Below are 72,089 nucleotides of genomic sequence, written 5' to 3'. Positions count from 1 at the left end.
ACTGCATAGGTCCTGGGGAACTTTAAAAATTCTCCATGCTCAAGTCTCACCGCAGACTGATTACATGTGAATCTCTGGGGATGCACCCAGGCCTCAGTGCCCTTTTAAAGCTCTGCTTTATTGCAGTGTGCATCTAAGATTGAAAACCACCACTCTAGAATGTACATAATTTATCATCTATTGCCTCAGCTTTGGAGCTTCAGCTAAAATTCTGACATGGTGGATTAAGCCCTACTCCACATTCACCTAAGCTACCATCAGTGCCAGTGGCTTTCCTTGATGACAGTGGCTGCTGCAGACCATCTCCCAGGCTAGTGGTTCTTAGCCCTAGCAGAGTATTAGAATCTCTGGGGCACTTACAAAATACTGATATCTGGGCTTCACCCTAGAAACTCTGATATAATTGTTCAGGAGTGGTGTTATGGCTGAATTGTGTCCTCCAAAAAGATACATTGAAGTAGTCCTGGCTGGGTGTGGTGGCTCACACCTGTAATCCCTGCACTTTTGAGAGGTCCAGGCAGGAGGATCACTTGAAGCCAGGAGTTTGAGACCAGTCTGGGCAACACAGTGAGACGTCATCTCCACAAAAAATCAAAATATTAGCTAGGCATGGTAGCACATGTCTGTGGTCAGAGCTACATGGGAGGCTGAGGCTGCAGCGAGCTGTGTTCATGCCACTGCACTCCAGCCTGGGTGACAGATGGAGACCCTGACTCAAGAAAAAAAAAAAAAAAGATATGTTGAAGTCCTAAGCCTTAATACTCCCAGAATGTCACTTTATTTGGAAATAGCATCTTTATAAAGGAATCAAGCACAAATGAGATCATGAGAGTAGATCCTAATCCAATATGACTAGTGCCCCTATTAAAAGTGAACATTTGAACACAGATGCAGACATGCACAGAAGGAAGGCAATGTGGAGAGACACAGGGGGAACACCATGTAAAAATTAGATTGGCATTATGCCATCACAATTCAAGGAATGCCTGGAGCTACCAGAAGTCAAAATAGGCAAGGAAGGTTCTGCTACAGGTTTAAGAGGGAGCATTCAACATCTTGATTTTAGATGTCTAGCCTTCAGGACTGTGAAACAAGAAATTTCTGTTGTTCTAAGCCACCTAGTTTGTGGTACTTTGCTATATCAGCGCTAGGAAATTAATATAGGTGGGCTTGGACACTGATGGTTTTAAGTCATCCAGATGATTATAGTGTGCAACTGGCATTGATTTTCATAATGACTAAGGAAATTAAGTATATAGCAGGTATAACCTAAGTAAAAAATAATGTCAAAATCAGTTTCAGAGCCATGCAAACATAATTATCGTTAAGTATAATATTTAAAAATCAGTAACATGCTGAGTCGTTTTAATACATGGTTATATATTTCTTCTTAACTTGGGGCTTTGCATTATCAAAGAGGCATTTGCTATCTTGCTGCTCTGTAATTTCTTGCTTGGATGCTCATTGTTAGTATAATTTCTCACCTTGAGTGATGAGATTCTGGATTTCCACTTCATGGGTGCTTTTTAGGTCTCCTCATGGTGTATCCTTTCTTTTTCACACCTAAGGGCACTGTCTTGCCCTTATCCCTATTGGACTTTATCCTTTTCATTTATAATGTAACAGTTCTCCAATTTGTCAAAGTTACTTAGAATTCTGATCTTGCAGTCCAACATTCTAATTTCTATTGCTCAAGGAGAGTCCCCAGGACAATTGAATTAAGAATTATATGAACTACAGGAGGAATCAATTTGGAGAACATTAGATAATGGAAGGTTTATTATATTATGTACTGCATTAAAGTGTAAAGATGTATAAAAGATAAATGGTCAATGCATGAATTATACAAAGAGTTCCTTAAATGAGATTGGATCAGTCCTTGCCCAGGCAGTGTGAGATGTAGAATCTTGTCACTGTCACTCAAAGTGTGGTCCACAGACCAGAAGCCTTGCATCAGCTGGGAGCTGATTGGAAATGCGGAATCTCAGACTTCACCTCATATCTACCATTATGGGCTAAATTGTGTCCCTGCAGCCCCCAGATTTATATGTTAAAGTACGTTGAAATGTGACCATATTTGGAGATAAGACATTTCAACAGGTAATTAAGTGAAAATGAAGTCCTGAGGGGTGGGTAATGTAGTATGACTGCTGTCCTAATCAAAGAAGTTTGTAGACAGATGTATACATGCACAAATGAACGACCACGTGAAGACAGAGGGTAGAGAAGGCCTTCTACAAGCCAGGGAGAGAGGCCTAAGAAAAAATCAGCTCTGCCAACACCTTAACTTCGGATATTCAGCCTCCAGAACTGTGAGAAAATAAATTTCTGTTGTTTAAGCTTCCCAGTCTTTGGCAACCCCAGCAGACTAATACACCTACTAAATTAGAATCTGCATTTTTAATAATACCCATAGTTAACTCACATATATAAGAAAGTTTTAGAGGCACTAATCTAGAATACTTGTTCTCAACCTTTAGCGTGCATCATATTTACCTTAATAATTTGTTAAAATACAGATTGCTGGGCCCCACTCCCAGAGATTCTGATTCAACAGGTGTGGGATGAGACCAGAAAAGTCTGCATTTCCAACAAACCACCTGACAATGTTGATGCTGCTGGCCTGTAACCCACACAAGTGTTACAGTTGGGACCAGCAAATTACCAGCCTCACCTGGTTATTATTAGAAAAGTAACTATGGAGGTCTCATCCTAGAATTCCTGAATTAGAGACTCAGGGGCAGGGTCCAGCAAGGTAATTATCAAGCTTTAGTTTGAGAACTGGTGCTTGATAGCTCAACTAAATCTGGCAAAAGGAACCATGAGTAATTTAAAATACCCGCTGCCCACAGGTGATCATTTGATGTTTTTCTAGACAACATGCTCTCACCTTTCTAGCTAAAAATTGCCAGAAAACGATTCTGGGGCAATAGTGTTACAGGATCTTTGGGCTGTAGCTTTTCTGGCTAGAAACATCTGTGACCTGTGGTGCCTTTGCCCGAGTTTTGCTCTGGCCCACTCATTTTGCCCACTCAGGCTGCTCTTGGCTCACGCTACCAGCCTGGGTCCCATGTCTGCCAAGGATGAGTCAGGCATGGAATGGTGAGGGGTGTGTGAGTGAGCATGGGGTCTGGCCACTGTGCACAGTTAGACATACAGGCTGCTGCAGCAGGTCAGGAAACTCCAGGTGCCAACACAGGTACCAGCTCTCTGCAAGGCTTCAGCTGGACCAGGCACATCACAAGTGACTTCTATGGCTGACTCTGGGGAACACGATGGCATCTGGAAACTTGGAGGTGCCAGAAACTACAGGGCCCCAAAGGGGAAGTCAGAGTCCTGGCTCAGGGAGCTCCCAGGTCTGGGCTCCCTGATGGGCTGCAGCTCTTCTTTCTTTTTCTTTTCCTGCAACTTGACAAGCAAAGAGCATGTCGCAACCCTGTTTGTGTTACAGCTCTTTTAGCCTTGCCATTTGGTGGGTCCTGAGTTCTTGTCCTGCAACCAGGAAGAATGAGGTATGCAGACAAGTGGAGGATGAGCAAGATGAAGAGGAGCTTTATTGAGCGATAGAATAGCTCAGATGAAACCCACAGTGGGAAGCTTCTTTCTACATCCAGGGTGTCCTGACAAGAGTTCAGCTCCTAGCAGAGAGGGTAGTTCCTTTCTGCTAGGGAAGTCATCCTGACAAGCTGTCAGAAGAGAGGGCAGCTCCTCTCTGCAGCTGGTTGTCTCGTTGTCTGCACAGCTCTCAGCAGAGAGGAGGTCCTAGAGTGGGTGGCTCCTCTCTGCAGGCAGGTTGTCCTGTTATCTCCCCATCATCTCTCTGTAGTCTCTGTACTCTCAGCAGAAAGGAGGCCTTGGAGTGGGTAGCTCCTATCTGCAGGCAGGTCATCCTGACCTCTGTAGCTTTCAGCAGAGAGAAGGCCTTGAATTGGGTAATTCCTCTCTGCAGCTGGTCATCCCGACATCTGCTCAACTCTGGCTGAGCCTGAGGCTTTTATGGGCCTCAGGGCAGAGGAAGTATGTGACAACTGGTCCATGGGCAGGCCCAGAAAAGGCACCACAGGTTCCCTCTCCAGTGCATGGGACTGGCAGCCTTGCATCCAGGTTTCAGGCTCTCCCTGGCCTGAAGGTGGGGCCTCATCAGGGACTTACTTCCTCCCAGGAACCTGTCTTTCTCCTGCTGCTGTTCATGGCACCCAGGCTTTAGGTGCCAATGGGCATCTGCAGGCCTGCATGCACTGAACTGCCCTCAGCTGTCCGTCGGGTTCCCTCCTACGCTGGTCAGCACCCAAAGTCTGGAGGGGGACGAGGCAGCAGGAGTGTGGAGTGTCAGCACTGCCCTGAGTGTGTGCACACACAGCCGGGCTGTGACAGTGCCCAAGCTTGCCCCTGACTTTGCTCTGAGGTCAGAGCAAATGCTGACAACAGGAAGAAGAATCCAGGCAGTGGGAGCAGGCATTTTTAAGCCTGCAAGAGCAGAGCGGGGGCCTTCCCAGGCCCCCCAAGAGTGCAGGGATGCCAGGGTCTGTAGCCATGGTTTGGGCCGCTGCAGGTGTGCAACAGGAGGTGCTCAGGTGGTCCTACCTGTTCTGTGGAGCCTGTTCTGTGGAGCTCCACAGAGTGTGCAGCCCTGGCCACACCTCCCTGCTGCAGCCAGCGTGATGGCAGTGGCTGCTCCAGATGGGCCACCACTGCCATCAATAGCTAAGGCAATGGCTCTCAAATGTGAACGTGCATCAGAATCATCTGATCATTACTCCTTCCCCCCAGTTTTTTAATCCAGTTGGTCTAGGGTAGAATCCTAGAATGGGCATTTCTTAAATTCCCAGTTGACTCTTATGCTGCTAGTTCAGGAAACATTTTGACAATCATTGAACTAAGGGCTTCTAAAATAGTCTGATGTGGGTCAGACTGCTTGATTTCCTGGCCATGGCAGGCGCTGTTGGCTAACCAACAAAACACCCGTTCCTGACCCACTTTTTCTTCACCTTTCTCCAATATAGAAGCTAAGAAAAGGTAAATGACCACTTTCTCAGACTACTTTGCAGTTAGGAGTGAGCCTGTGACACTATAACACATTTCTAGTTGACGGGACTAAGCAGAAGTCTGCAAGGGATGAGGATCAGTTCTGGGAAGGTTATTTCTCTACCTAATTGCATATCAAGCACTGTATTCTCCCCTTCTTTGACTTTGAGCACAGATACGATCCCTGGAACTGAAGCAGCCTTCTTGGGGCCATACCATACATACATAAAGGAAGAGACCAACAAAATAAAGTTGGCATGTGGCCAGTGAGGAACACCAAACCAGTACCAATAGCCCTCCACCTCCAGATGCTGCATTTTAGGGGACAAAGATCTTTATTGGTTAAGCCACAGTGAATTGAACTTTCTGTTACTCACAGCCAAAATTACTCCTGACAACAAACCATATGTTTTATGTATGTATGTGTGTATGTATGTATTGGAGACAGAGTCTCGGTCTCTCCCCTAGGCTGGAGTACAGTGGCACAATCTCAGCTCACTGCAACCTCTGCCTCCCAGGTTCAGACGATTCTCATGCCTCAGTCTCCCAAGTAGCTGAGATTACAGGTGCGTGCCACCATGCTCAGCTAATTTTTGTATTTTTAGTAGAGACAAGGTTTTGCCATGTTGGCCAGGCTGGTCTCAAACTCCTGGCCTGAGGTGATCCACCTGCCTCGACCTCCCAAAGTGCTGGGATTACAGGTGTGAGTCACTGTGCCTGGCGCCCATATGTATAATTTAAACAATATATATAGAGGCCAACCTAAACCTCCCAGACTTCATTTCATTAAGCTAGAACATAAGAATAAAATTAGACAAAAACCCCCAATCACATAATGATAGCAGCAACTATAATACCAACATCTACCATGATCATCATTGTATAAAAGAATGGGCATTTTAACCTACACGAAAAAATGAGAAAATTTTAATTGACTCAATCTAGCATTTGAAAACAACTTTCTTCCTTATTTTGATGTAGATACGTGAAAATGTGTCAGCGATCCACTGGCCTCTTCAGACCAACATTTGGTAGCTCCTAGTAGAGACTTCACACCTTACATCCTTCCCTTAATGAGATGTAGTTCAGGTAAACAAAGCTATTCACTTACTGAGATGTGTCTGTTTAGCTTTGATCAGCAATCATTAATAGATGAAGTCCACTTAGCATTTCACAAGTGTTTGGGCTTGACTGTGTCTTTCTGGTTCACACCAGGTTTCCAAGTTTAGTCAACACATTCCTATAGAGATTCCTTTCATCAGTTGATAAACTGTTCTCGCCTGCTGTGTCCTGATATATGTGCCTATATAAGCATACATAGGCGCGTTTAAGCATCAGCAATGAAAAAATTAAGCAGAGGTAGAGTCACAGGAGGAGTTAGAAAAAAATGGCATGTGTATCTTAAAATATCCCTTACAGATGTGCTCATTGCTGAGAAATTGCTTTGCTCAAAACTAAATCCAGCCTGAATTTTTATGGTTACAAAATAATTAGTCTCTGAGTCAGTTTTTAATCCTATGCTAATGAGACCCCCTGCTGTCTTGACTCATACCTTCAAATTAGAGGTTGATCCATAATTAATAAGTCTTATAATCCCAGTACCTGAGACAAAGAGATCTTTGGGTGGCTGGGAAAAGAGCAGAGAAGTGTAGCAATGGTATTGCAATTGCATTCCTACCACATACCAAGTTGGATTGTGGTGACAGAAATGGTGTCTTTGGGCAGTAAGTCCACTGGCCCAAGGTTGTTTGACAAGGGAAGTGTCCAAATGCCCCTCTCAAGTCTTGGGAAGGAGAATGGGTGCTCTCTGTCCTTATCAAAAGCTTTTCTGCTTACAGCAACACTGGTCTGTGTCTGCATGAGATTTCCACTTAGCTTGAGAACCTTGCTTTGAACTGCCTTTAACTTCTGACCAAAAAAAAGAAAAAAGCATCAGTGCAAAGAATCATTTTTTTTTTCCAACTATTTTTGAAACTCTGTGACTTCTCCACTTGGTAGTTTTACAACCTTGAAATTTCCAATGATTGGAGGAAAGAAACCCTTGCTGATTAATTAAAATCTAATTTTCTATTCTCTCATAATTGCAGCAGTAGAGGAAAAAAAAGTGAGACTTATTATTCCAAAAATGAAAATGATCCCTGGACTGTTTGGGCTTATTATGAGTTCCATGTTACAATTTATTTTAAATTGAATCAATAGAATAAACATGGAAATGAGCTCTGTGAAATCATTTATTTTTAAAGCATCCAAATAGGCTGCACCATTTTGTTAAAAATTTTCTAGACTCTACCTGGATAGACTTCTTGATGAAAACAAAGGGAAAAGAGGGCTTCAATTTTGTGATAGATCTGGGACAATCTTACAGGTCTTCCTGCGCATAGTTTCATGACCATGATTTCTGACACTCTTTAATACACCACAGTAGATCCTCTCTTTACTCTAGAGAGGACCTGAAATTCTCAAAAAAAAACAAAAAACAAAAAACAAAAACATAAACAAAAAAAACTCAAAACAAAATTAATTTCAGTTTACTTTGAATTTTTAGTCTTTGTATAACACTGGAGAACTGACTGGGATGGCTGAACTGAGACATGCAGGAAAGCATTAGAGAGGCTGGATTTCCTGTCTCCTAATTTGGTTCAGAGCTTTTGGGCTGGGGTGTGAAGGGTGTCCGTATGAGAGGTGGTGACCCGGCACTTTGGGATTAGAGCTGGCTCTCCTTGTGCAATTACCTGGTTCACTGCTTCTAATAGGAAGGACAGGTTGATTTTTGCCTCTTCACTTTCCGCTGAGTTTTCATGTAATCCACAGAAGTTTATAGCTTTTAGTTGTGTGTGAGAGTCGGGGGCGTGGCGGGGAATGGGAGATGGTTAGTGGTGGATACCCCGGGAATTTTAGATATCTACCTTGTGAATGTCCTGTTTAAATGGGTGAAGTACAATATAGCATTAAGTGTAAAAAAGTATGCTATGAAATTTATGTATTTATGGGGTTTCTTGTATGTTTTATATTTATGTATAAAAGCACATATGTTTTAAGTAGACAAAAATAGGTAATATATAGATAATACATGTTTTATATGAATGATGCTATGTATGTACATGTATGTATATTTTTATTTTAAACGCTTTCTTACATATGTATCTATTACATGTACGAATGTTTTATATGTACTATATATAGTATCAGTATGTATTCCTACATAATATAAACCATAAATATGTGTATATGTTTATATTTATATATAACATATGTATATGTATGTGGGTATATATATGTATATTTGTAGAAATATTTCTTACTATACAGATACATATAGTTATATGTGTATCTTAGGCAGGATATAAAATATATACCAAAATATCAAATGTATAGAGCAGTCATTTCTGAGAAGTAGGATTGTGGATAATTTTTATTTTCTATGTGTCTTTCTATATTTTCTAAATATTCTATGAATATAAAGCTTCACAGTGCAAGCACAGAAAAACGTTTGAAAGGAAAATGAGATGAAATGCCTTCCTGCAAAATCATGCAAGTCCTCAGGAAAATTATTTTCCTGCTCTGGTGAGTGAGGGTTCCTAATTCTCCGCTTGTGAGTCCTTGTCTTCATCTCAGATTGTGGTCTGCATCCCCTGGCCATACAGTCTACATGCTCCATGGGTTTTCATGGTCCTAGGATTGTTCCCTCTCCCCCTTTCCTTCTCGTGGCATGAAGAAGCTCACTCATCTGAATACCATCACAAAGAACCCCCGATCCCTCAAATATTCCTGTTCTCTCTGTTCACTGATGCTACTACAATTTTGTCACATGCATGTGTTATTTCCCTCAATCTTTCATGGCAGACAAGGGAGAAACAAAGCTGTAATATTAGTGAGGCACAAGTTCTAGACTGGTATTCTCATATCCATGAGAACTGACAGGGTTTTTCATAACACAGATCACTGGGTCCCACCCCTGCAGAGATTCTGACTCAGTAGGTCTGACTGGAGACTAAAGAACTGCATTGTTAACAAGCCCCCAGACGCTGCTGATGTTTTTGGTCCTTAGACCACATTTTGAGGAGCAAAGTCTAACAGTTTTTAAAGCATGAACCCCATATCATCAGCATCAGGAACACCAGTGAATTTTCTCGAATCACAGACTTTCAGATTCTATTCCAGAGGTGTTGTATGCCTACCATATACCAAGTGGATCCTTATCACCAGTTTGATGACAGAAGAATCTGTATTTTAACAAGACTCCCAGGGTATTCAGTGCACATGGAAGATGGAGAAGCACCAGAATAGATACCAGGAAGAAGGCAGGTGCATCCAAAAGCAACGAAAAGTCATGCTGACCTGAAAGAGCCTGACTGCCTGCCTCTCCCCTGGGTACCCAGTTAAAGTCACTGTGTCCTCAATCTGAGAATCAGCACCACGAAGAAAAGATGAATTTCTCAGGGGTAAAGAGGCAAGTTCCTAGGACTGAGGCATAAAATCAGAATGCCAGTATATTAATTTATAATGAAAAGCAAAGCAGTTGAGAGATGTGCAACGGCTGGAAGAATCTCCCTGGGAAGGCAGGCAACAGTGAAAATCCAATCAGACCCAGCAGGTGACCAGGTGAGCGGAGAGCCAGACCCCCAGGAGTCAAGGGCAAGGTTCTGAAGTTCAAGGGCTCAAGCAGTGAGAGCCTTATCCATAAGAGCAAGACTCTTCGGAGATGAGCCCAGGGCATCTTCTGTTCCATGGCCTGTCTGAATGGTATCAGGCAGTCTTCTTGGTCCACCTTTGTTATTCCACTTTCCAGGACTGAACAAACCATTTCCCATCAAGATGTTCTTTAGAGAGGCAACTGCTTCAGTTAGGCCACCCATTATGCTTTGTTGATGTTGTGTATTTCTGCTTTCTTTGTTCACTTAAAAGTTGAACTATTAGTGGAAAATCCCCTTTCTTTTATTTCCAAGTTCCCTGGGTTTATCACAGAGCAGGAGTCACATGATTCTTACAGATTGTTCTGTGATGTTTTCAGCATTTTCTTTTCCTTACTCAAAACAAATCTATAGAATAGGAATGATGATCCCCATTTTTCAAATGAACAATTGAGAATAAAGGAGTTTTTGTCAGTTGAATTGCATCTCCAAAACTGATATGTTGAATGATGTGTACCTAACACCTGATACCTGTGAATTACTTGGAAATAGGGCCTTTGGAGAGGTAATGAAGTTAAGACGAGTTCATATGAGTGGGCTCTAATCCATTGTGACAGGTGTTTTTATAAGAAAAGGAAAATGCTGTGAGGAGACAGAGACACACAGGACCAATGCCATGTGAGGTCAGAGGCAGAGGCTGGAGGGATGCAGCTTTAAGCTAAGGAATGCCAAGGACTGAGGCCACCATCAGAAGCTGGAAAGAGGCAAGGAAACATTCTACCCCAAGTCTCAGAGGGAGCCTGTCCCTGCTGTCACCATGACTTTGAACTTCTAGCCTCCAGAACTGTGAAACAAACGTATCTCTGCTGTTATAAACCACCCAGTTTGTGGTACTTTGTTTTAGCAGCCACAGGAAACTAAGAGAGAGGTTTGTTTGTTTTAATTGCATCCTACGTTATCCAAGTTGGTGGTGAAGACAGACACTGGTGGGCTCCCACCCCCAGATCCCCTTGGTCCTCACCATGTCAGCATACACTGATGGCATCAGCCTGCAGACACCTGCTCTCCTCTACCTGAGGGCTTTCTCTTGGCCCAAGAGGTGAGAAGTTTGAAAGTGCTGAGAAGTCAGCACCTCCAGCAGCAGCCTTCAGCCAATGATGGATGGAAACTGGAGGATAAATACACCAGCTTTATTCCTGCAAGTGAGGCCACACTAAAGTGTGTTCCCAGAGGTCCCAAGTGGCCTCGAGCCTCTGCTGCCCACATTGGTGACCTGGTCACAACTCACCCCATGTTGGCTTCCTCTCCTTCCCTGCTCCCCAGCGGTGTTTCCTAGGACCATCTGCAAATAAACCCCTGCTGCCCTGCCTTCAAGAATCTTCTGGGGAAACCCAGCCAAAAGCAGACCTAAGACTGACTCACAGCTACGGCTATGTTCCTTCCACGCTAGCACTTCTGGGAGATACTAAATGCCATTTTTATTCTTTGGTATTTTCTCAAACAGTGAGCATATAATCAACAAAACATGTAACCACAGACTTTAAAACGAATTCCTTTGTGCTCCCATAGATTTTGTTATAAACTTCGCAGAAGGTGGGAGGTGGGGTGGGGCTGCTGATGCAGCGCATCATGGTGAAGCTGCATTTTAGTGTCAAAGATGCATCAGGCCCATGCTAAATGCCTTATGTACACTATATTATTAAATCCCCGATACATCTTTGCATTACAGTTAGTCTTGTGTAGGTTGTCCTTCGACATAGAGCAAAACTCTTTGAGGTCAAGCACCATGTCCAACGTATTAAAAGAGACTGAATAAACTCCCATTAATGCAACAGTGTTTGGGGAAGTGAGGGTCAGGATGGTGGTGTGCCTTCAAGGCACTCCCTGTCTTCCTTGCACACCCACAGTGCTTTGTGCTTCTTAAATGTTCAATGAATATGTGATAGGATTGAATCATGGGCAAACAAGAAAAATCCAGTCTAGTGGAGCCTCAAGTTAATACAATTTGGGAGCCTTTGTTATTATGATAAAATATCTATAACATAGTATGTATTATTTTAACCATTTTAAGTGTAAGATTCAGTGGCAATAAGTATACATGGGCTGGGCCCTGTGGCTCATACCTATATTCCCAGCACTTCAGGAGGCCAAGGCAGGAGGATCCCTTGAGCTTAGGGGTTTGAGACCAGCGTGGGCAACATAGTGAGACCTCATCTCTACAAAAAATTTAAAAGCTAAATTAGCCAAGCATGATGGTGCCTGGCCTGTAGTCCCACCTACACAGGAGGCTGAGGCAGGAGGCTGAGGTGGAAGAATAATTTGACTACAGAAAGTCAAGGCTTCAGTGAGCTATGATCCTGCCACTGCACTCCACCCTGGGCAAGAGAGTGAGACCCTGTCAAAAAAAAAAAAAGAAAGAAAGAAAGAAAAGAAAGAAAGAAAGAAAGAAAGAAAGAAAGAAAGAAAGAAAGAAAGAAAGAAAGAAAGAAAGCAAGCAAGCCCCTGATAACTTCTAACTTACTTTCTGTTGCTATGAATTTACCTATTCTGCGCAGCATAAGTTAGATCAGTGTTTTCCAGGTTCATCCATGTGGTATCATGTATCAGAACCTCATTCCTTTTAAAAGCTGAATAACATTCCATTGTAAGTACAGACCACATTTCATCTATCCGTCCTTCTGTCTGTGGACATATGACTTGTTTCTACCCTTTAACTTGTGAAGAATGCTCTTGTGAATATTGATGTGTAAGTATTTGTCTGCATTCCTGTTTTCAACTCTTTGGGGCATATAGGAGTAGAATCACTGGATCACATGCTGATTTCCTGTTTAACTTTTTAGAGAACTGCCAAACTGTTTTGCATAGTGGTTACACCATTTTACGTAAAATTTGGCCTGGGAGCTGGAGGGGGAGAGTTTCAAGTTAAGAATTTAAAAATATCTTACCTTTACACATATTACAAAAATACATTCTGCCATCTTCAGATGATGATGTCTGCCCTCTTGTTCACAAGATGGCTGCCTCCGTATTGTGTGAATATGTCAAGTCTTTTCCTCAGAACCTGTGCCAGCGAGTAGCCTTGAGCTTCAGTTTCATTGGCTTCCTAATAAATCCATCTCTGTGGATTTACATCTAAGAACAACTTCTCGTCATTTACTGAAAATCGCTGAAGTTCGAATCTTACAAATAAGATGAGAAAGGGAAGAGTTACCTTGTAAATACTTCTTCGGACCAACATGCTGATGGGGCTTTAAGATGTCAGCCTGTCTCCTGGTGATGTTTGGGTGAACATCTTCCCTTGACAGGGTCTTTCTCAGTAACACCTTAGACCCAGACAGGAAGGGCCCCTACAAATGTCACATGTGTTCGAAGGCCTCTCTCCTGCTGTGTTTCAAAGTTCCAAGCTGTTTTGTTCAGGCTGTTCTTCAGGTGCCCAGGACTCTGACATTTCCTTCTAACGGGCCAGGATTTGGTTTCAGAGCCATGTGTGCCTTTTCCCCAGTCCATCCTTCCACAGCTGTGCATACGTTGGTGTCCACAGGGTAATCAAGTATGTCTATTGGAGGTATAGGGGAATTGGATGAAACTTGAACATGCAGGCTAAAGTGTCTGAATATGTTCTCTCAAGACATCCCACAGGTAGGACAGAGCTGGGGAATGGAAAGGGAAGAGGCCCAGCCATGGGTCAGAGACTGGAACTAGGATCTCCTTGTATCACCATGTTCCATAATGATGCCCCCAAAGGAGTCCAAACACTCAAATTTTCAATTTGTCTTCTCAGGTTGTTATGATGGCATGCTATTCTCCAAGACATGAGGACAGAACACATTTAACTTAGCAGATCATACCTTAATTTCTAACTTGTAAATTTTTAGTACGTGGTTTGTGGGTCATTGTTTCTACTTTGCTCTGGGTTCCACAAATGTTAGGTATGGTCCTGCTGTTTCCTTCTCATCTGTAGTTTGCTAAATTCAATTCATCCATCCAAATACCTGAATAAACATGGATCAAATTCATCAAGAGGGTTATTATTTATTTAAGAACCTTGTTGTCAGGGAGCCTCAGGATTGGTTGGGCAACACCAGAAAGCAATGACAGCTTGGCACTTTCTTCCCTTCTCATCTGTCCTCTTCAAGATGAGAGATGTCTGTCCTCATGTGCCCACGATGGCTGCCTCAGCTCCAGCCATCACATTGTCACAGACATTGACCTGAGCAAGACAAAGGGGCATCAGGAAGGCTTTCTTTTCCTAGTAGTACTCTTCAGTGTGGAAAATCTTACCCAAATGCCCCAGCATAATTCTCCTTCCATCTTATTATCTACTTCTACTCAGATCAAAGCCAGACAGAATGAGTTATTTGATTGGCTTAGACCATTTGGAGATTGTCGTTTGAAAGTTGCACACATTGCTGCCTGAAAATAAGAGAAGTATCAGGTTACTCTCAGTAAAAAGGAAGGGAGCACTTGATTTAGGCTGGGAAGCCATAGCAACAGACAGACAGAGCAGTTGCTTTCCTTAGAATTGTAAAGGAGGATTAGTAATTAGGAATCAAAGAAGAAAAGGGGATTTGTCACTGGATAGAAAAGGCGGTCACAGTTAAGCTTGTAATAAGCAGATGGTGAGAAGAAAATGTTCAAATCAACTTCTATGGGCCTTCATTATAAATGGTGAATGATTAATTATGTTGCGTTTCATTACATTTATGAGTTGTATTTGTTATACAACACATCACTAATAAATAATGGCTGATGGATTATTATTGTTGTTCTCCATCGGTATGGAGAACATGATGTCTTTTCACGAGAATTAACTGTTGCCAGGAGAAAAATCAACCCTAAACCCTTCGTTGCTCATGAAACAAAATGACTTAATCAGCTCATCCTAGAAATGAAAGAGACCTGGAGCCACCATTTAAAATCCTAACAAAGCATTCAACTTCTGACATTACAAGGAGAAGCATCTGGGTTTGATTTTCTTTTCTTATCCCAGGGACAAGCATAGATGTAGGAAAAGTACACACATGTCAACAATGTACCGTACATCTGAAAGCTGCTCAAGTGCTCACCCCGAGGTATTTTTTTACACTGTCCTATTGCTTGCCTGCAACTCAAAGTTTACATCACAGTACTAGTAAGGTTATGGTGCCCTTCTTCTATGCACAGAACAGTGTGTTTATGTAGGACATAAATATTATGACTGATGGATATCACATATATAAAAAAGTGGCCTGGAGGTCAGGATTAAGTCTCAGTAGTTACATTTCTACACAGTCTTGGTAAGTGGCATTTTTAGATAGGAGTGGTAGGACAACAATAGAGGTGATATCCACTTTTGGAAGTCACATGCGGCAGGATACTACAGTGTAGGGCAGACCCGTATATAACATAGCACACTCACTGCGCGCTGCTCGGGCTTTCTCACCATGTGGTGACCAGGTTCCAAGAGGCTGCGTCCTCCCTGAGATAAGAAATAGAAGCTGCCAATTTCTTAAGGTCTGAGCCCAGGAATCGTCACAGTATCATTTCTGCTATATTCCAATTGTCAAGAAGTCAGAGAGCCCATATTCAAAGGGCTGGGACATACACTCCACCTGTTGACGGGAGGAGTATCAAAGAATTGTGAGGCCACATCTTAAAACCATCACATCAGCTTGAAGGCTGTCTCAGGGAGCCTTACCAAGCTACCTCCTCTTAAGCAGTCCTGGCCACTCCCCAGGGTCACTCTCTATCACAATTATCTCTTTGGTTTTCTTCATAGCACCATTGCCTGTACTTACTTTGTAAATGCATTTGTTTACTTGCATAATTAATTTTAAGCTTATTTCCCATTTAGTACATAATTTCCACAGTAGCAGGAACATTAGTGATCTTGTTCACAGCTATATCCCCATATAGTAGGTGCTCACTAAACAAAAAGTTGCTGTACAATAAACATTTGTTGAGTGGATGAGTGGATGAAATTTTTATCATGTAATTCCTTTAACAGTTCATAACAAGGATGTATGCAAGACTTACCATTAACACTGGTCCCTCAGGCTTCTTTGTATAATCTAGGACTCTCATTAATATGACCACTCCCAGACCTAAGAATCCAGCTAATTATCGCAGATTTAACCTGTGAAGCTATAACTCAAGCTGCCTGGAACTAACGTAATTGTGGCTGAGCATTGCCCTATGGAAATGCACCAAATCTCTGTCACACAAATTCCTAGCTCTGACATGAAAAAATTGGATTAGGAAATAGCTAAGGAGGAGATGTTCGTGAAGGCACAGCTTTCTGAGTGCATTTCTGAGTGAAGAAAATGTCTCTGCACATTCGTTACTGTCCATGGTTATAGAGTTATTGGGAAGCAAACAGTAACAGTGCAACGGTAATTCTGAGAAAATGGGCTGAGTGACTTATTGCCTGTTGGTTCAGAGCCTGCAAATCTGTTTTCCAAAGTGCAGCCGGGAAAAAGCTACAGAATAATGCTCTGCTTTTTACCTGCTCCCACATCCTTTACTGGGTCCCAGGAGGGAACACTGAGCGAGGAGTAAGAGAAACTCGCACACCAGATTCTATGTATGACGCAGGCTGGATAGCTACAAGATGGATATTTACCAGACTTCAATTTTCATCTCAAATTAGTGACGCATCTCCATTAATGAGGGCAGACTTCATCATGGTTGTGCATCTCTATTTCTTTCTGGAAGAAAATAAAGTCAATTAAAATCATTGCATTTCAGAAGAAAAGCAATTCACACTGTGTTTTATTAGTAGCACAGTGGTGCTGTTTTCTTTGTTACCAAGACAAAAATTAACAGGCGTCTGTGGCACAAAGGTGGGTGACAAGCAAAAAGGGCTATTAGTAAGGTGGTTGTTTTCAGACTTCGAAACAGAAGGAGCCTTCCGGGATTTAAAAACAAAATAAAAGCTCTTCTCTGTGCTGTCAGTCTCTTCTCTGAGTTTGTAGACCTCCTTTCAGTCACCACCTTATACTGTCTGGTTGAAAAATTTAAAGAGTGTTGTTTTTTTCCCTAGCACATCTCAAGTATTAAACTAATATAAAGGAAACCTTTAAGTCATTTCTGGAGATTAAGAAGTAGTTTTAGATGATTTGATGGCTATAAAGTTCCAGTTGGGAGGTTTTGGTGTTTAATTTTATGTGTTGTATATTTAATATGTATTGTTTTTATTTTTGATTCTACTTTATGTATTATTATACATATTTGTTTCTGTTTTAGTTAAAACAGTAACAAGTTTGGCTTCAGGAGAGAAAATAAAGGCTTCCTTAGAAGTTGGTGACATTTTCCCGAAGAAGTCACTGTGAAACTAAAGAAAGTAGAACTCAAAGAGGTAACATCTGACAAAGATTAGTGAGAAAAATAGGGAAAGACCCCTGGTCTTTTCATACACACAAAACTGAGCAGAGGAGACACTCTGACCAGAAACCTGATATGATCCAAATAGAACTCTTCATCTTTCATCCTAAAATTGTTTTTTTCTTTCTGACTCCCCCAATTCTTCTCCAAAATGTTACTATTTTTTCAGATTACCAGCCTGGAATATTCTATCTCTGTGTCTTTTATTTTCTTGTTGTTTCTTAAAATTAGACCTTAAAGAGGCCATTTATTTCCATTTTTTTTCCTCTTATACCTACTTTTTTGTTGTTCCTTTTAATTTTTTCATTTCCAGTTCAGAGTGAATTGTTGGCTTAGTTCTGGTTATACTGAGTTTATATAAGATATCTAGGATGAAATGTTCACCAAATGGGTGTAAATATGGGATTAGAATTCAGGAGAACCTTCAAGGTATGCAAGGAAATCCATATTTGAAGCCCACTCATAAGAGAGAGTAGTGGATCTCATGACACTGAACTGAATGGAGGTAGTCCAGAGAGAGGTCAGGTTTGAGAGCCCAATCACTAGGGTAAGAGGAACAAGAACAAGAGCCAAAGGAGGCATGTGGAGAAATAGAAGAAAGGAATGTGGTAAGTCCAGTACACTGGTCAGCAAAGAAGCTTTGAGAAGGATTTGTCAACTCATCACTATCAAGTATTGTAGAGAGGTTCAAAAAGGATGGAAAATCTGATCAGCGAGTTGAGTTTGACTTCCAAGAGGGGACTTTCTAGGTTGAGTAGAGTCTTAAGAAACAAATGGAGTAGGAGTAATGGATGGCCCATGGTGCAGAAGTCTAAACAGGAATGAATAATCCTCAGAATGGGTCAGAAAGCTTCTCAGATCATACTCACCTTTACTCTTGTCCTAATCTGGATTTCTTCCCTCCTTTCCCAAAGCAGAGCCTGAGGAAAGGGCTTGAGTGCAGGTAGTTTATGCAGAAAGTGATCCCGAGAAAGAAGAGTGGGGTCTGGAGAGAAGTGAAACAAGGAAGAGAAAGAAATATAAGGATATATTGCAAAGCCAGTGAAGCCGAAGCTGTTTGCACCTCAGGACCAGAAGGTGAAGTGAATGTTAGCCTGGTTCCCCACTTCTTCTCCTTATTTCTTCCCAAATCTGACATTTTTGAAGCTCTCTATTCAAGGTTGTTGGAGAAACATCTGGCTAGAAGACTCTATTCATCCTTGTAACCTCTCACTCCCCACCCCCCTACCAATCTAATGAAGACTTTAGCTCCAGACACTTCTGCACCTATTCATCTTTCTCTCTCCCTCCAAATCTTAGGGAGTATATTTTATTTACTTCATCTGGAAAGGGAGTCTTCCTATTTCTTCAGGTCACTCTCTATTCATTTTTTTGAATCCCCTCTCCCTCAGTGGATTTCGGTTTTGGAGACAAAAGTCACATCAGTGTAGTTCTCATATAAGACAGCCACCCCACCAACACGCGCACACACACACACACACACACACACACGAATAAACCCAGTGAAACTGGCAGATACATACTCTTCTCTCCTGTTCCAGTGTGAATCAATTTTGTATCATGCCCTTAGACTGGCCTTCCCTCCTCCATCTCACTCTGAGAATACTTGAATGAGAGAAGGAAAGGGGAGAAATAATATGGAGAAAACCATAGGTGAGTATCTCCAAGTATATTCAGTTATTCATGTCTTCAGATGAATACTTGAAACAAGTTTCTATTTTCAAATATCACCCAGACACAAAAGTTTATTTTTCTTCCCCTTAGCTTGACTGTAACAGGCTGTAAGTTCATTGAGATTAGGTACTATATACTAAATGTATTTTATCCCCATCTGTTGCCTAATACAACCGTGGGTATACGGTCACCACTGCAAGATTTGTATAATGGTAATATCAGTGACTCTTGGAAAGATGTACAGGTCTTTTTTTTTTTGTTTTTTTTTTTTTTGTTTACATATTGACTAAAGCAGGTGAGCACCTTTATTCCGGTGGGAGAGAGACGCTGCCTATGTAAAGGTTCATTAGGTACTTGCCAGCCAGAGGAAAAACAAGGAGCAGCAAATTGCCTTCATGGGGGAAAATTGCCAGCCTGCCACTGGGCTTACCCATTGTTTTTTGCAGGACCTCAGAGGGCAGAGGAAGTATCACACATCATCTAGCAACATCAGTGACTGCAAATTCTCATCGCAGTCAGTTCTCCCTGCTTCTCTACCAGAATACATCTCCTTGATCTTGTTCTCCTTCATAGCCTTTCCTTGGTAGGTGCTCTTAATATGATCAGTTCTAGCTGTTTATGCTGTAAATTCTTTCCTATTGTCCACAATAGAAAACTCTTGGGTAATGCAGTGGTTAAGAAATGTCAGGAGATTATCTATCTGTCTATCTATCTATCTATCTATCTATCTATCTATCTATCTATCAATCAATCATCTGTTTGTCTATCCTAGTGCCTTTTTAAAATTCCCCCTCAAGTTAAGATTACTTGTTGTCTCAGAAAGTCTTTCTAATTTAAACTGTGGTGTTGTTCATCATTTCATAGATCTGTGTGAAGTGAAGAATTTTCTGTTACAGTATGACTGGACCAGACTAAACACTCTTGGTTATTTTCACTTTGTCTTTATTTTCAGAGATTAATGTCACTGCAATGGACACTGAGCAATGACCCAGTCCATTCCTTTGCTTCTATGTGGACAGTACATGAAGTATCCACACTGAACACTATTCGTTTTCAGTAGTGAGGAAATGTTTCAGTGATTTTGTTTATATATAGGGCATTTGTAAACAATTCCAACTAACCTAAAATCTGGGCAGGAATTGAAATAGGATTCCATATGAAGGAGATATTTCATCACACCAAATTGGGAGAGCCACTTTGGGAAACAGTTTGGCCATTTCTTATGAAACTAAACATGACTTTACCATATGAACATGACAGCAATCCCACTCTTGGATATTTACCCAAATGAGAAGAAAACCTATGAATGCACATGCTTGTGGCTTTATTCATAATTGCCTGAAACTAGAAACAAACCAAATGCTTCTCAAGAGGGGAATAAACAAGCCTTGGTATATCCATATGTACAATGAGATACTTACTACTCAGCAATAGAAAGGAAGAAACTACTGTTCCACACAATAACATGGACGAATCTCAAATACATTGTACTAACAGGAAGAATGAGACTTGATATATCACATATCATATAATTCTATCCATAAGACATTTTTGAAAAGGGCAAATGGTAGAGGCAGGAAACAGATCAATGGCTGCCAGGCCCCAAAAGAGGTTGATGACAGAGGGATGTAGAGTAATTCTGGGGGATGAAGAAGTTATTCCATACCCTGATGGTGGCAGATACACAACTTCATATACTTGCCAACTCCTACAACTCACAACACAAAAGCACACACCCCAGACACACATGCACACACACACACTCACATACTCTATAAGGATAGATGTGCATCCACTATCCATCTCTGTCTCTTTTTCTTATAATTTTCAGTGGCTTCATTCTCTCCTATGCAATGCAGGAATAGCAAGTGCCTTACACACAGGTACAGGCTCACATTAACTCCGCTTAATAACTTCAGAGAAAAGGGGATACTTCTTGTCTCCAATGATGTACATATAAAATCCTAGGAAGAAACTTGGCCCATTTTCGATCAAGTGAAATTTCTTGGCCACTTATACAAAACTGATGAATTGCTAATTTTGGAGATTACACATTTATTCCTATGACCTGTGAAGATGGGATATAGTGATATATCTATCACATGAAGTAGAGGGCAGGCCTGGCTCCAAAACTCAAAGGTGTTCCTACTAGAAAAGATCAGGAGACCAAAACGGCAGAGACCACTCTACTACTGGTCTTACATTCACAGCATATAGGGAGGCCATTACTTGGGAACTAAATGCAATAAATTGCCATAAGCTGTTCCAGTTAGGCATCTAAATCTGTCCTCCCAAACCACATCACAGTCACTGGGACCTTGAGACAAATAGAGGTTCCTGATTGTCTAACTGGTTATGTCTTTGACTTTGTTATTGTTTCTATTGTTTTTCTGAGTGTTTTTGTTTTTCTATGGATCGTAAACACGTTTGAGAATCTAATGAGAGCTTTAGACTGACTGCCTTGAAAACTATAGCAGACCTGAGGTCCCATACCCAACTCTCCGTCATCTCATCCTTCCTACCGCCAACCTTCCCCAGTTCATAAATCTCAGGAAAAGATTATTCATCTAGACCAGTGGTGCTCAAATGCTAGCCCACATTATGATCCCCCAGAGAGCTTGTTAAACCCAGATTTCTGTGTCCTACCCCATTGCTTCTGATTTAGTAGGGCTGGAATTGGGCCTGAAAATCCACGTTAAGAAGTTCCTAGGTGATGTGGATGTTATGGTCTGGGGACTAGACTTTGGAAACCACTGCTCTAAACCATAGACTAATGATGTCATCACTTACTGTCCTAAATCACACTTCTCTACCGCAGAATTTTCCTGAATGTGACTTAGCCACCAGGGAGTCTGAATTTGAGTTTATTGTAATATATGCAATCTTGATGCCTCTGTAAGGAGCACTGTTGTGAATAAAATCAATAACATCATTAAATACTTATTCACATATTGACTCATATCTTAAGATTGAGCTACTTAAAATATGGACAATGTTCTTCCAGTGGATTAAAATATATGAGAAATCAGCCCTTAAAATTACACTTAAAGATCTTAACAATTATTGTGAAAAGAGCCTGCCTTTTTAAACGAATCATTTGCATGTTTTCAGTTATCCCATTTTGAAAAACCCTAACAATGCATATTCATATATTTTTACAAAGTTAAGGCCAGACTGTGTAAACAATTTTGTTTCTATTTTTGCATAACATTCTGTGTGTGTCCTCACACCATTCCAAATCCTTCAAAAACAAAATTTCCCATTGGAGGTACAAGACCATCATGTGGATGAGTAAGAATTTGCAAAAAAAAAAAAAAAAAAAATTCATGTTTGATTTTGATCATTGAGGTTTCTGATTTCCAAAAATTGAGAATTATAAATAATACTTTGATCATAGCCTCAAATATAAGTGGTTTATTTCCCTATTATAAATAATGCTTTGATCATAGCCTCAAAAATAAATGGGCTATTTCCCTCAAATATAATCAGTACGTCTACTGGATCAAGGCATCTGAATTTTATTAAAGACTTTCCTTCACAAATATTGTACACTCTGATTTTCTAGGCAACATAGCCAGTTCCAAGGACATTTTTGTAGGGTTTTAAGTCCCCAAAAGAAGGGAGACATTAGAGGCAAGTTGCGCATATGTCGTTACTCCCTCACCTCTTTAAGAATGTCTCACCACGACTTCTAATTTCTAGCCATTTTACCTTTTAATAAAAATCTATGAGGCAACTTATTAGGCAAACACAAAGAAATAGAGAGGCCCTGGAAATGACTGTGTGACCTGAGGATGAAGACGGGGTGATTCCTTCATGCCCTGTCCACTGTAGCCTGGGTGGCCCCGAGTAGACACATATATCTGAAGCATTTGTGACTCCTGCCGACAACCCTGGGGACGTTCTGACCCTCCAGGGTCCGAATCACGCCCATTTCACAGTCTGTTGCAATCCAAACCTCTCTAATTGATGACCATTCTCTCCCAACTTCTGACTTCATGGTCTTTAAGGTCATGTCTCTGTCTCTGTTTTTATCTCGGCTGTAGATCAGTTCCTGCAGGAAGCCTACACTGAGACTCAGATTTCTGTACAGTTCTACTGGGGAGTTTTCTTGGAATCCCCTGTGGGGGAGTCAAAGAGGCAGGGTGGGGCCAGGGGAGAACGGGCTGCTGTGCTATGCCCTTGCCACGGAAGCCTCAGCTGACCCTAAGGGGCGCTCTGGAGCTGCCTTAGTCCTCCCGAGCTGTCTCAGACTGGGGCACAGAGGCCTTCATACCTCATGTGTCATTCAGTGGCTGCAGGCTGTCCCCTGGATGGGGCATGAACTTGGTGAAGGCATTTCCGAAGACGGCACTCAGGCCTGCACCATCAGCAGCTGAAGGTCCTGAGAGCTGGAAGAGTGAGAAAATTGCCTCTCGAGGATTTGGGTGTTGCTCTCCAGCATACATTTCCATCTCATGTTGCTGCAGGCACAGAGCTCCCTTCCTTGAGCAGTTTCCAGTCACAGTAGTTAGTGAGTATAATTTAACCAGGTTTTGGGGTTATGGGAGTGCTCTTTATACCATTTCGCTGTCCCAGTCCCTTCTTTCTCTCCTTCCCCAGCTCTTTTCTCACCTCTCTCTCTCAGAATCCCTTTTTCTCGGGCTTTTTCTATTATGCAAAGCAGAATATGACTTTTTTTCCAACCCAGAAGTCAAACCCTTGGCCTGAACAGGGGTGGGGCATGAGGGCTTGTCCGCTTCCAGCAAGCTGGCCTACCTAATCCCTCCAACTTGCGGGGCGGAACTGGGCTTTCCCTTTAACAATGTCCAGTAAGGCTTTCTTCTTTCCTTGATGCATTTTTATTTCTGTTGCACACAGCCATACCTACCTTCTTTAGACCAAGGCATGCAGGGCCTTGCACCCTGGAGGACCCCCACACGCATACCAGCTCACTTCTGGCTACAGGTTTTCCCTCAAGACAGGGAGTCTGGAAGGCAAACAGATGTGCCTACCCAGACCTGGACACCTCTTTGCAAGGTGTGCACCCTTGCAAGACCAAGAGGCAAGCACCCAGGTATATTAGTTTTTTATTGCAGCTATCTAAATTATCATAAACTCAGGAGTTTAAAAAAGCACTAGTTTATTATCTTATAGTTCTGAGTGTCAGAAGTCTAAAATAGGCCCACTGAGCTAAAATCAGTGTGTTGGCAGGTGTGCCTTCCTTTCTAGAGACTCCAGGGTGAATTCCTTTTCTTGCTTTTCCAGCTTCTAGAGGCCCCTTCAGTTTCTCTTGGCCCCTTCCTTCGTCTTCAAAGCCAGCAATGGCCAGCCAAGTTTTTCTCCATCACATCAATTTGACTCTTACTCTTCTGCCTCCCTCTTCCACATTTAAAGACCTTTTCAGTTATATGCCACCCCCATCTCACAGATAATCCAGGATAATCTCTTTATTTGAATGCCAGTTGATTATTAAACCTAATTCCATAAGCAACCTGAATACCCCCTTGTCATATAATGTAACATCTGCATAGGTTTTGAGGAAAAGGGAGTGGTCATCCTTGGGAGTGGGAGGTCATTATTCTGCCTACCGCACCAGGACCCCAGGATCCTTTGCCTGGACAGATCATCTAGTCCATCTCCAAATGCAGAGGCACAGTCAGTGAGAACACCCCAGGGCTGAGGGGTTCTCAAGGTTGCTGGGGAGTGGTGAGAAAACAGGCTTGGACGTGCAGGCTGGGGGTGCACACACAGGCACGGGAGACCCCTCATGGTGCTGACAGAGACATGACAAGACATGTAAGGAGCAGGGCAGGCTGCCAGTCAAACTGGGGACCTTCCATTTGCACCTAGGCCCTGGGACTCATAGCATGGGCTGGGGGTGGTGGGGTACACTGCTTAAAGGGGGAAAAAAGAGAGAAGTTGTGTTTCCATTTTCTGGTTCAAAGAAGGTTAATTGATATTTAAATCCAAATCCTGTAAATTCTTTGATATTTTTGAGGAATTAAATCACAGATGTTTCTGTTCTCTTGCTGCACTTTATGTTGCTTTATAGTTTGACTTTAATTATTTCTGGAACAAAATAAGGGATAAATAAATACACTTTTCAACTTTACTGGAAATTTTCTTCTTTATGCACACAAGCTCAGAAATATAACATGGTGTTATCTTATAATTTCGTTTAATTACATAACGGATGATTTGTATTTTAGGAGAAAGAGAGGCTATAATGTGGTTACCTTGTTGATGTGAAAATTTATCATTACAAAAAAATATTGGTTAGGCTTACTTTGATGTGGTTAGAACATTTTCAGGGTAATAAGAACTTATCCACAGTAAGCCAGTGTATACGTATGTGATACAAAAACAATCTTCTAAACTACAAAGCCTGGTACTCAACCTCAGTGATTCTGAATCTTGAAAGCCATACAATGACTCTTTCTTAAATGACAAGTGTCCAAATACCCAAAGCATTAAATAAACTGTTAAATGACAAGAAGAAGAAGGAACTCCAAGCAGTCTCTGGAGTTTAAGCATCTGCGATCTTATGTTACCAAGAATTTGACACCTTTCTTATGCCGAAAATTAGCTAAAAGCTTATTTGTCAGTTCTTTCCTTTTTAATCTTCGAAGCTGTATTGTCGTGTCCCGGTAACGGTACAATGCTTCCGTGAGGTACAGCAGTGAAGCTTGAATATTTACTTTCCTAAATCTTCATTTAATTTTGTTAGCTTTTTTTCCTCCCGTAGATCTTTGTGATTGGCCTCAACCATTCTCGGCATGAAATCTTAACCTTTTTGACCCTTAATCCCAATTTCCAAGATGCTGAGGAAGCACTTGTTCCTTTGTACTTCAATTTTCTTGAGAAGCTTAAAATAAAACACTCCAGGCAGCTGACTGTGTGTGAGGAATCATGCTATAGTCTCAGAGTGTTTTCCTCAGAGTGGAGCTGAAGCATGTCTCATGCAACAAACGCAAAGCTAGTAGTGGGTAGATTCATTTAAAAAATTATCTAACGTAAGGGCTCATGAAAATGATTCATATGTGCCTTAAACATTTTTATTTTAACTTAAAACACAAATTGACATTCATTTGCGAATCTTTGATGTACAGCGAAGGTCTCTTCTCTGACTCTGGGTACCTTAATTGGTGTTATGTGTTGTCTCTCTTAATAAATCATACCTTTCATGTATCCCCTATGACACCCAACTTCAGTTTCTTTACATTGGAGCAAGAATGAAAGTGACTTGCAAAGCAATCCGATTGAATCATCTTTCTTGATTGTTACAATTTCTCTCCAATACCTCCACAATTTTCTCAGCCATACCTAATTCAACAAACCGTTTTTATTGGCTCACTTTCATCAGACCATTCTGAAGCATTTGCCGACTACAGAAAAAAAGTCTGTTTTTTTAAAGGATTCAAGTTAGTTGTATTCAGCAGTCTTAATGAGGACTGTAGGCCAAGGCCTCCAGCTTGGGAGCAGTCCTCTAAGACTATCTGGCCCAGTGTTTCAGCCCACAGCTTATATCCAGGTCGTGGGGGCTCAGTATGGGCAAAATCACATCAAAGTTACTCAGAAGTTATGTTGAAGCAGAATCACATCAAGGTTTGGGTGTAAGAATACATCTGGTTTTCCATCACTAAAGTTCATTTGCTTATAGATTATAGAAGCACAGTCACTAACCCTGTCACATGTAATCTTCTGTGTATGAAAAAGAAAGGACTAGGGTCATTTATCTTTTGAGGAATACAGTGGCCCAGGCAAGAGACGGGAGAGATCCATGTGCTCTATCCCGTTTTATCTTCAAAGCATCTTTCCGGAGAGCTGCACATCGTCACAGAATCAGGGGCTTTGTGAAGTTACCCTGGCAAGCAGAAATAAACAAAAATGGCTTTTGTTTGCTACTTTGTCTCACATATCCAACTTCTATTTCACTGAAACACCTTTTTCTCTGTGCACTCAAATTTCACTGATTTGCATAAATCCAATTTACATAAATTAATTTTCTTTCATAATTATAATAACAATTATAATTCGAATACATTTGGTAATAAACCCAGTAGACTCTTGGTAAGTAACCCTGTTATCAAGGCAGAAGAGCAGTGCCTGGGCTTACTAGAGAGATGCTTTGGCTGAGGAGTGGGGATGTTTCGGTCACTGTAGTGGAAGCTGGCTGTAGCCATCATTGGCTCCCGAGCCCACTTTGGCCGTCACCTGCAGCATTGCTGTCTTCCTCCCTCAAGTGCCCGTGCCTCTCTACCTGAGGGAAGTCTGGAATTGTTGTGGTGCTGGGACTCTCAGGCATGAGATTCATGAGGGACAGGTGTTGATGGGTAAATAGTCCAGCATTCTTCTACTTCCTTGGGACTGTTCTGAAACAGATTCTACTCAGTCCCCAAGCTGTCCACAGTAGTCACCTGCTCACTGATAGACCTTTTCTTGGTTCCCTTTCCTTCTGCCTCCCCTTCTCCACTCTCGTGAGTATTCCTGGTATCACTTCCCAAATCAACAACTTACACCCAAATCTTTGTCTCTAGATCTTCTTCTGAGGGGATCCAAAGTAAGGCAATCACCCATCAACACGTTGTAAAGACAGAACTGAGAAAATTGATCTGATGAGCATACTAAATAGAAGCTACATAAGAAATATTCCACTGTTTTTGGAAATCTCATCTGATCTCTCTGTCTGCTGACTGTTAAGCAGTTTTCATCCTTATATTTACACACAGGGTTCTTTCCTGCAACCAACATTTTGCTGCCTTCTCTGTGAGCCCAAGGAAGACGTGTGTTGGGGAATGTGTTACAAGTCCCTGGGACCAGAGTTTGACTGGTGTCTTGCTTTTGTCCTTCCGTCCCAGTTCACCTTTTTAACTCTTTATTTGCCCTGAATTTTACGAACTGGTCATCCTGGGTCTTTGGTACTTTCTGTGGCTCTACTTTGGTCTCCTATCCTCTAGCTCTGCCTCACCTAAAACTTGTGGTTCTGGGCCCCTACTATAGGGAATCTACTCTAAACTGAGATCCTGTCTTGGATTTATGTCCTGAAACTTCCATTCCCACTTCTCATTCTGTCTCTCTTTTCCTCCTAACCCTTCCACTTTCCTGGGCTGTGCTCATGGCCCTCTGGCCCATCTCTTGCCTGTGCACTTCAGGTGGTATTTCTAATGCATGGCTTTCAAAATATTTTCCTGTAAAACTTACCTTCCTACCACTTAGAGCCATCTAAATGTTTTTCTTCAAAGATACACAATATTGAATTAATGCTCTTTCAGAAACAGAATGAAACTATTGTACTGTCTCTCCCCCATTCTTAAGAACAAGTGTTTGGATTGTAAAGTGATTGAACCACACTCCATTCTCTCTTATTAATGGAAAATTGGCCATAAATTGCTGAGGCGTGACTAGCTCATTTCCCAACACAGCTGCAAATCCTTTATGTGGGGATCACTTTCGATTTCGGAGAATGAAAGGAGAAAACTCTACAGAGCTGACACCTCACTAAACGGTACCTTGTGTCACTCCCTACAGAGAACAACTGTTCTGAAGAGGCAACGAACTGAAGATAGTGCCACCTTCAGCCCAGGCTGTTTCCTTAGAGTGCATATTTTTAATGTTTTTATGGTGTGGTAGATTTGGCTGCAAGCTTTGAAAAGGCAGCCATTAAACGTTTAGTTTTTTTTTCCCCACCATTTAAAAAACTAATCTAAAATGCATATATGCCTGAGAAGTGCTCTGTATTTAGTGCATAATTCATAATGACATCTTATTATAATTTTGAAAGCACATTACATTTTGCAAAGCATATTACATTTTACAAAGCATCTTCATCCATAAATTATCCATTTCAATCTTTAGAAAGCCTCATAATATATATATCAGTATCCCCATTTTATTGATGAATAAGATGTTTGGATAGATTCATTGATATATACTCAAGGACACAATACATAAAAAGATACTTAAGCTCATATCTTCTGATGCCATGTCTAGTATCCCAGTAGATATCCATCTTCTGTCTCCCACACCAAATCTTCTTTTCTCCTGGGATCAGCCCTTCCTTTGGAAAATTGTTTTTTTCCTGACTTCAGATGAAAGTCATAGAGTGGCTGCTAAACACTGTGCCCCACTGACCCCATTTCCCAGGGTCTATAATCTGTGCAATAAAAAGAGAATCGCAGTCAGTATTTTTTTTTCTTTTAGTGAGAACCAAGAGTCGCGTCTTCCCTCTCAGTTAATGAACTTCAAAGCTCTTCTCTGTCATATTTCCAGTCTCACAAGAAAAGCAGTAAAGTCCATGAGAATGAAGCTGACATAGGAAGAGGAACAAGAAATGATGAAAGGGAATCCTTATGGTTTGTAAGTAGCTTGTGCCAACCCATGAGGCCAGCTGATCCCATTCCTTATCTAGCTTTCTTACCATGTCAATACAGTCACTCCTTCCCCTAACCCTAGGAGTTGGAGTCTGCCATGTGTGTTAAAGACACAGGTATCGGGCAGGTGCGGTGGCTTAAGCCCATAACCCCAGCACTTTGGGAGGCCGAGGCGGGCAGATCACTTGAGGTCATGAGTTGGAGACCATCCTGACCAACATGGTGAAACCCCGTCTCTACTAAAAATACAAAAATTAGCTGGGCATGGAGGCATGTGCCTGTAGTCCCAGCTATTCAGGAGGCTAAGATAGGAAAATCGCTTGAAGGATTCAGAGGAGAAGGGGCAAAGACAGGAGGCAAAGGTTGCAGTGAGCTGAGATCACACCACTGCACTCCAGCCTGGGCGACGAGAGTGAAACTACATCTCAAAACAAAACAAACAAAACAAAACAAAACAAACAAACAAAAAAGACACAGGTATTCCAGTGCTACATCATTAGCTCACTTGAACCTTACAAGAACACCATGAGTTAGGTGGCACAGTTATTAAATATTAATTTTTAAGTTGAATTAACTGAGACTCTGTTCATTTGAGTCTAATCCACTGAGATAAAACTAGTAGGTGACCAAGATGAGATTACAGCTCCCTTCTTTTTTATACCAAGTCCAAAACCTTTCTTCCTTACCACATAGTACATCTGCTGCTGGTGGATAAAGAAGGTGAAACAAGACAGAATTCTACCAGTTGACAAGGTATGCTTTTCCATTGCTGTGGAACTCAAAATCTCCATGTGGTATTAACTCAGATGATCCCATTTTTAAATTAATAACCATTTTTTCTCCAGCTCACTTTATAACATGATAATTTCTATTTAGTTTAATCATTTATTGAGCACATATTTCACCTAAGAACCAATACTATTGGTGGAAAATTGAACAAATGTATAAATATAATCCCTGAATTCTATGCATTCTATAGCCGTTCTATAGCTTTTATTATTATTATTATTGCTCTAATGTGCCTGTTATTTTTCACACCAGGGGTGGTGTCCTGTACAAGTCCCCTTAACCAGGATGGAGACCTGTCTCCTCCCAGCTGTTATGTGTTGGGTGTTGGCTCACAGCTTCCTCGTTTTCTGAAGCAATTACCTTAGGCTTCCAGGAGGCTGCTGCAAATGTCTATAGTTTGTGCCCTTCCCTTGAGGCAGCTTTCAAACAATCACAGAGTGATCCTGGTGCCATTCACACTTTAAAACTTCCTGTGGGACGAGGATGAGCCTAGATTTGATCTAAAGCTACATATTTGCTTACCTTCTTTCTCTGTCCTGTTCTGCTTTTTCTCCCTCCTCAGCAGGCCCCTCCTGAGAGCACCCCACCACTTGCCAAGCATCCCCATCTCAGGTTCTGCTTTTAAGGAACCAGACCTCAGACACCCTCTTCTTAGTGTCTCATCTACATCTTCACATCCACATCATCTTTGTCTTTTCTATTGGCTCTTGCACCCAACCAATCACACATTTGCTATGCTGATCAAGTGGAATAGAAGGAGCAGCTTGGTGGTTTCAGGATTTGGTAGTGAATCCATATACCCCATGCTGCACAGGGATACTCAGCCGGCTAAGCTGGTGGATGTAAAGAGTGAAGGATAGCCTGTATTTCCTAAAATAGTATAGCAGCAACTGCACTAATTTTAGATAAGGACACAAAATGCCTGGGGATATAAAGATGTGTGTGTCTGCGTTTTAATCCTAGATGAAATTATACAAAGAAGCTTGCAAGAAGCACAAGAAAAAAGAACTATGTTATGATTTTCACTTGAAGTAGATGCAGGGGCTGGGAAATAGATGCCAGGCATCCCTCTCCAACGTGGGTATGCCTGGCTGAGTCCCTGAGACCAGAGTGGCAGTATTGAGTGACCACCGTGTGTTCAGCGAGGACGGAATGCCAGAATATGCTCTAAGGAAAAGTGCAGAAAATAAACTTAAAAAGACAACTTATCAAGATTGGTAGTTTCTCAAGGAGTTGGGGGTCACCACATGAGTAGTGAGGACAGAGCTAGCCATAGCTCACAGTAAATGCCAGATGGGGTGCTCGTTGATCTATGTATTCCAGAAAGTTTGGCTGGAAAAGGTGGCCAAAGAGAATTGATCTTGATTGGGCACATATATTATAAAACATGAAATAGTGCTTACCTTTTAACAATTACATGCAGTATGGACAACGTCCCATCTTACATTTGAGGAAACCAGATTTGAAGTTAGATAACTTGTCTGAGGTCACATGGCCAGCAAGGGGATGGGAGCTGAGGCTCAAACCCGTCTGTTCAATGCTAAAGCATTACATGCTGTGTTGCTTCCAGTGCCAACGATTTTTCTGCTCTATAACCTCACTGCATCCCTTTGAAATTGATTTTCTCCATGTCGAAGAATTGGAAATCTGCAGCTCACTATTGACCAGACTCTGTCACTGATATCGTACAGCTAATTATATATGTATATTTTGTAACTGTAATGGTTGTTAAGGTAACATTAAATAATACGTTCTAAGCATCTGTTTATGAAGAGTTATATCCTCTGCATAGTATAAGGTTGAGTTTCTTTTTACTTGTTCTCAGTGTTTCCCCTTTTTCAGCTTTAAAAGGTACTAGAGGCTGGGAAAGAAAGGGCAAGGGGAAGTGGGTGGGAGGGAGAGATTGGGAGAGATTTGTTAAACGATATAAAATTACAACTAGATAGGAGGGTTAAGTTTCAGTGTTTATACCATTTTAGGATGATTATAGTTAAAAATAATATATTATATATTTTCAAAACAGCCTAAAGGAGGATATTGAATGTTCCTGTCACAAAGATATGATAAATGTTTGATATGATGGATATGCTAATTACCCTGATCTGATCACTGAATCTTACATGTATGTAAACATCACTATGTGCCTCATAAATAGGTACAATTACTATATGTCAATTAAAAACATATCTAGTTAAATTCTTAAAAAATGATGGTTAAAAAATGAAAAGATGCTTTCTAGGTATGGAGCATCCAGAATTACTGTGTTCAAGTGCGGGGGCTCAGTAACATCGCGATGTGGCCTTTTATCTTATGGTTTCTCCCAGATTCTACTTCCAGAAAAATGTAGAAAACACATTTTTTTTTAAAATTTTTATTTATTTATTTATTTATTTTTTAAATTTATTTATTATTATTATACTTTAAGTTGTAGGGTACATGTGCATAATGTGCAGGTTTGTTACATATGTATACTTGTGCCATGTTGGTGTGCTGCACCCATCAACTCGTCATTTACATCAGGTATAACTCCCAATGCAATCCCTTCCCCCTCCCCCCTCCCCATAATAGGCCCCAGTGTGTGATGTTCCCCTTCCCGAGTCCAGGTGATCTCATTGTTCAGTTCCCACCCATGAGTGAGAACATGCGGTGTTTGGTTTTCTGTTCTTGTGATAGTTTGCTAAGAATGATGGTTTCCAGCTGCATCCATGTCCCTACAAAGGACACAAACTCATCCTTTTTTATGGCTGCATAGTATTCCATGGTGTATATGTGCCACATTTTCTTAATCCAATCTGTCACTGATGGACATTTGGGTTGATTCCAAGTCTTTGCTATTGTGAATAGTGCTGCGATAAACATACGTGTGCATGTGTCTTTATAGCAGCATAATTTATAATCCTTTGGGTATATACCCAGTAATGGGATGGCTGGGTCATATGGTACATCTAGTTCTAGGTCCTTGAGGAATCGCCATACTGTTTTCCATAATGGTTGAACTAGTTTACAATCCCACCAACAGTGTAAAAGTGTTCCTATTTCTCCACATCCTCTCCAGCACCTATTATTTCCTGACTTTTGAATGATCGCCATTCTAACTGGTGTGAGATGGTATCTCACTGTGGTTTTGATTTGCATTTCTCTGATGGCCAGTGATGATGAGCATTTTTTCATGTGTCTGTTGGCTGTATGAATGTCTTCTTTTGAGAAATGTCTGTTCATATCCTTTGCCCACTTTTTGATGGGGTTGTTTGTTTTTTTCTTGTAAATTTGTTTGAGTTCTTTGTAGGTTCTGGATATTAGCCCTTTGTCAGATGAGTAGATTGCAAAAATTTTCTCCCATTCTGTAGGTTGCCTGTTCACTCTAATGGTAGTTTCTTTTGCTGTGCAGAAGCTCTTTAGTTTAATGAGATCCCATTTGTCAATTTTTGCTTTTGCTGCTGTTGCTTTTGGTGTTTTAGACATGAAGTCTTTGCCCATGCCTATGTCCTGAATGGTACTACCTAGGTTTTCCTCTAGGATTTTTATGGTATTAGGTCTAACATTTAAGTCTCTAATCCATCTTGAATTAATTTTCGTATAAGGAGTAAGGAAAGGATCCAGTTTCAGCTTTCTACTTATGGCTAGCCAATTATCCCAGCACCATTTATTAAATAAGGAATCCTTTCCCCATTTCTTGTTTCTCTCAGGTTTGTCAAAGATCAGATGGCTGTAGATGTGTGGTATTATTTCTGAGGACTCTGTTCTGTTCCATTGGTCTATATCTCTGTTTTGGTACCAGTACCATGCTGTTTTGGTTACTGTAGCCTTGTAGTATAGTTTGAAGTCAGGTAGCGTGATGCCTCCAGCTTTGTTCTTTTGACTTAGGATTGTCTTGGAGATGCAGGCTCTTTTTTGGTTCCATATGAACTTTAAAGCAGTTTTTTCCAATTCTGTGAAGAAACTCATTGGTAGCTTGATGGGAATGGCATTGAATCTATAAATCACCTTGGGCAGTATGGCCATTTTCACGATATTGATTCTTCCTATCCATGAGCATGGTATGTTCTTCCATTTGTTTGTGTCCTCTTTTATTTCACTGAGCAGTGGTTTGTAGTTCTCCTTGAAGAGGTCCTTTACATCCCTTGTAAGTTGGATTCCTAGGTATTTTATTCTCTTTGAAGCAATTGTGAATGGAAGTTCATTCCTGATTTGGCTCTCTGTTTGACTGTTACTGGTGTATAAGAATGCTTGTGATTTTTGCACATTAATTTTGTATCCTGAGACTTTGCTGAAGTTGCTTATCAGCTTAAGGAGATTTTGGGCTGAGACAATGGGGAGAAAACACACATTTTTAAAGTGTGTTCTCACTTGGGTCCTCATTCTCTTCCTTCATTAATTGAGTTGTCTGCTTTTCAATCATACTCAGATCTAAGGTGGAACCACCATAATTGCATCACAACCCTTCTAACTCCTGACCTCTGATCATTGCCTTTGTCCTTAACCAGTTCTGCATTTCTTCTCATAGCAGTAACCAAGCAAAAACCACTTCCTAGAAAAGTCTTCCCCAACAGCTCCATAGGTTATAACACTGCTATCTTCCTAGAGCCTTGTAGCATATGTGAATATGTATTAATACCTCATTCATACACATGCATAAGTGTAATATGTTATTTTAGATTAGGAAAAGTTCCCTGAGATCACCACAATCCCCATTTCCCCATTTTATAAATGAGGCACTGAAGCCCAGAGCTGTGACTTTGTCTAGGGCTACACAATCACATTGTGGAAAATCCAGGACCATAGCCCATCATCATCTCTGCTTTTTCCCATGACTCTGTCACCACTCAAGAATGTCAGGACAAGGCACATTACATGTTTGGCAGGTTTTCTTTCTGTGTGTTCTTTTTTGAGATGGAGTCTCACTCTGTTGCCCAGGCTGGAGTGCAGTGGCACAGTCTCGGCTCACTGCAGCCTCTGCCTCCCTCGTTCAAGCGATTCCCCTGCCTCAGCCTCCCAAGAAGCTGGGACTACAGGTGCGTGCCACCATGCCCAGCTAATTTTTGTATTTTTAGTAGAGACAGGGTTTCACCATATTGGTCAAGCTGGTCTTGAATCCTGACCTCAGGTGATCCTCCTGCTTTGGCCTCCCAAAGTGCTGGGATTACAGGTGTGAGTCATCACACCCGGACCCTTACGGGTTTTCTATGACTCATGTTGGTGTGGAGGACATCCTGGGGCTGCTTCCAGAAGCATATCCTGCAATGAGGATTGGAGTGAAGGTGGTTTATTTAAACTATGCTTGAAACTAGTGAGGTTACAGAAGCAGCAGTTCAAGAAAGAATAAGGACCAACCAAGGATATGAGTTCAGGCAAAGTTTCAGCCTTGGCTTGATCCCATGAGACTCTCAAGAGTGCAAGCGGCACTGCAGAGCTCTTTCCTTCTGGGTTCAAGGAGCTGAGTTTTCATATATCGTTATCAGTCAGTCGCTGGGTTTGGCTCCCCTTAGGAGACATAAACTTCTAACTCCGTGCCCCAAGTGGCTCCAGGGACCCAAGAGAAGACCTCTGAAGGAAGCTGCAGGTGCATATATACAGGTGTACGCTATCTTCTTCATCCTTCATGTCTGAAGACCTCTTCATGGCCCCCCTGTCTAATTCAGGTCTGTCTCCACCCACTACTCTCTACTCTATTGCCCTATTTTATTTTCTGTAGTGCACTTAGTTGCTCTCTGAATGTATTTGTTTATACGTTTAAAAGCTCTAGATCAATGAGGCCTGAGATTTCATATTTCACCAGTTTACCTTCAATCCTGAAAGAATGCTTGGCATATAGTAGTTGTTTAATGTATATTTGTTCAATAGCAATGAGTGGATGGATTAAAAAAAATCATGAAGCTTCTGTAGAGAAACGTGGAACTATTAGAAATTTCTGGCAGTATGGACTATGGCACACCAAATTTGTTATTCTCTCCTTATCATTGTGCAAGGGAATATATGTGAAGGATTGCATTAAAGTTTAATCTGCGAAAGGGGTGTAGTCTTTCACATCATTGTAGATAATATTAGTCCTAATGCGTGTATTTTACAGTGGTGTAATGCTTCCAGAATACTTTTTGAAGAAAATTATGGCGTTGAAGGGAGCCTTTTAGTTCTTTGATACATTATATCTCTCAATAGAATGTAATAGCTTCTTTTTCCCCCAGAAGATGTGTGCATTTCATTATATGTCATTATCTGATATATATGTTTGGCATAAAAGGCACTTTCCCTTTTTTTGCATGGGGCACATGTAGTAGAAAATTTCCATGAGTTGATGTCGTATTCTACTCTGCCACATATTACATTTGGGATAGCTGCAGCCCCTTTTCTTTTCTGCCAAGGTGTGGAGAATATATTGATTCATTACATAATTTGTATTCTATTCCTCAGATCAGAAATTGGCCTAGGCATTCATACTGGCACAAATCTTTCCCCCTGCACCAATAACTTTTTTTTTTTTCCTTTAGCCAAATACCGTTTCCCTGAGCAGCAATTTAGTCATTACCCCGTGATATAAAAGAAATGTGAAATCTGTCACAGGGAAGATGATGTTGTGACACAAAGAGGGATCCTCTGGGAGGTTTAAGCAGGTTTTCAACAAGATTGAAACGAATGTGACATTGTGTTCATATTCATAATTAAATGTATTCTTTTTGATGTGTGTGTGAATGTGTGTGTTCTTTACTACAGAGAGAATGAAAATGAGAAAATGTGACTGACTGCAGACTAAGAACAGAAACCAATCTTAACTTTAAATATAGCATCTTAAATATGTGGGTCATGCCTTAATTTAAGTTCCAAGGCACTCAATCTAAAACATCAACTGTATAATTGTGACTTCAGGTACAGGCTAATAATAGATAGCTAACGTCACCTCCAGGAGGGCTGCAGTCATCTTCAGATGTCTTTCTCCTGTGCTAGGCATGAGAGAAGCAGCTATGGCTCGCCTCTTCACTGCTGTGTCTCCAGTATGTGGACAGTGTCGGCATAAATAGGAACCTAACAAATAGTTGTTGAAATTGGAAATAGAAATAGGTATGATTAAAATGGGGGTGGGGAGATGTGGGAGAAGAAAGAAGGGAGGAGGGGGGGAGGGGAGGAGAAGGAGAAAAAGAGAACTTCTGAAACAAATACGCCAGAAGCTCAGTCCCATGAGGGCAGTACTACACCCACTGCGTTGTAAAGAAGTGCTCAAAACAAGTGAAGCGACTTGAAGATGTCAAAGTCCTGAGATGTTAATTAGGAAGAAAGCAAATCAACTGTCAGTATAAGATGTGGAGGATTGCAATATAATTATCTAGATTCTTCATTCCTCTCTGTATCCATTCCTTTGCCAGACAACTTTGCAGTGTTCTCTAGACCATGAGGTGAGTGATTTGTTCCATTCCTTGTTATGGGCTCAGCCATCTGCTTTCCTTTGGCTAATAAAGTGATAGTTCAGAGACACAATGAATGTGTGTGTGATTCTGGCAATTCTTCTGTGGGGGACCTCTGTTTATATTGATAATGAGATTTTAAAAAATGTGTTACAAAATTTATGAGCCTATGTGAGAATACAGGGATACATTGATGAAGATTTAGAATCACTAAAGAGGTGGAGAAGAGGTGCTTATGTATTTGCTTCCTATCCAATCAGTGCTTAAGAGAGGTCTGCATAATCCAGCTACCATCTCTTTCTGTCAGGTCCAGGAACATTCTCTTCATTTTTTTGTTGTTTGTTTGTTTTTGAATTGTCAGATGTGTTATTCTGGGTTAACGTCATATTTTCTTACTGAAAGAAAAAAAGGCAGCAACTTGGGCGGGCCTGGTGGCTCACACCTGTAATCCCAGAAATTTGGGATCTATCCCAAATAGATCATTATGAGGTCAGGAGTTTGTGATCAGCTTGACCAACATGGTGAAACCCCACCTGCACTAAAAATATAAGAATTAGCCAGGTGTGGTGGCACACACCTGTAATCTCAGCCAGTCTGGAGGCTGAGGCGGGAGGATTGCTTGAACCTGGGAGGGGGAGGTTGCAGTGAGCTGAGATCACACCACTGTACTCCAGCCTGGGTGACAAAGTGAGACTCTGTCTCAAACAACAACAACAATGTAAAAGAACAAACAACAACAAGATAAAACAGGGAACAACCCTGTTATTACTGAGATTATTACAGGCAATTCAGAATCTGTTTGTATGCTAATAGCTTGAAATGATATAGAACTTTTTTGACTGCAGTTCCTTAATACCACATATTTACTGCTGATGAGTTTATTACTCATGATGGTGCATCCCCCACTATGCCACCGTAAGTACTGTCTTCTAGTGACTCTCTTGAAGGTTGTTGAAGAGCATCACAATTGTAAATCTTGCCCAAACTATGCAGAAAAATAGGTGTAATTGTTTTCTGGTCATATTTGTACCATTTGGATTTTTATAGAATAAAAATAGAACAACACACCTTCCAATCACTTTTTATCTTGAATTCTTATGCTATAATAACTATCCTAGAGGGTAATTTCTTAATGTTGATCTCATTCTTGTCTTTTTCTCAACACCAGTGGGAAGAGTAGGTGAGGGGCTCTTAGATGGAGCAAGTAGAGAGGTTCCACAAGAGCAAGGAATCTCTTGTGAGGCGTGGTTAAGACTGATTTGGGAAACCATTACTTTGTTACATCAACTGGAAGGGTCTAGTGGCATTGGAGACCAGTGGCCACCAAACCCTTGGAGAAGGCAGGAACAGCCAACTCCAGATAATTTCTTGACATGGGCATGGGGTCTGAAAAAGAGACAGTGTGACAACTCTGGGAAGCAGTGCAGAAGCTCAGAGTAAAGGATGCTTCTGTCACACCCATTGCCTTCAGGTATTGTAGACTCATGGAGACACCATGATCAGAATGCAAATGGATAAGCTCCAATCAAGCCCAAAGATGGACTATGGATCATCAGTAGCCCAGAACCTCCTTATTTTGTCCCATGTCTGATGTGAGGTGAGTCACCACAAAGTAGGAAGTCAGCACTGTCTTGCTGGCTCAATTTCATGTAACCTCATAAAAGAAGAAATATTCTGCTGGCCAGTCAGTGCAATCTGCTCACTCTGCCACCCTCCTGGAGCCCCAGAACAACCTCATAGGCAGGAGTCCTGGAGATCTTTGGGGCATCTGGTCAACTCCATGCATGGGATAAACGGTCAGAAAGTGTGCTGAAGGGAGAAACAGTGACTAAGCCCCACACGGATCCCACTCTGGGCTTTGCACGCCCTGCTCAGATGGCACAACCAGCTCCAGCTGGTCCCAGCCACCAGAGAGGGATTTAGAAAAAGTCACAATAAGTGCCTTAGAAGCCCGGAACCCACATGAAAACAGGTTCAGGGTTGAGCACGTGTCCTTCCAGATGACACTGCTGACTCCAGCTGGTCCCAGGCACTAGAGGGGATTTGGAAAATTTGAGAAAGGCACTCCAGAGCATGGACCCACTGGTATCCTGCATCCAACTTGACCAAGTCTGAGGGCGTTATAATGGGATTCTCTGCTAGCTCCCAGCCCAGGCCTCAAAAGGACTTGAATATTTCTGCTTGCTCTCCATCACCTCTGCCATCTCATGAGAACATGCCATGCTAGCACGTTGAAAGATGAGACACATGAAGCTGAGCTCTGTTGTCCTGGTAGTTCCTGCTGATAATTAGCCAGCCCTGAGACATGTGAGAAATCAGAACCAAGATCAGCAAAACCACATAGGCAACACCCATCTGAACTCAGTTATGAGTGCAATGAACATATGATTGTATACCACCGAAGTTTTATGCTTATTTGCATGGCAGTGTTATTACAGCAATAGGTAACTAATCCAATTGGCTAGCTGAGGGTTTAGAAGCTAAGTGGAAAATCACTGCTCCACAGCAACCATCAGACATCCCAGCAAAGCTTTTCCATTGTCAGCAGCAGCTGGAAGGAATGTCTGTGTGTGCACAGATATGTTTGATTCTTCCGATATAGAAATGACCAAAACAGGAGAATTCTGTAGATGAAGAAAGATGAGTATGAAGGCTTTCTTCGGGTTGAAGGCAATAATAATTGCTTTTCTCAGCAGACTTTTAGGTACAGTCTCCGAGTGTACAGATTTTAGCTTGAAAGGCTTCAAGGAACAATACTAAAGCAATGCAGGATGGTAAAGGCCAGATAACTGCTGTTACAGTACAGGATGGAAAATAAAATCTTCTCAGGCAAAATTGGAGTCCTCAAGTATCCTCAGGGACAGAAGAGAATCTGTATTGGACATGAAGAACTAGTAGGACTTGTGTAGATGAGAAAGACAGCATTTTAGGTGGCAAAATCTTGTGTGGCAAAATAGGAAGAGTTCCTCAAGGGAAGAATGCAATGGCAATTTGTACTGTATCTTCTGAGTTCAAGAAAAGGTCCTGGTTTAAAGTAGGAATGGGGGCATAGATTGGCATATACTGATAATATTAGAAATAGAAGGAAGATCCTTTCTCTACCTTTGAATCTAAAAAAAACATTCTTTGATTCATGATCAAGAGAGTTGATGTGCTTTGCGGCAACATGGATGTGGCTGGAGGGCATAATCCTAAGTGAATTAATGCAGGAGCAGAAAGCCAAATACCCATGTTCTCACTTATAAGTGGGAGCTAAACATTGAGCACACATGGACATAGACATGGGAACAATAGACAGTGGTAACTACTGGAAGGGAGAGGAAGAGAGGGGAGAATGATTGGAAAAGCTACCTGTTAGGTACTATGTTCACTACCTAGGTGACGGGATCCAAACCCCAGACCCCAGCATCATGCAATATACCCATGTAACAAACCTGTGCATGTGCCCACTGTATCTAAAATAAAAGTTGAAATTAAAAATAAAATATAAAACAAATAAGTCAAGAAAAAGAGAGAGATGATATCAACCTTCATGTGATTCTGGACTGGTTCCAGTCCTGCTTGTTCTCCACTATCATTCACTCATTTTACAAATAGGTATTTGTTATTTTTTATGGGTTGCATGCTTGATGGGGTAGAGATAGAGCAATAAGTGAACATGGCTGCTGGCCTCAAGGGCTCACAGATAAGCAAGGAGGAAAAAGGTGCCAACAAAATTGTTGTACAGTGTGACAAGCAATATAAAAGACATTATACTGGGTACCAGGTGCTGTCTTCTATAAAGGAGATCCAGTCAGCTCAGTCTTGGTGGGATGGGAGAGGAGCTTATGTTGAGATTCACAGAAAAAAAGGTATTGATCCAAGTCTTTAAGGATGAGTTGGAGATCACCCAGTAGACTCAGAGACTAGTGACATTTTCCATCACTGGACCTAACATGAGCTTTTGAAGTCATAAGTTAATAATTAATCCTTATAAGTTGACTGTATGTTCTCTCTGATGACTCCAGCATTTGATTTATATTTTTCTTTTCTTTTCTTTTTTTTTTTTTTTTGAGACAGTGTCCCACTCTCTTGCCCAGGTTGGAGTGCAGCTTTAGAATCATAGCTCACTGCAGCCTCAAACTCCTAAGTTCAAGCAATCTTTCTACCTCACAAGTAGTTGAAATTACAGACACACACCACCACACTGGGCTAATTTTTGCTATGTTGTCCAGGTTGGTCTTGAACTCCTGGCCTTAAGCAATCCTCCTGGGCTGGCCTCTCAAAGTGCTAGGGTTGTAGGTATAAGTCATGGTTCCCAGGCCAGCATTTTCTTATTTGATAAGTTCAGCTAGTCTCAAGGAGGCACTTTCTGCTACTGTTATTATTGTTATTACAATATGTGACTGGTTGAATTTGATACTCTTCTTTTGGTCCATAAGTGTTTATTAAATTCTTCAGGTAGGTGGTATTCATGGAGGTAAGACATTCTGATGCTTGGGTTGGACCATGTGGGATATCTTAATTTAAAGCTAAAGGAGGTGAAGCCAAGGGGATTCTGAACTGTAATTAAAATGGAAAAAAAAAAATTGCAAAGCTGGAGAAGTGATACTGAGTGTAAACCCTAAAGGGCGAGATAAGGTCTATCTTAGCTCAGAGTCCCTAGAAGCAGAGCCTGGGATGCAGATTCTTGTTCAAGTGAGTGATTGAGGAAGGACATTCAGAAGAAAGGGACTAAGAGAAGCAAGATGGGACAGAGGAAGGAGTTAAACAAAACTGTAGCTTCAGCTGAACTCTAAGCCTCAGGCTGATCCCATGGAGAGTTCTGGTGTATACATGCACTATAGCACTGGTCACCTTGAGAAACAGGCCTTTGTGCTCCCCTTTCAGTCTATCAGTAGTTACAAGCCGCTACCCTCCCATCTGAAGTGGGAAGAAGCAGCATAACTCCTAGGCATTCTTGCCCAAGGTGATCCCCATTGGTCAGGGACAATTCTCTGGAAAAGACAACTGTGAGCAGTTCATAGTCAACTCTCATAGCAGCTGGGGAATGGTACACTGGCCCAGGAGAGAGAATTTGGGTGAAGCATCAAAATCAAGGAGACATTTGGGAAAAACATGGGATGAAACACAGACAGTCATTAAAAAGGGGTACTAGGCTTTTCTTTCCTGGGTACTGGTTCCATCATTTTTAGCTTGGTAAGTTTCTCTGTGTCTCCATTTCCTTGTCTATACAATGTTAATAATGGCAGTGTCTACTTTATTTATTTTGGTGAAGATTACGTGAGATATTTCATGTAAAACTCTTAGAAAAGTACCTACCACATATTAGAGATTTAAAAGTATTTGCCATTTGACGGAGCTTTTGACTATGACCATCTCATGCCATGCTTCTCGGGGTTCCCAGTTGTCTTTACCTTTTACTAAGCAACGTTTGTCTCATTGAAACGCACAAGCTCTCCATTTAATTGCACAACAAAATTCCCGAATCTTTGAAAAAAAAAAACAGGGTCAGAAATTTGAGACTTTAGAGCACAAATAAATTGGCCAATTAATGAGTAGGTGAAGGGGATCCTTCACATTCATAAAAAGGTCCCTAGTTCTGGATAGAGAAGATTTAGTGGTTTTATTAACTAGCTGGGCATATTACTTCAGTCAAAAACATGTGCATGCTGTTCTGCCAGAAAGATGGAGCCACACCAAAGACTTTCTGCGGAAGGCATACATGATAGATACTAGAGGTGACAGCTATTGGTGTATCAAAAAAAAAAAAAAAAAGCTTGTAAAACTAAGATTATAAGTGTTATTATTTTTCCTTCCTCCCCTTTCTGTTACCATGACTTCTAATATTATTGGTACTTTTACTGCCATTTTTTGAACGTCCAATAAATGTCAAGCACTACACAAGATGTGTGCCATAGAAAGAAAATGAATGAACAATGCTTTATGGTTCCAGTGAGAGAACAAAATGTCTGTATACTTGCAGAGTCACAAAATCAAAACAAAATAGAAAAACCAAAAAAATTCTGCTATTTAGTAAAGGGTCCCTGGGTTATCTGGAAAAAGCCTTTTTTTTTTTTTTTTTTTTTTTTTTTTTTAAATTGTACGTCCAAAAAAGCAGTAATGTATATGTGACTTTAAAAATGTATATTTATTTTAATATATTGAATGTAAAACAGGAAGCATTTGTGTCTAAATGGGTGATAATCATATCTGGAAAATTATTTTATATGGAATTATTAAAATTAGCCAATTAATGAGTAGGTGAAGGGGATCCTTAACATTCATAAAAAGGTCCCTGGTTCTGGATAGGGAAGATTTAGTGTTTTTGTTAACTAGCTGGGCATATTACTTCAGGTATTGCAATTAAAAAATAAGAATGTTGAAATAAGTGGACTCAGCCTGTGATTGTTTGCCTAAGGTAAACGAAATGTTGTTAGTATTGTTTTATGGGAAAGCCAGCAATGTCACTTCACACTTAAATTGGGTACCGTAATGATGTCCTATTTTTAAAAAATTCTGTAACAATAGGTCAGGATAATTGAGGAAAATCCAGTGGGTCTTACTTTGGGAGAATCATTTCTATTTGTTATATTTCTATATTTTATCACAAATTAATTTTCTAAAGACCTTGGAGTAGTTCCAACTCGTTAATTCATGCTGAGGCCAAAGAAAAGTACAAAATGCAAAGAGGTGGATGGTCAAAAAGCATGTGAAAATACACTTATGCTCATTAGTAATTACGGAGGAAAAATTACAACTATAGTAAGGTATAGTTTCATAACATCTTATTGGCAAAGATATTTAAATCTGATAATATTGAGTGTTAGCGAGATGTGGGAAACCACTTTTGGTGAAAGTGTAAATTGCTTCAACTCCTTTAGGGCAATATTTAGCAATATCAAGCATATCAGTTATCTTTTACATTACATTACATGCAATAATACTGTGCAACAAACCACCCTAAAATTTAATGTCTCAAAATAAGAATTATTTATTGCTACTGATAGGCTCACTGAAGTATCTATGGTTAGATAGACATGTCTAACAAGTTTAGGTAAGTCATGTGATTGAGTTTTGACCGGCTGAAAGCTGGTCTAGGATGGCCACCGATACACGTGGACTCTCCTCCACCTGTTTCTTACATGTATCTGTTATACCCTTTTAGGCTAGATATATTTTTAGCAATTTTAGATAAACAAACATGAGGAAGTTTAATTATGCAAAGGAGCAAATAGAAATGCACAGTTTTCGTGCCTGTACCTGGATAACATTTGCTACCAACCAACTGGCCAAAGTAAGTCACATGGCCAAACTCAGACTCAGAGTACTAGAGGGTTACATTGTTATAGGGAAAACGGCTTGGAGCAAGGGAGGCCATTAACTGGGTCCTGTCTAATTCATTAAGTAGCATGGAAGATTTACATATTCTATGACCCAGTGATCTCATTCATAAAATCTCTGAGTCAAGGAGATATTTATAGGTTTGTTGATTGTGGTATTGTTTGTAATTGAGAAAATAACGTTTGAAAAGGTACTAAATGTTTACCAAAAGAAGAGTTAAAAATGTGATAAAGTCATGTAACAAATGCCATGGTAGAGAGAAAATGAATGAACTGGAACTACAACTAACACAAGATATGAATCTTCAAACTGAAATCTTAAGTACCGGAAAGCAAGTTGAGAAAGGATATTTAGAAAATGATATTACTTATAAGAATTAAAATAAAGAAAACACACCTACATGCAAAAGAGATTCTTTGTTTATAGAAACATATGCAGTAAAAGAAACACCAATTTATGTGGTTACCTCTGGGAAGGTAGGAAAAAAGAGGAAGAGAAGAAGAGAGGAAAGGAGAATGGAAGAGGACTTGATTCAGTTGTGTATGAATTATGTCTTTAAGAAGTTTTTAGTAAATATATAGCTGTTGGAATACCTTCTCCATTTTGCAATAATTAATAATATTAGCAGTGTCTTTAATTTCAGCCCATGTGTGTCCTTAAATCTAAAGTAACTCTCTTTAAACAGCATATAATTGGATCTTGATTTTTATTCACTCAGCTACTCTATGTAGTTTGATTGAGGAGTCTAATTCATTTACATATTACACAATTGTTAAAAGAATGGAAAAACATAGTCTATGCAAATGGTAACCAAAAGAGAATGGGGCTGGCTATTTTATATCAGACAAAATAGACTTTAAATAAAAAAAAGTTACAAGAGACAAAGAAGGACATATAATAATAAACAGGTCAATTTAACAAAAAATAGCAATTATAAATACATATGCATCCAATATCAGAGCACCTAAACATATAGCAAACATTTGCAGAACTGAAGGAAAAAATAGACAGCAATATAATAATACTAGGAGACTCCAGCACCTTATGTTTGAAAATGGATAGAGCATTCAGATGGAAAATCAATATGGCAACAGCAGACCTGAAAAATATTGTAGACCAAATGGATCCAGCAGACATATACAGAACATTCCGCTCAATAGCAGCATAATACGTTCTTCCAAACACACATACATTTCCCTGGATAGATTACCCAAACAAGTCCTAACAAATTTAAGAAGATCAAAACCATGCCAAGTGTCTCTTCTGATCACAATGGAATGAAACTAGAAATCAATGTCAGAAGGAAAGATGGAAAATTCACAAATATGCAGACATTTAACAACATATTCTTGCACAATCAATGGGTCATAGAAAATATCGAGAGAATTAGAAAATATTTTGGAACAGAAACGAAAACCCAACATATAAAAACTTACAGGATGCAGCAAAATCTTTACTAAGAGAATTTTTATAGTGATAAGTGCCTACATTAAAATATGGGAGAGATCTCAAACAAACAAACCTCATACTCCAAGGCACTAGAAAAAGAACAAACTAAGCCCAAAGTTATCAGAAGGAAACAAATAATAAAGATCAGAGCAAATAAATGAAATAAAATACAGAAAACAATAGAAAAAAGAATAGGGATTTTGAAAAGATAAAATTGATACAACTTTAGATAGATTAAAAAAGAGACAATTTAAATAAATAAGGTCAGAAATAAAAGAGGTAATATAAATGATGCCACAGAAATTAAAAAGATCAGAAGAGACTACTATGAATAATGACACAGGAATAAATTTTATAACCCAGAAAAAATTGATAAATTCCTAGAAACATACAATCTACCAAGACTGACTCATGAAAATGTAGAAAATTTGAATAGACCAGTAACTAGTAAGATGATTGTGATGGTTAATACTGAATGTCAGCTTGATAGGATTGAAGGATGCAATATTGATCTTGGGTATGTCTGTGACGGTGTTGCCAAAGGAGATTAACATTTGAGTCATTAGGCTGGGGAAGGCAGACCCGCCCTTAATCCAGTGGGCACCATCTAATCAGCCCCTGGCAAATATAAAGCAGGCAGAAAAACGTGAAGCGATGAGACAGGCCTAGCCTCCCAGCCTACATACATCTCTTTCCCATGCTGGATGCTTTCTGCCCTTGAACATCGGACTCCAAGTTCTTCAGTTTTGGGGCTCGACTGGCTCTCCTTGTTCCTGAGATTGTGGACTATTGTGGGACCTTGTGATCATGTAAGTTAATACTTAATAATCCCATATATACATGTATGTATATATGGCCATATATATGTGTGTGTGTGTGTATATATGTATGTGTATATATGTGTGTGTGTATATATGGCCATATATATATATACACACACACATATATACACATACATATATACACACATATATACACATACATGGCCGTATATATACACATACATATATATATACGTCTCCTATTAGTTCTGTCCCTCTAAGAGAACCCTAATACAATTATTGACAAGTAATCAAAAACCTCCCAACAGAGATATTAGGACTAGATAACTTCACTGGCAAATTCTACCAGATATTTAAAGAATTAACAGCAATCCTTCTTAATCTTTACCAAAAAAATGAAGAGGAGGGAAACACTTATAAAATCATTTTATGAGGCCTGCATTATCCCAATATCAAAGCCAGACAAAGATGCTAAAAGAAATCTATAAATCGATATCCTTGATAACCATATATAAAAATGCTCTCAATGAAATATTATTGGCCAGGCATGGTGGCTCATGCCTGTAATCTTAACACTTTCGGAGACCAAGGCAGGAGGATTTCTGGAGCCCAGAAGTTTGAGACCAGCCTGGGCAACATAGTGAGAACCCATCTCTATTAAAAAAATAACAGTAAAATTAAAAAACAAAAACAGAAAAAAAACACAAAATATTAGCAAACCAAATCTAACAGCACATTAAAATATCAGATAGTAAGATAAAATGAGATTTATCTCTGGGGTGTGAGGATAATGTATTGTGTTAAAATCAATTAATGTGATACATCAAATTAATTGGAGGATAAAACCACACGATCATCTCAATAGAGGCCCAAAAAGCATTTGAGAAAATTCAACACCTTTTCATGATAAAAACTCTTAACAAACTAGAAGCAAAAGAAAAGTTCCTCAACATAACAAATACCATTTATGAAAAGCCCTAACATCTTACTCAACTGTGAAAAACTGAAAGTGTTTTCTCTAAGATCAAGAACAAGGAAAGTATGCTACTCTCATCACTTGTATTCAACATAGTCCTAGATACAGGAAGTCCTAGTCCTAGATAGAGCAATTAGGCAAGAGAAAGAAATTAAAAAGCATCCACATTGGTAAGAATGAAATCAAATTCTCTTTGCTTGCCCATGACTTGATCTAATACATAGAAAACTCAAAAGGCACCACGAGCATCCTTCCCCAAACTACAAGAACTAATAAACAAGTTCAACCTGGTTGCAGAACACAAAATCTACATACAAAAATCAGTTGTATTTCTTACACCACCTAGGAACTATCTAAAAAGGAAATTAAGAAAAAAATCTCACCATAGCAACAAAATAATAAAATAATTAGGAATAAAAACTAAGGAGACAGAAGACTTATTACACATTGAAAACTATAAAATGTTGGTGATAGAAATTAAAGAAGATGCCAATATATGGAAAGACATCCTGAAATCTTTCTGTTTATACAGACATCCTGAAATCTTTCTGTTTAAACAGAAAGATTTAATGTTATTAAAATGTCTATACTATCCAAAGCAATCTACAAGTACACTAAGATCCCTATCAAAATTTCAGTGGTGTTTTTTAAACATAAGTAGAAATAATAATTCTAAAATTCATTTCAAACAACAAAGGATCCCAAATAGCCACAACAGTTGAGAAAGAAGAACAAAGTTGGCAACATCATACTTCCTCAGTTCAAAAAACATTACAAAACGATGGCAATTAAAACAATACGATACTGGCATAAATAGATATTTAGACCAATGGAATAGAAAAGAGAGCTCAGAAATAAAACCACATGTGTGGTTAACTGATCTTCAGTAAGGATGACAAGAATATGGAATGGGGAGAGGACAGTTTCTTAAACAAATGGTGTAGGAAAACTACATATTCACATGCAAAATAGTAAAATTTGACACTTATCTCACACTAGAAACAACCATCAATTCAAGATGGATTAAAGACAAACATAAGAAGAAAACTTAGGGCAAAAGCTTTACGACATTGGTCTTGGCAATTATTTCTTGAATATGACACCAAAAGCACTGGCAACAAATGCAATGTAAACTAGTGGAACTACAGTAAACTAAAAAGCTTCTGCAGAGCAAAGAAAACAATTAAAAGAGTGAAAAGCCAATCTAATGAGTGGGAGAAAATATTTGCAAATTATATGTTTGATAAGGGGGTAAATATTCAAAGTATATAAGGAACTCTTTGAACCAAATACAAAAAAAAAAAAAAATTGGGCAAAGACCTTGAATAGACATTTCTACAACGGTGAACAGGCATATGAAAAGATGTTCAACATCATTAATCATCAGAGAAATGTAAATCAAAATCATAATGAGATATTAGCTCATACTTGTTAGGATGGCTATGATTAAAAAACACAAAAGTTAAATGTTGGTGAGTATGTAGGGAAATTGGAACCTTGTACAATGTTGGTGGAAATGTGAAATGATGCAATCCTTATAGAAAACAGTATGGAGGTTCCTCAAAATTAAAAAATAAAAATACCATATGATCCAGCAAATTCACTTCTGGGTATTTCTAAGATAAATGAGGATCTCAAAAGACGTCTACACTCTTATGTTCATTAAAGCATTATTTGAAGTCGCCAAGATGTGGAAACAACTTAAATGTCCATTGATAAATGAATGCATAGAAAAATGTGGTACATGCAGGACAATATTATTCAGCCTTGAAAAATGAAGGAAATTCTGCTGTATGCAGCAACATGGATAAACCTTGATAACATTATGCTGAGGGTAATAAGCCAATACAGAAACAAAAGTACTGCATAATTTCATTATATTATGTATGTATCTAAAATAGTCAAAAACTGGAGGCAGAGAGTTGAATGGTGGTTGCCCAGTTGTATTAGTCCGATCTCATGCTGCTATGACGAAATACCTGAGACTGGGTAATTTACAAAGAAAAGAGGTTTAAGGCTGGGCGCGGTGGCTCATGCCTGTAATCCCAGCACTTTGGGAGGCCGAGGTGGGTGAATCACGAGGTCAGGAGTTTGAGATCAGCCTGGCCAACGTGGTGAAACCCCGTCTCTACGAAAACTACAAAAAATTAGCCGGGTGTGGTGATGGGCACTTGTAATCCCAGCAACTCGGGAGGCTGAGGCAGGAGAATCATTTGAACTCAGGAGGCAGAGGTTGCCATGAGCCGAGATCGCGCCATTTCACTCCAGCCTGGGTGACAGTGTGAGACTGTCTCGAAAAAAAAAAAGAAGAAAAAGAAAAAAGAAAAGAGGTTTAATTGACTCAGTTTCACATGGCTGGGTGGCCTCAGGAAAGTTACAACCATGGCAAAAGGCACCTCCTCACAGGACAGCAGCACGGAGTGGGTGCAAGCAGGGGAAATGCCAGACGCTTATTAAACCTTAGGATCTCATGAAACTCACTCATTATCATTGGAACAGAATGGAGGAAACTGCCCCCATGATCAAATTACCTACACCTGGTCCCCACTTTGACATGTGGGGATTATTACAATTCAAGGTGCAATTTGGCTGGGGACACAGAACCAAACTATATCACCAGAGCTGTGGCAAGGCAGAAATGGGAACTTGCTATTCAACACTGTAGTTTCAGTTATGAAAGATAATTAAATTCTAGGGATCTGCTGTACAACAGAATGCCTATAGTTAATAATACTATATTGAACACAAAAATCTGTTGGGAGTAGATCTGTTAAGTATTCTTATTGCAATGAAAAAATATTATTAACATTTTAACGGGATTATTCTGCAAACATAAAACATTTAGAGAATTTTACCTTGGAAAAAATGGAGAAAAAACTCTTTCAATCATCTAAGAAGTGTACACGTGTGAATTACTAAATCTACCAATGCAAATAAACTGATATTTTCTTGAATGACATAAGAGAAGGGCTAGTAATGTATGTATCCTAGCGAACTGGACCAAATAAGTTGCTATTCAATTTTTAAGGAAATTCTCAAAACAGACCAGTTTCTATTGAAACAAAACCAAAAAAGCCCACTCATAGATAAATCAAGTTTAAAAAAAGTCCCTGTGCAAGCATTATCACCCACCATAACAATGGAAATAAATGCTTTTTATATGCAATTAGCTGCAGATCCTTAATCTTTTTTTTTTTTTTTTTTTTTTTTTTGAGACGGAGTCTCACTCTGTCGCCCAGGCTGGAGTGCAGTGGCGGGATCTCAGCTCACTGCAAGCTCCGCCTCCCGGGTTTACGCCATTCTCCTGCCTCAGCCTCCTGAGTAGCTGGAACTACAGATGCTCGCCACCTCACCTGGCTATTTTTTTTATATTTTTTACTAGAGACGGGGTTTCACCGGGTTAGCCAGGATGGTCTTGATCTCCTGACCTCGTGATCCGCCCGTCTCAGCCTCCCCAGATCCTTAATCTTACTTTGGTGGCCCCACTTCATGGAGCAGTTCAGAAGTGGACTAGGGATAGAGGAATGAAACAGCACCCTTAGAGTCCAACTGACCAGTGTTACTCCAAGGCTGGTCCATTATGCAGGAGCACTGGCATCACCCTGGAGCTTAGGAGAAATGCAATACTCCGGACCTGCGTCAGGCACTCTGAGTCAAGATGCCTGAGGGTGGAGCCCAGCAATCTGTATCTTAACCAGCTTCCCAAGTGGTTTTCGTACACACCCAACTTTGCAAAGCATTGCCTTCACCTCTTTTCAGATAACAACAGTTAATTGTATTTAAGCAATGAACACACCTACAGAATAGCAGTGACATGTGATTCTTCCACTTTTACTGAGAAATGCTCACAGGAGGTTTCCATAGGACTGTGATGAGAAATGGGGCATCAAGACAGGGATTTCAGTCCTTATTGCACTGAAATATATTTATTACACTGGTCATGTGAGGATAATACCAAACAAAGTTGGGGACTGAAGAACTAAGAATGAAACTGGAAGATATACATATTTGCACTTATTTCCCATACTTTGAATATTTTCATACCTTGAATATTGCTTTTTAATGTAAAAATATATAGCTTTTTGTCATGTAATATATACATCACTGTCTATTTCACAGAGATTTCTCACAGAAAGGAAAGAGACTGCTCAGCTTCAAATCACAGTTTTATTTGCCTTAATGAAATAAAACGCCTATGGAATTTAATGGAATAGGGTACATAAAAACTAATTTAACTTTTATTCTAGTGGCCACATCTATAAAAGTACAATTTTCAATGAAGGTAGAAATTCTGTAAAATTTAATCACCAACTATTCCCAAAATAGCTGACTATGAAATATGTTATAATTTTCATTTATGTGTCCATTTGTATCTTATTTTACTTGCCATCTATGAATTCTAAAGAACATTAACGTCCTCAGAAGAGTATATTCTTTGTTAAAACACCTGTATGTTCTCTTATATTACTATTGACATTCATATGGAAGGAAACCAAAATAATTCACCCCACAGTATATTTCCTTGACATATTTTGAGATGGCTATTTAGAGAGATTGCAGATAGGAATAGCCCTGCAAAGCTGTCTTGTTGTAGAAGAGATTTATACCTGTAGAAAAACTAAAGTGAAATAAAAAGCAGATACAAACAGTCTTTCTCTGAGGCTCTCCCTTGTTCAGATCTAGGAAAGAATAATGAGAGTTTGGCACCTTTGAAAATCTGACTAAGAAACTTCAACCACAGACTACCATCTATTTTTTTTGAGGACTGTTATATGTGAGGTTTCATCTGCATAACAAGAATACTTTTACTAGCTCAAACTTTACTCCTTTTCTATTTCTGTCCCTCAGCACTCTTAGACCCTATTTTTTCTGTAACCTCAAGACGGTTAAAAGCATTAACTATTTGGACACTCTTGGTGTCTTTATGTTTTGTGTGTCTCCTGTGCACATATTGTGTTTGCCTTTTTTTTTCCTGTTAATCTATTGTCTGTTTTGTAGACTCAAATTATCAAAGCTTTAGGGAAAAGATTTAAACTTCCCTACAATATATTAGTTTAACAAGTGTATATTGAGCATAAAGTATATGCCAGCCACCATTCTTGGTGGTCAAAATAAATTAGCAACCAAAACAGACATGGCTGCTGACGGCATGGGTTTACAAGCTAGGCCAGGTTTGGGAAGACAGACAAAATACAAATGCACAGTTTTATAATATGTCACAGGGTGATAAATGTTGTAAATAAAATTGAACCAAGGTGAGTGCATCAAGAATCATGGTAGTGCTATGAACTGGGTAACCAAAGATGTTCTCTGGTTAAATGACTCCCTGGGGTAAGAAAGAAAATGAAAGGGGTGGGGGTGATAATATGGGAAAAGGGATATCAGTGAGAACCAATAGAGAGTGCAAAGACTATGAGGCAGGAACATGCTAGGAGTTTAGGAAAGTAATGGGTCCAATTTGGCTGAAGCTGGAGAAGAGAGTAAAGTGCCAGAGGTCAGTTGACAAAACTGTCTGATTTGGTAACTTGTGGGCAATTGGCTCTTTTAATGCCAAAAGAGATTTTGGAGGTTTATCTCAAATCAATTGACTTAATTTTTATGCCATAGGCAAATTATTCAGCTAACAGCAAAATACCATTTAGAGGATAATTTGCACTCCTGTCAGTATTAGTGAATGCTTTTCTGTTGTCCGCAATATAAGATTGGCTGCATGGTTGGGGAGACCAAAAAGAAAACGTATGCACTTCTGAATAGTGTCCCCTTCCTCTCTTTTAGGAGAGCTCTCTTGCCCATCTCCCATCATTGTATTGAAATTTAGAAACTTTTTTTTTCCCCTGGGCCAAGACTCAGAGCAGGATGGGAATGGAGGGTTTTATAAATGAGTTACAATCACCTTTATTTTTTAACCTGGGATGATCCTTGGAATTTTGGCAAAATCTTTTTGACCTCACCTATTACATTCCTAGCGGTGAATTTTTAAAACAAGGTAAAATGTTTTAAAATACTTTGGGTAGTAGTGACTCAGGGCAAGTCCGTGTCACAATGTGTCTGTGATGTATCTGCAGCTACTGAAAATTTTGGAGGCCATGGCTTTCTTCACCCTGGCCTTCTTCCAGCTCCTAGAACCTGTCAAGTCTTCTCCTGCCACAGAACAGTGCATGTGCTGTTTTTTCCTGCTTGGGCATACATTGCAATGATCTGGAGATGCCCAGACCACACCCCAGGCACATTAAACCAGGATCTCTGGGGTAGGATCCACCCACCAGTATTTTTCAAAGTTCCTATGAGATTTCAATTTGCAACCACTGGTACTTTGCTTCTCGCTCACCTCCCATCGCACTTCACCCTGCTCCTCTTTGGTTTCCTTGCTTAGTGTTACTTCCTGAGACACCTTCGCTGACGCTCCCTTGTACCAACCCCAAGTCAAATCCTCCTATTCTATGTGTACCTTCCCTTTGGAAGGTTTTATCATAGCAGTAATTTTACATTTCTTTGTGACAATATTTGCTTAATGTTTGTCTTCTCCAAACTCTTTAATAGACTTACCATGACATCTCACATTCGGAATCCTAGTATCTTAATACCAAGAATAATGGTTAAATCTGTGTTCAATTATTTGCCTATCTTTTTTTTTCCTGAATTATCAAGTGACCTCTGTAAGCATAGCAAAATAATGCTGATGGAGGTCATTTAAGGCAATTTATTTTTCCCAAACCGAGCTTTGTAGTTCAAACTAAAGTAATTGAGAGGACACCCATAACAGGAGACTCTAGTTAGAATGCATGTCCTTATCTTCTGCTAAACAATTTTTGTGAACATGGACTTTGTCTTATGTGCAGGAAATCATATGGTGTTTCTCCTCTTTGTGAGCTCCATGAAGGAAATGACCATGTCTGATTTTCTAACCATTAAGTAAATTCCCAGGGCCTAGGACTTGGCATCCATTAAACATTCAATAAGTGTTTGTTGAATGAATGAGGCTTGCGGGGGACTTCTCTAGTGGGTTATTTTATGTTTCAGGAGACTTCAATTCACTTAAGGAAGAAAAGCAGTGATTCTCATTCCTGGCTGAATGTCAGCATCACTTGGGATAGGAGGTGCTGAAAAACACTAATGCCTAGACCCCCACCCAGACTAACCTCCCAAACCAGAATGTTGGAGGTTGGGGTTTTCAACTTGAGACCTCTAATTTTCTGTTACTGATTAATAAATTACCTGCTTAATTGTCAGTTTAATTTATCAGCTTGAATCAGCATAGAGTTATTACCCCACAGGCTGTGTAGGTCAGGAGTTCAGGCACATAGTAGCGGTATTCTTTGCTCAGGTTCTCATCCAGCTGAAATTAATTTCAGTTCTCTCTGTGGCTCTTGATGCTCTTTCAAGCTCACTGGTTGTTGGCATAAGTCATTTCCTTGTGGTTATCGGACTGAGGTCCCTGTTGTCTTCCTAGCTGTTGGCCAACGAACACTCTGTTTCAGGAGGCCATGCTAGGTCCTTGTCACGTGTGTCTCTCTATCTCAGCAACAGAGAATCTCCTTGCTATAGAACCTGCTTCCTGCTTCTAATCTCTCTGATTTCTCTTCTGTAACCAGTGAGACAAAACTCTCTGTTTTTAAAAGGCTTGGATGATTAAGCCTGGCCTATCCAGATAATCTCCCTTGCTGTCAACTGTGACATAGAACATGACCCGATGACAAAAATGAAGTCTGTCAAATTCACGTTCCTGGTGAGGCAGGAGAATAGGCCCTGGAGGCAGGGAACCTGAGGACTTCCTAGAACTAAATCAAACAGAAACACTTCAGCTATGACAGGAAATATCCTCTTCATTTACATAGGGTATACACCAAGTAACCAATGGGAAACCTCTAAAGCATATTGAAACCACAGACAACTCTGTGACCAAGGCCTTTGAGCCACTTGCTTGGGTCCACTCCCACCCTGCGGAGTGTGCTTTCATTGTCAATAAATGTCTGCTTTTGTTGCCTCATTTTGCTTTGTTTGTGCATTTTGTCCAATTCTTTGTTTAAAGTGCCAAGAACCGGACACCCTCCACCGCTAATACTGGGGAATATGCAGGGAGTGTAAACTGGGAATGGGTGTACAGTGCATTTTGGAGACTGTCTTATTCTGCTGACCACAACTGGTATTAAACAACTTTCCAGCTGAGATTGAGAACCATTGGACTAAACATATCAAATATTTCAAATGGCAAAGCATTAAGTGATCTTTCAACAAAGTAAAACTAAAGTAATTGAGAGGACACCCAATAACAGGAGACTCTAAGTATAAAGCATGTCCTTATTTTCTGCCAAACTATTTTTGTGAACACGGACTTTGCCTTTTGTGTAGGAAATCATATCATTCTGCTGACCACAACTGTTATTAAACTTTCCAGCTGAGATTGAGAACCACTGGACTAAACATATCAAATATTTCAAATGGCAGAGTATTAAGTGATCTTTTAACAAAATAAATTTTTAAAGAAATTCTTCTTCTAGTCATAAAAAAAAAATCACCAATTAAGGGACATCAATAGAAATTCTAACAGAGATGTACTTAGGGCATAATGTGAATCACAGAAGAAATACTGTCTGAGAATGCCTACCTGTGGAATTGAAATTAAACCATTTCTGGAATCTGGTGTATCTGTCAGGTTCCAACCAGAAATGGCACTCACCCAGGCAGTCCACTTGAAGATACTTGGTGGAAAGATTGATTACTGAGATTGAAGTTGAGGTTCAGGGAAAAATCATGGGGTAAAGAAACAGACTATCAGGAGAGGAAGATAGCCATCATCTGGGGGAAGATTTGGCATCTCTGGAGTCCCTGAAGAGTCAGAAGTGTGGAGGAGGTCATAGATGGGAGAGACACAGCTGCTGTCAGAGCCCAGGTAGGGAAGCAAAGACAGAGCAGGGAGAAATTGACTTTCTCATTTCCCATCTGTTAATCTCCTGCCAGTACTTCCTAGAGGCCGGGCTTAGGTGGAAATTGGAAGAGAGGTTGTACAGAGAGAAGAGCCTCCTGGGGTACAAAGCAAGGAAGATAATGGGAGAAGGGAAATTGGTAGGCAAATGGAGAATAACCATCACATCTTAAAGATGATCTTTTTTTCTGATTGAGGAAATATCTGTTTAAAATTGAAAAATAGTGTAACATGGGAATTCTTTATGCCCTAAAATAACTTACCAGACTGGTTTCTTACATGGGTAGGTGTTGCCACGCAAATTACTTACTATCAGTCCTGGGGCCCGGGTTCCCCACTGGTTCTGTTTTTAACTTTTTAATTTCCATGTAGATTGGCTGAAGGGAAATGAGGTTGGCAATGAGGTAGGAGGCAGGAAAAGAGAAGTTGAAGATGTATATGTATCTTATTTTCAACACCGATTATATACATACATATATATAGATATATATATGCCTTTAAAATAGTATAAGCAAGAAGTTATCTTGTTAATAGAAAGAGTAATTGTGTCAATAAGTTAGGACATTACTAGGTAATATATCTCACACAAAATATGAATAATCTACTTGATATGTAAGAGTAAAATGAAGATAAATGATATTTTTAGTAGACATGGAACTTTGAATTATTTGTTAATTTCTAATTTATGCTAAGATTTATAGCATAGGCAAATTTTAAATCCTCTTCCAGCACATTTCTGATCATTCTTCATTATAATCAGAAAACCACCTAAGCAATTGCCTAGGGAGAGGGACAATTTCTCTACTGTTTTTGTTTTTCTTCTCTTTATCTATGCATGTGTTTGCATGTTTAACTCTCTCAAGTGTTGTCAGAATAACACTGAACATATTATACAATCACTTTAAAATTCCTCAGTTGCATGTTATTAATATAAAGGTAATAAACAGTATTCAAAATTACAAAATTTTTAAAATTTAAATTTAAGAATGTTGCTTCATTATATATTAGCCTTACCTGTTTCTAAAAATATAATAAAATGTTAAAACAAAGCAAAACAAAAGATAAAAGATTGAAATGATGGGAAGAAATTATAATAGGAGACAGGAATATCAGCAGAATGAAATCTGACAGATTTCTGGAAGACAGAAGTTAGTTGTAATCATGCTAACAGGTGATTTGAATGAGCTCAGAAGTTAGTAGTTGTGTTTTGAGTTCTTCATTCCATGGCCTGTGGAATTGGCTCATATGTAGAACAGAACTGAAACCGGATAGGAAGTAGGGGGCTGAGTGTATTGTTTGCTAAACAGCTTATAGAATGTCTTCTCCATCCTTCCTTCATCATGAATGCAGCTGCAGGACTCATTTCTGAGATAAAGCCAGAGAGGGACCTTCTAGAAAGAAGTTCTCCCGACCAGAGCTTGGGCATCCAGAATAGGTGTTAGCTCTCCAGATTGGGACCCATCTTATTATGCCATTTGGAGAAGTAGCCCAGCTTTCTGGGTACTCTGTTAGTAGAGTGTAGAAGAGAAGCCTACCACCTGAACATCCTCATAATATATGCAGAATTTTACAGTGAGTCTTCTCCTTAATATAGAAGTTGATAAGGGCTAAGCATACCCCAGCCAGCTGCTGCTGTTATCAACATAGTCCTATGATAACAAATGACTAGAAAACAAATAATTTCCATATATTTGTAAAAAACTAGTATTGCAAAGGAAAAAGATGCAAAAAAGATCAATAGACTCAAGGGGATACATACATAATTCAGAAGAGATACAAACTTATGGTTAAAATCTTAGAGATATTTGAGAGGCACCAATAAGGAGAGAAATGTCTTTAAATGGAATCCATAATTAAATAAATTAAATCGGTTAGTAAAATATTATCCCAGCACTTTGGGAGGCGGAGACGGGTGGATCACGAGGTCAGGAGATCGAGACCATCCTGACTAACACGGTGAAACCCCGTCTCTACTAAATATTACAAAAAAAACTAGCCGGGCGAGGTGGCGGGTGCCTGTAGTCCCAGCTACTCGGGAGGCTGAGGCAGGAGAATGGCGTGAACCCGAGAGGCGGAGCTTGCAGTGAGCCGAGATCTGGCCACTGCACTCCAGCCTGGGCGACAGAGCAAGACTCCGTCTCAAAAAAAAAAAAAAAAAAAAAAGAACCTTTAAGCAAATACACTGTCACCAGAAAATTCCTCCATATATATGAAAGAAATAATGCATATTTTATGTAAACTTAGTAAAAAAGGAAACACTTTGAAACTCATTTATTGAGTCAGCATAACTTTGATAATAACACTTATCAGTCACATTCCAGTGAAAGAGAAATAACAGGTCAGTATCTTATATGAAAATACATGAAATAATCCCTTAAAAGTTAGCAAATAATATATACACCAAACATCAGATTACATAAGTATGTAAAGCAAACATTGACAGACAGAATTGAAGTAAGAAATAGACAGCAATACAATAATAAAAGAAAACTTCAGTACCCCACTTTCAATAACAGACCAATTAGAGAAAAAATTAATAAGAGAATAGCAGACTTGAACAACACTTTAGACCAAATGAACCTAACAGACATATACAGAACATCCTACTCAACATCTGCAGAATACACCTTTTTCTTAAGCACACATGAAGCATTACCAAGGATAGATCACATGTTTAGTCACAAAGTAAGATCTAACAAATTTAAGATCAAAATCACATCAAGGATATTTTCCAACCACAATGCTATAAAACTGGAAATTAATAACAGGAGGAAATGTAGAAATTTAACAACATACTCCTGAACAATTGGTCAAAGAAAAAAAATCAAAAGGGAAATTTAAAAATATCTTGAAAGAAACAAAAACACAGCATATCAAAACTTATGAGATGCAGTGAAAACATCACAAAGAGTGAAGTTTATGTTAATAATTATGTACATTACAAAAAAAATCTCAGATAAACAACTTTTTACCTCAAGAAACCAGAAAAGGAATGAACTAACCTCAAAACGAGTAGAAGAAAGCAAATAATAATTATCAGAGCAAACTTAAATGAAATAGAAATTTAAAAAACAAAATATCGATGAAATTACAAGTTTTTAAAAAAAGATAAAATTGACATACCTTTAGGTAGATTAATAAAGAAAAAAATAAAATATACAAATTAAACAAAAAAAAAAAACATTTTATGAGACTGGCCAGCATTACCTGACAGCAAAGCCAGACGAAGACACTGCAAGAAAAGCAATATTCCTGATAAACATAGATGCAAAAACACTAAACAAAATACTAGAAAACCAGATTTGACAGCATGTTAGAAGTATCATTGAGATTTAACCCTGGGATGCAAGAATAACTCAACATAAAAATCAATTAACATGATACCTCACTTTAAAAGAAAGAAGGATAAAAACTACAAGATCATATTAATAGACGCAGAAAAGCATTTGACAAACTTCAACACCCTTTCATGATAAAAGAAATTCTCAACAAACTAGAAATAAAAGTTCCTCAACATAATAAAGATTATATATGAAAAGTGCAAATGTAATATTATACTCAAGTAAACAACTGAAAGCTTTTTCTCTAAGATCAGCAACAAGGCAAATATGCCTACTCATCACTTCTATTAAATATGGTACTGGAAGTCCTAGAATGAGCACTTAGGCAAGGAAGAAATAAAGATACTTAAATCAGAAATAAAGAAGTAAAAGTATCTCTGTTTACAGATGATACAATCTTATATGTAGAAAACCCTAAAGAGTTCACCAAGTGAGAAAAATTTGGTACTAATAAATGGGTTCAACATAGCTGCACAATACAAATCAGCATACAAAATTCAGTTGCATTTCTTACACTAACAATGAACTATCCAAAAAAGAAATTAAGAAATCAGTCTTATTGACAACAACAACAATAAGAATAACTAGGAATAAACAACAAAGGAAATGAAAAACACACACTGAAAACTGTAAAATATTCATAAAAGAAAGAGAAAATAAATAGAAAAACATCATGTGTTCATAGATTGGAATAGACAATATTATTAAAATATCTATACTACTCAAAGCAGCTTACAGATTCCATGTGATCTGTACCAAAATCCCAATGACATTTTTAACAGAAATAGAAAAATCAATCCTATAATTCATTTGAAACCACAAAGGACTCCAAATAGCTGAAACAGTCGTCAGAAAGAAGAACAAAGGTGGAAGCATCATACTTCCTGACTTCAAAATACATTACAGAGCCAAAGTAATTAAACAGTATGGTAATACCATTAAAACACATATTTAGACCAATGGAAAAGAGAGCCCAGAAATAATTTTCCACATACACAGTCAACTGATATTCAACAGGAGTGCCAAGAATATACAATGGGGAAAGAATAGATAGACTTTAACAACTTGTGTTGGGAAATTTGAATATCCACATGCAAAAGAATGAAATCAGACTCTCTTCTCACACCATACACAATCCTCAATCAAAATGGATTAAAAACCTAAATATAAGACTTTTATGTGTAACACTCCTAGAAGAAAACAAAGGAAAAAGTTGTATGACATTAGTCTTGGCAATAATTTTATGGCTATGACACCAAAATACAAGCAATGAAAGCAAAAATAGATAGATGGAGTTACAAAGAAACTATCAATAGAGTGAGAAGGAAACCTGTGGAATGGGAGAGAAATTTACAAAATGTGCATGTGATAAGGGATAAATATTTAAAATCTATAAAGAACTTCCACAACTAAACAGAAAAACAAGACAAAACAAAACAAAATAAAACAAACTATCTGATTTTGAAACTGGGCAATGGTACGTTTGTGTAGTGCAGCTAAGAGGAAAATAAAAGAAAAAGTAGAGAAAAGAAATTGGAGAATTCACTTTCAATGGATTTTTTTTTGAAAAAAGACATAAATGGCCACAGGTATATGAAAAGATGCTCAACATCATGAATTACTGAAATGCAAATTACAACCACTATGAGATATATCATCTCACATTTGTTAGGTTTGCCATTATTACAAAAAACAATGACAACAAGTATTGGTGAGAATGTGGATAAATTGGAACTCAGACACCATTGGTGGGCACATAAAATAGTTCAGTTACTATGAAAAACCATATGGAGGTTTCTAAAATAATTAAAAATAGAATTACCATATAATCCAGAAATCTCACTTCTGTGCATTTATCCAAAAGAATAAAATCAGGATCTTAAAAAGGTATATGCTTCCTCATGTTTATTCAGTATTATTCATAATAGCCAAGACGTGGAAACAACATAAACGTCCACCAACAGGTGAACGGATTAAGAAAATGTGGTGTGTGTGTGTATAATGGAATACTACTCAGCCATAAAAAGGTAATCCTACCATATGGAACAACATATATAAACCTTGAGAATATTATGCTAAATGAAACAAGCCAGTAACAAAAAGAGAAATACTGCTGATTCCCCTTATATAAGGTAAATAGTCAAACTCATAGAAGCAGAAAGTGGAATAGTGGTTGCCTGAGATGGGAGGGAGGAAAAAATGAAAACAAAATAACTTTGCATTCATAAAAAATCTCCCCTAACCCAGGGTTCTCCACTGAGCTATCTTCATAATATGTATTTCTATGAATACTGGAATAAAAAATGAAAACAAAATTTTGTACCAAGAATATATTCATGCGTTAGAAGTTGTATGGAATAAAAAAGTAACAATGTGTGTAAACACATAATAGGTATTGTGAGCAAGTTAGATTTATTCCAGGAATGCAAGATAGTTTAAACTCTTATCTATTAATGTTTTCTATATCATTAACAGAATCTAGGAGAAAAATTAAATAATCACTTCAGCCAATGCCAAAAAGCAGTTTATAATATTCATTCTTTTAAGTGTTGCTTCCTGATTTATGATAAAAATCTTTAGCAAACTAGGAATAAAAGGAAGCTTTCTTAAATCTGCACCTTTTAAGCTTTCTTAAATCCTAGGTATCTAGGAAAGAAACTTGAGATCAGGATTAAGATGAGAATATCTCACTATCATTATGTATTTTTAATTTTGTACAAGAGGTTCTACCAAGCTACAACAAGACAAAAAGGAACAAACAAACACATAGTTTAAAATTGGGAAAGAAGAAATAAAACTTATTATTAGGAAACAACATGAATTTATTGATTTTTGTGTGTGTTTGTGTGTGTGTAAAACATTTAAGGGGATCTTCAGAATTAACATTTAGTTTGGTAATGGGACATAAGGTCATCTTAAAATCATTGTGTCATATACACCAGAAGCCAATATTTAGAAAATAAAACTTAAATATGTGATATCATTTATAAAGCATCAAAAATATCAAATGCCTAGACTAAGTCTAACAAAAATTGTGCAGGACCTTTACATAGAAAATTATAAGATGTTATTGCTTAAAAATAAGCTACACAATAATACATACCATTTTCATAAAAGAGAAATATTAGTATTTTTAAGGTATTAATTCTCCTCAAATACATCTATATATCTATTTATCTATTTACATTCCTTCTGCCATGACTGTAAGTTTCCTGAGGCCTCCCCAGCCACGTGGAACTGTGAGCCAATTAAACTGCTTTCCTTTATATCTATTTTATAGATACATCTATTATATATATCTATTTTAATCTATTTACATATATATGTAAAATTTCTATCAAAATCATAGGAAGTTATTTTATGGAAATTTGCAAGTTGATTCTAAAATTTATATGGAAAAGTAAGATGTCAAAAATAGTTAAAGCTATTTTGAAAAGTATTGTGTTGGTGCACCTACAGTACCAAATCTACCTATATTATCAGTATAAATTTATTATAATTTAGGAATAGGTAGTATGACACCAGGATCAACTGATAGAACAAAGGAACACAGCAGATTCCAGAAAGACCCATGCATCAATTTACTTGATTTATGTCAAAGGTGGCAATGCAAACTAGAGGCAAAGGACTTTTTTCCCTTAACAAATAGTATTGAATTCATTGGTCATTAATATGTAAAATATGAACATTGACTCCTACTTCTCACCATACGCAAAAATCAAGTCCAGGTGATTATAGATCAAAATATGAATGATAAAGCAACAAAACTTCTAGAAGACAACAAAAAATATTACCTTCATGACTGAAGTGTAGGGAATGCTTTCTTCAAGGGGACACAAAAACATTAACCATAAAGGAAAAGACTGATAAAATAACTCTTCCTGTTCATTAAAACATCATTAAAAGGGTATAAAAAACGAGTCAAAAAATGGGAGAAAATAATTGCCACACATATAACCATTTAAGGGCTTCTAAACAAGGTATACATTCCAGTTAGAATAGCTACAATTAAATACACTGACTATACCAAGTGTTGGTGAAGATTTGGGGGAAATAGAACTCCCAAGAATTGCTGATAAGAGAGATACTGATACAACTGCTTTGGAAAATAGCTTGGAAATATCTTCTAATATTTATTATAAATACACTCTATTACCCTAGATGGAGTAAAATAGAATACATTAAAAATGTGAGTATATGTGCAACAAACAAAAATGTTCTTAACAACTTTATTTATAATAGGCAAGGATTGAAATAAATCCAAATGAGTATCAACATAATTTCCTGTATATTGATATAATAAATAACATTCAGATATCGATATGAATAGATTATTTTGTAAGCAACCATATGGATAATCTCATTATCATAATATTGAATGACAGCAGTGAATCACAAAGAATATATGTTACCTTGTTTCTATTTTGTATGAATTTCAAAAAACGATAATCTGTTATATGATATTCAAAGTCAGGTCAATGATGCTTCCTGGGAAGGAGGAGTCAGTAATTGAGAACAGGGCACAAAGGGAAACTTCTGAGGCACAGATACTGTTTTATTTCTTGACTAATGCTGTGATTATGCTGATAAGATTATTTTGAATAACTCATCTAGCTATAATTTGTCCACTTTTTGTATGCATAATTAAATAATTTTAAATAAGCACAACTGCGTTGCATGCTAGAGATAAAGATTTAGATTGACATTAACAGTCTCACTTCAGTAACCTTATATTTTAAAAAATGCTTCAAAATTCTATTGGGAAAAAAAAAACCTAGAATTTTCTAGAATTCTATCTAGGAAATGAAAGATATATTTATTTTTGTGATGAACTCATTATGTTCATCTTTTATACACTATTCCTAAAAGAATTCAGGAGAAGTACAAAGGACTTAGGAAATAATCGAACTAACCCAGGAGAACAATAAAAAGAAATAAGACAGCTGTATTTATGGCCTTGAAGCATTTTATGTCATCCAACAAGTAGTATGATTAAAAAAAAGTGGATGCTTTTTGGAATGTGATAAAATACAAATTTTGACAAGAAAAAAATAAAAAAAATACAATGAAATTCTCCAGGAAATTTACAAAGTTGTATGAAAAGATCATGTTACACATTTGAAGAAAAACAAAATGTACCTTATCTTGAACAAGTGATGGAATGTAATAGAATACATTTGACATTGACATTTGAAATATTCTCTCCTTCAAGTGACTCAGACTGAAGGACATACTACCTCTTTGTGAGTTAAAGCACAACATTGATTACTGCATTATCATTACAGTTTTAACAGTGTTTATCAGTTCACAATTTTCAGAACCAAACTATGGATGCAAAACTTTATTAAAATACAGGTCAGACTATAAATGCCATACAATGTAACATTGTTAAAGCCATACAAGACTTGGAAAATTCTGACAAAGTGGTAGCGGTAGAGGCTGTGAAAGCCAAGTTAAAGATTTCACAACATTAAATACCTCATCTCATATAGCAAGTCATCAAGAGCTGCAGCTTAAAGCTGATGGGTTTAAAATAGAGATCTTAGTACATGATGTAAAATCTTTATAGATTTAATTTAAAAAATAAGAGGAACAAGGTAGGAGAGGTATAGAGAAAATGTGCTAAATGGTCCTTGTGTATTGACCCTCACCAGCTACTGCTTAGTATTGATAAATCCAGGCATAAAGGCAGGATTTTACTTAGTGTTACCTCTAAAAGACTAAACACAGAAGCAGTCCAAAATTCTTGTCTATTAGGGCAGGGTATGGAGGGGTGAGAGAATGTGAAAGATATGGGAAACAGTCTTGTTGGTTTTTTTGAGACAAGGTCTCACTCTGTTGCCCAGGCCGGAATTCAGCGATGTGATCATGACTCACTGCAGCCTTGACCTCCTGGTCTCAAGTGATCCTCCCACCTCAATCTCTTAAGCAGCTGGGACTAAAAGCATGTACCACCACATTGGATACTTTTTAAACTTTTTGTTTGTTTGTTTTTTCTGCAGAGACAGAGTCTTGTTATATTGCTCAGACTGGTATCAAACCCCTGGGCTCAAGTGATCCTCCCACTTAAGTCTCCCAGAAGTGTTAGGATTATAGGCATTAGCCACCATGCCCAGTCCTGAGAAAAGTCTTCTCATTTTGTACCTCTTTGTTTTCTGATGTTTTATTTCTATGTGATTATATTACATCTGTTAAAATAACAACTAATAAAAGTGCTCAATTAAGATAAAATAATTGTTAAATTGTCTAGAAGAAGCAGAAATATTTAAATAACCCATATACCATGCTCATGTTTAGAAATTCAATGCTAAAGCCCTAATTTTGCTGCCACTGTGAAATGTCCCTCATTTTTTTTTATGTGGAAAATTACAAAATTAACCACATTTTGCAGCTTTTACCATATAGAGGTGGATTTTTTCCCATCCGCTAAAATCTGGCTGGTCTTGTGACTTGCTTTGGCCAATGGAATGGTAACAAATTTGATGCAAGAGAGTTGGAAATTACTTACAAATTGTGATTTCCTTCTCTTGCTGCTCTTAAACTTGAGACTTCCATGTGAAGAAATCTGGGCACGGTGTCTGAAGGATGAAAAGCATATGGTCGTCTATAGCTGGCCAAATTCCAGGAAATGAGTGAGGCCATGCAAGATTATCCAGCTGTCAGCTGACCTGGGAGCTCATCACAAACTCCTGTGTGATCCTGTCCAAGATCACTTTAGTAATCCCAGATAAGATAAACTGTCTAGTCATCCTACAAAATTGTAGGCTAAGCAGACAAGCAGTCATTGTTTTGTGTTTTGCAGTGGTTCTTTGGAGTAGTACTAACTGATAAATTTCTTTTAAAATAGGGACATTTTGACGATTAACATCTCATAGGAAGATTGTAGATAGTAACAAGATCATATTAAAGTAGATTCTTGAGAGATGACTAAATAAAAGGTCATATATCTCCTACCTTCATGACATTGGCTAGTCAAAGTTTGATATAATATCAAGCATCAAAAGAGAGATATATTAGATTTCATCACAATTAAATACTTTTGCGTTTCAAAGGATACTGTCATAAATAAATCTATCTTAAAATGGAAGGTGAGTTTTTCTGGACACAACATTTATGTGACTTTCTTCATTGTTCTATGTTTTGTGATATAAATATTCATGCAAAAAATACTTATACCTATTTAGATTCATCGAAATCTGCCCAGGTTATGTTTTGCAATGCTTTGTACATCAAACCAGCTTTGAGATACTGCCAGAACTGAAAAAGACTCCTACATAATTGAACTAGGATTAAATATTAGGTTTTTTCAACTGTAAAATTCACAAGGGAGTATTAGTTAGAACATTCAGTTCTTTATCTAACAGAGACAAGGATTTGCTGAACAATATTCAAATAAGTCAGTAGCTGTTTCCAAGAATGTTTGCATCTTCAGAGATAGTAAAAATTAGGTTCTATTAGGAATTAATCTAAAAGATCATTTAAAGTTTAGGATTGAGGTATTATGTATGTTTTATTTTAAAGAATTATCAGGCTATAGAAATCTCCAAAGGAAAATCTTAACAATCTAGATTTACTGCAGTCAAACATCTAGATTAGGTGCTTTAAACTTCTGACAATCAATTCAAGGGTAAAAAATTACAGCAAAGTGCCAAAACAACTCAATGAGGGAGAGAACAGCCTTTTCAATAAATGGTGCTTGAACAAATGGATTTCCACAATGCAAAAAATGAATTAGGACCTCTCCCTCACACCATAACCAAAGGATTAATTCAAAATAGATTATAAATGTAAATGTAACAGCTAAAACTGCAAAACTTTTAGAAAAAAATATAGGAATGAACCTTCATGACATTGGCTAGGCAAAGTTCGACATAATACCAAGTACAAGTGCCAAAATAAAAGAGAGGTATATTAGACTTCATCAAAATTAAATATTTTTGTGTTTCAAAGGATACTATCATAAAAGTAAGAAGACAATCTTCAGAATAGGAGAAAATATGTGCAAATCATATATCTGATAAGGTTGTGGTATCCAGAATATATGAACAATTCTTGAAACACTGCAAAAGACAATTCAATTGAAAAATGAGCAAGGACTCTTAATAGACATTTCTCCAATTAAGATGCAAATGGTCAATAAGCACAGGAAAACATGCTCAACATCATTAGCCAGAAAGGAAAGGCAAATCAAAATCATAATACTATAACACTTTGTACTCACTAAGATGACTAAATTTAAAAAGACAGATAATGACAAGTGTTTGTGAGTATGTGGAGAAATGAGAGTCCTTATACATTGTTGCCAGGAATGTAAAATAGCATCGCAGCTTTGAAAAACATTCTGGCGGTTCCTCAAAGGGTTAAGCAAAGAGTTACTGGGTGGCCCAGCAATTCCACTACTACATATATACCCCCCCCCCAAATGAAAGTATATGCCTACACAAAAGCTCATATATCATGGTCACACTAGCATTATCCATAACAGACAAAAAGTAGAAACAACCCAAATGTCCATCAACCAATGACATAAACAAAATGCAGCATATCCATAAAATGTAATATTATTTGGTCATAAAAACTGAAGTACTGAAACCTGATGTAACATAGACAGACCATGAAAACATGCTAAAAAGCCACTCACAAAAACCACATTTTTTTTTTGTAATTTTACTTGTATGAAATGCCAAGAATAGGCAAATCCATAGAGATAAAAAACAGTAGTTGCCAGGTGCTGTAGGAGAGGGAATGAGGGATGTGGGATTTCTTTTGGGGGTGATGAAAATGCTCTAAAATGAGATTGTGGTGATGGTTGCAGAAATCTATGAACAGACATAAATCAACTGAGTTGTAAACTAAAATTGAGTGAATTATATAGTATGTGAGTTATATCCCAATAAAACTGTTATGTTTTAAAAATTATATCAGATGACTTACTTGACCTTAGGTGAATAAATTACCAAAACTGTAACGTCCTTGACCAAATAAAATTGAATTTGACAGATTTAGATATTTAAGAGAAAGCCAAGGAATCTTTCATTTTCAGTCAAGGATAAAAAACTAGATATCACAAACTCAAATCTGCTAACTTGGGATGAACTTCCTGTTCCTGAATACTTAGAGAAGAAAGTGTTTGGCATTCTATCCTTGGTCAAGAAACATTTACACTGTTCTAAGTCTGGCTTGTTATATATTTCTTTCTTTCTGTTATTTTTTTAAAATGTATTATTTATTTATTTATTTTTAAGATGGTGTCTTGCTGTGTCACCCAGACTGGAGTGCAATGGCATAATCTCGGCTCACTGCAACCTCCGCCTTCTGGGTTCAAGCAATTTTCCTGCCTCAGCCTCCTGAGTAGCTAGGACTATAGGCTAGCGCCACCATGCCTGGCTAAGTTTTTGTATTTTTAGTAGAGACAGGGTTTCACCATGCTGGTCTTGAACTCCTGACCTTGTGATCTGACCTGAACCTTCATGACATTGGCTAGGCAAAGTTCGACATGGGGTGGGGAGGGCCACCTGGGCCTCCCAAAGTGCTGGGATTACAGGCATGAGCCACCGCACCTGGCCTATATATTCCATATCTGGGTTGTCCAAGCTATTATTTAGGAAAAGCAGCAAGAGAAGTTATGAGGATTTTAAAAATACGAAATATAAATAAAAACAAAATAGAAGTGAGCTCTTAAAAGTACATTTCCCCAACATATTCATGTGAAAAACACATGCTTATATTTCATCTTCGTTTCTGTCTTCCGCTTGCCAATGAAACAGGCAAGGTGTGATATTTTAATCATCGGTGTTGCTTTAATATTCTAGTGACATCTTTTTTTTTGCACTAAATTCTGCACAGAGTAACTTCTCAAACAGACACTTTAAGAAGAAATGAGAGAAACTTTATCTTGTTTTACATGAGAAATTCGTCAGATGAATTGATAAATAATAAAAATAGCTTATGGGAAGAGGTGACGAGTGGGTTGTAAGAAGAAAGAATTGAAATCAAATTACTCATTATTTTTAGTGTTAAATAAGATAATTCAAAAAGTATAATCAGTGACTTGATTGAGTTCAAACTACAGTTATGTATTTAGATTAATTTCCAATTTATGCTTATTCATTTTTTTCCTTGCTACATTGTAAACTTCTCAAATCCAAGTAAGAAATAACTAGTTTCTTACCCAAAGTATCAGTGAAAGTCACAGAGTGTTTAATAATAATGACAACAACCACTTGAATTCTGCACTAGATGAAGCATTCCCATTTAGTCTTCAAAGCATTGTCAGGGGTAGAGGTATACGATTATTTCACGTCACAGATGAAGAAATGGAGCCTCATTCAGATCAAATAATTAAATTATTACTTAAAAATTGAATATACATAGAGGACTTGAATCTAAGTCATTTGCTGAGTCATTTATTTAAGAATTTCACTATTCTTTGGGAGGCCGAGGTAGGCAGATCATGAGGTCAGGAGATCGAGACCATCCTGGCTAACATGGTGAAACCCCGTCTCTACTAAAAACACACAAAATTAGCCGGGCATGGTGGCGGACACCTGTAGTCCCAGCTACTCAGGAGGTTGAGGCAGGAGAATGGCGTGAACGCAGAACGCAGAGCTTGCAGTAAGCTGAGATTGCGGAACCACACCAGCCTGGGCGACGGAGCAAGACCCCGTCGCAAAAAAAAAAAAAAAAGAATTTCACTATTGATTGACCTAATGATGATCCTATACAATGATTGACAGATTTGTGGCCATGGACCTGCTTTCTAGCTCACTCAAAACTCAGGGTATTTGTGTACAAACAGGTAAGTCTAAGTTTCCTGGGGACCCTGAGTGCCTTGAGTGCATTCTGAACACACCCACTCATGTGTACAAGTGCCATTTGCTCCCCTATTCGGGAACCTGGAGACTTTGCCTTTTGATGGAGCTGAATGTTTTCCTCTAACTTTCATTCTCATGGATGTGTTTCATCCATATCCTCTACCTATGGTCACCCTGTTCCATTTTTAAAAAAATATCTTCCCCTTTATGAACCCAAATCTCTCTATATATGTCATTTTCATTCAGTAACTCTATGTGTAACCTTCAGAGCTAGGTATCAAGTCTGTTCTTTTTCTCATGATAAATTTCAAATGTTCAAAGATAGCTTTTATGTATACTCCTTTAGATAAGTTGTTTTCTACACTAAGTAGAATGCTTTCTCAACGGGTTTTGATAAATTGTGCAGTAAATGAATGTAGTAAATGAATGTATTCATTCCTCTTTCTATGTGATGATATATTGGGGTAACTATTTTTTTTTATTTCAAAAGGTTTTGGGGGAATAGGCAGTGTTTGGTTACATTGATAAGTTCCTTAGTGGTGATTTGTGAGATTTTGGTGCACCCATCACTAGAGCAGTGTACACTGTACCCAATGCGTAGCATTTTGTTCCTCACCCTCCTACCACCTTTCCCCCTGAGGCCCCAGAGCCCTTTGCATCCTCATAGCTTAGCTCCCACTTATAAGTTAGAAAAAACAACTTTTGGTTTTCCATCCCTGAGTTACTTCACTTATTAGAATAACGGTCTCCAATTCCATCCAGATTTCTGTGAATTCCTTTATATATCACATTTTCTTTGTCCATTTGTTGACTGATGGTCATTTGAGTTGCTTCCATATTTTTGTAATTGTGAATTGTGCTGCTATAAACGTGTGTGTGCAAGTGTCTTTTTTATATTATGACTTCTTTTCCTTTGAGTAGATACCCAGTAGTGGGATTGCTGGATCAAATGTTAGATTCTACTTTTAGTTCTTTAACAAATCTTCATGCTGTTCTCCATAGTGGTTGCACTGGTTTATATTCTCACCAGCAGTGTAAAATGTTCCCTTTTCACCATATCCATGTCAACATCTATTATTGGTTGATTTCTTAATTATGGCCATTCTTGCAGGACTAAGGTAGTACCACATTGTGGTTTTGATTTGCATTTCTCTGACAATTAGAGATGTTGAGCACTTTTTCATATGTATTTTGGCCATTCATATATCTTCTTTTGATAATTTTCTGTTCATGTTCTTAGCTTCATTTCTGATG

The 72,089-nt window shown here is 38.7% G+C and overlaps 1 long non-coding RNA gene across 2 annotated transcripts; it reads right to left on the bottom strand.

Moving 5' to 3' along the window:
• Positions 1–25,715: 25,715 nt before the first annotated feature.
• Positions 25,716–66,862, bottom strand: LOC119619289 (uncharacterized). Of its 2 annotated transcripts, XR_005235669.2 has the most exons (3): positions 66,530–66,862; positions 28,634–28,827; positions 25,716–26,538 (listed from the first exon to the last, which is right to left on the bottom strand). It is a non-coding gene; the product is annotated as an uncharacterized lncRNA (long non-coding RNA). The 2 variants fall into 2 exon arrangements; XR_012091352.1 differs by having other exon boundaries at positions 25,716–28,827.
• Positions 66,863–72,089: the final 5,227 nt, after the last annotated feature.

This window comes from Chlorocebus sabaeus, chromosome 2 (genome assembly GCF_047675955.1).
Source record: "Chlorocebus sabaeus isolate Y175 chromosome 2, mChlSab1.0.hap1, whole genome shotgun sequence".
Lineage (NCBI taxonomy): Eukaryota > Metazoa > Chordata > Mammalia > Primates > Cercopithecidae > Chlorocebus > Chlorocebus sabaeus.
The sequence above is the reverse complement of the archived record's forward strand: the minus strand, read 5'-3'. Positions and strand labels throughout refer to the sequence as shown.